Source organism: Carassius auratus, chromosome 3 (assembly GCF_003368295.1).
Source record: "Carassius auratus strain Wakin chromosome 3, ASM336829v1, whole genome shotgun sequence".
In the NCBI taxonomy this organism is placed as follows: domain Eukaryota; kingdom Metazoa; phylum Chordata; class Actinopteri; order Cypriniformes; family Cyprinidae; genus Carassius; species Carassius auratus.
This window is the reverse complement of record NC_039245.1, coordinates 5,388,783-5,460,871: the sequence shown is the minus strand read 5'-3', so window position 1 is coordinate 5,460,871 and position 72,089 is coordinate 5,388,783. Positions and strand designations below refer to the sequence as shown.

The following is a 72,089-nucleotide window of genomic DNA, read 5'->3' as shown; positions in this document are numbered from 1 at the left end:
AACGTAACACAGAGCCATACTCGAAAAAAACTTTCCAAAACTTGTGACAAACCGGAAGGAGTATTTTTCGAACAGAAATACTCCTTCAAACGTACAACTTAATTTTTTAAACTTTGCCCATGTTTAGCATGGGAATCCAACTCTTTAACAGTGTAAAAAACTCAGTATGCATGAAATAGCAGTTCACCCCCCCTTTAAATATTTAATAGATTGTACAGGCAAGTCATTCAAATATTAGCTAAACAACAAATTGTAGTTTTAAATGAGCCACAGCTAAACTTGAAATCATAAATGCAGGTAATGATATCTATACATAAACAAACAGTGATTTTAAATCATGCATAATTCATATACTGTATATCCAGATAACTGTTCATACTCAAGTTTGGTTTGATAATTGTATTAATTTTGGTTGTTTGCTGCTTTCAACAGACAATGGCAAATTAACAATTTTTTAACAAGCAGATCAGTCAGTTAATAAAATAGTCATTAATTTCAGCCCCAGGAAAAAAAAAAAAAACCTTTTTGAATACAGGATTCTGTAAATAATTTTTTTCTATTATGTTGTGTTTATTTATTTATTTTAAAAACATTTTAAACTATTATTTATTTATAACCATTCCATGTTGTATTCTTTATTGTCAAATATTTTGGGAGCCAATGCTAACATCACTTCACTTTTCCAATTGTGAGAGCATAATATTAAGTCAGATTAATCAAAGCAACACAAATTGTTTATTTGTTTCAAAACAATTAAACACATTAAATTATATGAATAACTTTTATAAAAAACGTTTATTAAATTTCACCTAAATGAGACGTCCTAGACCTGATTATAGAGGCATCATAAATGTAACTCTTACTTTTTGTTTGGGAAGCGGTCCATTCCTTTGAGGCATTGTTTGTGTGACCTCATTCTGACCACACCCCTCCTGCTCTGAACTTGCACATTCAGCTGTTCTTCCAGGAAGCAGCCTTGGAGGAGAAGTGTGGCTGGGTGGCCTGCTTCTCTCGAGCTCCCTTGGAGAGAGCTGGGAGCTGCAGCTTCATGGATGCCACACAGCCATCTATCACTCTTCTCGATCAGCTCTTCAAGTGTCTGAGCCAGCCTCCCACAAGCTGTTAAAAAAAACGTATGAAATCAGACTGAAATTGTCTCACAACAAGAGGTTGTGTACCATGGCACACCATACTAATCTTTCTTTGACGTGAAGTTTCCTCATGAACTTGCTGAACTTTTCCTCAAATTGAAATGATCTTGAAACATGATATGATCTGCTTTCAGCTTGGTGTAAATCTTTCCCTGGCAACTGAAATGCATTGCTGTGAAATAAAAAACCAAACCCAGAATGAACACATTTCAGAAGTCCACTGCTTTACCTGCAAGGCTTCTGATTTGTTCTTGGAGGCCATCAATCTCCATCTGCATACTCAACACCATGGCGATAAGCTCCGCCCTTGAACGTGATTGGAGGCTTCCAAGCACCTGGAAGAAGATTATCCACATCACATTATAAACTGAGAGGACACATGGGTTCAAACTTGTATCAGTAGTTTACTAAAACTGCCCGTGATCATTTTAAGCATGGAAAACAAGTGTTTGGAGCTGAATGAGTTAAAGTGCAATTGCTTTTGGGCTCTAAATTCTTAAAAGGCATTTAGAAGTAAGAAGCTTAATTTAATTTATGCAGTGAGTTAAATGTTAGATTATTAAAAAAGTGGAATTTAGTGCCTTATTACCTCCATAGTAAAATCTGCTTCCCTTGTTGCATCTCAAGGGGCTTGTCAACCTCAAAAGCCTGCCCAAAATACATATGAATGAAAATACAACTAACCAGTGGCTCTGGTTCGGCTTGCAACTTCAAAATGACATTGGCTAGCGATGTAAAAAATGATCGTTTTGAGGTTCCTCACATTAGCAGACACCTGAAGATGCATCTGAAATCCTGTTATATTATTAGATCAATATATCATTTAAGTGCCTCGAATCCTTTCCCTCATGATGGGATTCCTGAAGGAACTTTCTTAAAATAAAAGCTATCAGTGTTAAGATTTGTTATTGGAACAGAGGTTTTAATCTATTCAGCAATGCCTATCAGATAAAAACACAACTGATTGCAGTATTTATTCAGTAATAAAATGGAACAGACCTTTGTTTTGAACTTAACACAGTCAGCATTGCAAGATGAGATGTCCTCTTCATTTAGTTCTCTCCATTTTCTCCTCTTCGCCGTCTCTTGCTGAACGACACATAATTAAATCCAGGCACTGCAAAACAATGACACATACGCAAAAAAGCTTGAAGTTTACATACACTGAAGACGAGTGCGGCTTGAAACAATTGAAAACGAGGAAAATGTGTGGAAAGGGGACCCTAAAAGTTTTAACAGTGAAGTCTTAAACCTAAAACAATTTGACGAAAAAATACATAATAAATGGCTCAGCTGTCATAAAGACATAATAGCTAGCTATATGGTCATTTTAATCATGTAAACCTCACATCTGATGTTTATTCTGTACATGAAAGTGAGTTTAAATATAGACTAGCTAATAGCTAGCAATTTGTAATGATCCCTATCTACTATTTTGTATATTTTACTATTTTATTTAGCAGCTGTCATGATCCTGCCCTCGTGTCCTTGATTTTTCCTAGTCTTGAGGCAGGATCATGGCAGACCCGTGTTTTGTGTTCAAGCACATGGCCTTGTCTTTGGGCCATGTGCTTGTGTTGTCTCGTTCCCTTGCCCCGCCCCCCTTGTTAACCTAGTCGTGTCTTGATTGTCCCATCTGTGCCACCTGTCGTGTCTTGATTGTTCCCCCTATTTAGCTTTCCTAGTGTGCTCTGTCTTGCGTCGGTTCATTGTGTTCCTCACCTGTGATTTGTGTACCTCATATGTGTTCATCATTCGTGATTGTACCTTGTCCTTGAAACTCCTCGAAGTCTTTTGTCCTGCAGTGAGTGTTTGTTAGTAGTTAGTGTTCAGTCTTTGTTTACCTTGTTTATTGTGTTTTGTAGAATTATTTAGTGTTTTCCCCCTCGTGGGTTTTTGTTTTCCCTTTTTGTAAATAAACCTGTTTGTGTTGTAAATCCTGTCTGCACCTGAGTTCCTCCCTGCCAAGATCCTGACAGCAGCCTTGGTTTAAGGGCACATCCCATTAAGCACACTTCAGTCTCCCACGACCTTTTTAAAACATTATAGATATAAAAATACCATATTTTTTAGTGTTGACACATGTTAGATAAACTATTATCTGACATAAAATTAACCAAGCATTAAATGTATCTAGCTTTAAAAAAATGTCTTATTCTCTTTGGAAATATGGATTTTGTCTGAATGTTAAAATCATCATAATCATCATCATTAAATAAAATCAAAACTGTCACAATCTAATGAAATATTTTGAATTAGTTTTAGTGCAACACCTTTTTAATTATAAACTAATTTTTATCAAAAACAACTTTACACGACATTATTAAAATTGTGACAAAATGTAATCCTGTGGACACATTCGGAGGGTAGGTAAATATTTTATTTTCTGAATTTTTACACATATTGGAGAGTTTACCGCATTAAGTCAAGCTCAACCGTGGTAACCAAATTATTGTAAGAAAAACAAAAAAAAAAGCAAATGCATTTTATAAATTTATTGGAATTGTTATTATACAATAGTGTGTGGGGGGGGGGATCTTAATTACAAGCCCTATACATGAAGAGATAACATCTACATTTGTCAAAAAAAATATGTTGTCTAAAATAAAACAAATACAATGCTATAAAAATCTGAAGATGTCAAATGATTTCCCCTACATTATAAAGAGTCTTTCTTCTTTATTTTTACCCACTTGTTCTTTCTTTTTTTGGCTGTGTGAGCACAGATACCAGTGAGGTCAGGCAGGGTTTGACCCCATGCATTCCCAGGTGACGTACAGTGAGCATTAAGTGCATCCAGAAGCACCTGAGCTTGTGAAAGAGAGGAAACGGCTCTGGGCTGGAACAAAGTGGATCCTGTAACTCATTAAAGCAGGCTGGAGATCACAAAAGGTCAATCAAATAATGTCATGTGCACCAGTACCATCTGTATTCTGGTTATATGCACTGTGAATATGGGTCAGTTTAAATGACCCCTTGTTTGACCCGATCACAAGTGCTCAGACAAGACAGATCACGTCTCTCCTGCTAATAAAATGCTTAAATCTCAGTTAGTCTCAGTTTACCTGTATTAAATAAGGTTAAGGTTCATTTCTTTTAAAACCTGTGTAGTAGTGGATGATGACTGACAGGTGAGTAGGTGGTGCTTCACTGTAGTCTGGGCACATTAAAAAGTGCTAATATTACAAATGTGGTTTAATCACATGCATTTAAAATGAGATTTATAGGTTCACAAAGTGTTAGGATCCTGTTTAGACCTATTCGGTGCTGTCCACCAGTGAATGGATTGACGAAATGGATTTCAGTACCAGTAATGTGATGTTCTGACTACCAGCACACAAAGAGGCTCAGTGTTAGGAGACACAAATAGCACTGACTTAAGAATTACTTTGTTGCGGACATTAAGAAAGAGGCATTTACATGCTGGATGAAAAAGAACTTGCACCTTCTCTTATGACGGTAATTAAACAAGCATGAAAGCTGCGATCCTGGTGGCCAGAGTTATTTCAGTTCAGACCATCTGAGAACTTTGTTGTAACGTACGTGAACGAGTGACTCACTCAACCTGCTCGATCCACCGTGACGCTCCTGGTCTGCAGGGACCAAACATGAAGATCTGTGACTAAAGGACGTCTAACATCACAGCAGATGCTATTACAGTCCAGACTACAAATGTGACAGCAGAGCCACCATTTCTCACTCACACAGAACGAATATTGATCTCGGCCCTGCACATTGCAGCCTCTTGAGAGGCTCTGAACCAGCATAAAGTGGAGTATTGATGATATATTGATATGCATTCTTTTATTTACTTTACCCATAAGGCCTTTCACCTTTCTCCTAACATATCAATTGCACATACCGCATAAAGCCTCTTTTCTGGGTCACAGGCTCCCATTCCCTATTTAATCTGAGAGCAGTGACTGTCAGACTTGCCTCTGCATGAGAATTTGTTCTAAAGGACCTGATCAAAAAAAAAAAAAGAAAGAAATACTGCAGCCAAATTATGCGGTTCAGCAAAAAAAAAAAAAAAAAAAAAAAATTAATAATAATTTGGCAATGTTTGCTGCTATTTAAATAGTTTTGCAATATAAATTGGAAAGATTTGCACCCTAACCAATCACCACATGACATGGTTGCAAATGTCTCAAAGTTAATTAAATAAATAAATAAAAAGTTAAATTAAATATATATTAATATATAAATTAATATGTACGCTTTAATTTGCACAAATCTGCATCATTTAACTAATAAAGAACACTGTGGATTATAATTCCCCTTTTAACCAGAAAAGAACAGAGAACAGAGCATGAAATACTTTATATTTTTATATCTCTTGATATTTTATATAATAGTAATATATTATAATAATATTTATAAGAAATTAATTTATAGAATATAGAAAAACTTATCAACTATTTATACATATTAGTATTATTTAAAGACCTTTTATTTTTTATTATTTTAGTAAGACCAATTATTGTCCAGGTGCTACTTAAACAACAGTGCATGTAATATATACATACATATATATACATACATATATATATATATATATATATATATATATATATATATATATATATATATAATATTTATGGTAATACTACTAATACTAATAATCTGTAATTTATAAATATCAATATAATTTAAATAAGACAAATTATTGAAGAGGTGGAATATTCTCTATCACAAAAATAATAATTATGAATAAACTGGAATCGTTAAGTGAAATCAGGATCAGAAGTTAAATCATTAAGTTCCTTATGATTCCCAACCCTAGTGAAATCGTTCCTTAGAGCACATGCATCAAGAACAGACAACAACTTTCTTCTCTCCTGATCTCTCTTTCTCCATCTTTCCCTCTCTGTACATAATGAAAATAGAAGAGTAAATAAGTGCCTTAAAGAAAGAGGCCATGCTTTGGCACTGAGTGGGATTTAATTGACCATATGGGGGCGTCAGAGTTGAACTCCGACCTTACTCCCATCAACCCTTGGGAGCACCCTAAAATGATAAAATGGACAAAAAAGGTGAACCAGCCCCCCAGGCAAAAAAGGATGATAAAATGAGCACACACTCACATTCTATAATATCTATATTAAATGCACCTCTTAACATTTGTCAGTAGACTGCAATGTTTCTCACACTCACCTATCGCTGATGGACAGCTAGTGTTTTGAGCCCGCTCAGCAGTCTGTCACTTGATTAGACTCCCCGCCATGGCACTTCTTTCCTCCGGTGCCAATTTTCTCTCCCCCCTCCGCTCATGCATATGGAGAAGCGTAATTTAAAAGGACAACAGTGCTGCCTTAAGATCTGTCGCAAAGGGACAAAACAAACTGACACATGAGTACAAAACAATGCAGGCCATTCGGTGTCCAGGGCAGCACTGAATGTTGAGGAGCGCTGGACAGGGGTTTTGTGAGCATTTGATGGGAAAAACTAGATTTTTTAGGGTTAGATCTCTCTTTTTTATGGGGAGATAAAATTAGTTTTTTGTCTACATTTGGATGTTTAAATGTTTGCTTCTATTATGGTTTAGTGAACAGACACAACTGAGTAAAAATATGAGTTTTACAATTCTTTGTGGTGCAGAAATTATGCATTTCACCTTAAGATGCAAACATTCAAATCCAGCTTTCACAGCCAATGTCAATTTAAAAATGAATGCAAGGCAAGCAGTATAGTTTCTTTATATTTCATTTCATTATCCAAAATCAGATCATATTTTCACATCCAAAATCATATTTTCACATCTTATCTTGATGGTCAAATGACCTAAAAACATTAACTATTACTCACACATTTGGTTCCAAACCTGTATGACTTCTTTTCTTTCTTTTTTTGTGGAATATAAAATAAGATATTTTGAAGAATGCTGGCAATGAAACATTCATGACTTTCATTTTATGGATAAAAAACAACAACAACAACAACAAAAAACAAAAAAACTATGAAAGTAAACGGGAATCAAAACCATTGGGTTAGCAACATTCTTTAAAATATCATCTTTTATATTTTGAAGAATGTGGGTAACCGAACTGTTTCGGCTCCCATTGACTTGTATGTATTAAAAAAAAAACAATAGAAGTCAATGAGAAACTAAACTGTTTGGTTACCCACATTCCTTTAAAAAAAGGCAGTCCAACAGGTTTGCAATGGCATGAGGGTGAGCAAATGATGACATAATTTCATAATTAGGGTTAGGGTTAGGGTGGACTCCTTTTAAGCACACAATCATCAACAAAATAATCTCTAAAATTGTTCTTTTATATTCTTCTTTATTCCGTATTAGAATGAATCACCTATGTTGTATAGCATTCCTCTTTATTTTCTTTGTCTAAAAGGACCTGCTGCTAAATTAATGAATATAAGTAAACTTTCCCACGTGTCAAATGCTGCTTCTTATTAGCTACTAACATCCAACTCATTGTATTTGCTTCAAGAAACAAGACCTTTTAGACGTTATACTGCTCATAAATCCACAGGCAGATCCAGATCTGGCCTACGGTCATCTGTTAGCATGAATCGGAGAGTTTCAAGACGACATGAAGCTGTGCAACCTGCAAACTTTCTCCCAGAACACCGTTCTGTTCAGCGTCAGCCGTTCCTGTCTTTGAGGGATTAGAGTGATGTCATCGGTAAGGTCTCAACCCTTTTCGCTGTCATCCTGGCTCAGGTCAGCGTTAAGTCCGAGCGGCGCAGCTTTTGCATGTGCTATAATTCATACTGTGACTTTGATGATAATAGCACTAATAATGGCCTGACAGTGACGGATGGGTGCAAGCAATTTGGGGGCCCGTGAAGTGACCCTCGGCCCAATCAGAGCACTTCCAGGTTAAATGTGACCCAAGGAAACCGGCAGGAGGAGAAAAAGAAAGAGTGAGAGAGAGAGGGAGAGAGAGAGAGAGAGATGAGGCAATGAAGTGAGGAACGCTCCTCAGGAAATTAAGTAATTTCTGCTATACGCCAATTCTTCTCCATTTGGATGCTTCTGCAAGATTCCAAGAGTAGAAACTCTTGACCGCTAACCACAGAGGCAGCCGCATTCGAATCCCTAGAGCTACACCCCAAATTCTGCCGCATTGCCAAAACCTTTTGGTTTCACAACCCAAGTCTTTGGCCACAGAAACAGTTCTCTTAATCAGCCCAAACACCTCCCCGGGCAGCAGTGGGAATGCTTGGCCAGGCCATGTGTTAGACATTAAATGCAATCAGTGACGGCGTTTTTGAGTGCTGGAGAGATTGAGAGGAAGGGAGATCCAGGTTGATAAATAGCAGAGCTACTCAAATGCCCGTCTGTTCACGGGGAGTCTGGGTAATCAAACCGAGGCCTGTTTGCTTTATTTATGCCGCACGTCAAAATGAGAGATTTATCGTTATTGCGAGGCAGCTCTTGATTAGTGAGGAGAATGTGGGAAGCTAACCTGGAAAATCTCCACTGGCGTTTAACATGTTCTGGTCGGGATGAGCACAAACCGAACAATGGCTTGCCAGTGAGACGCATGTTGGTAAAGACGGAGAAGTGACAAGGATTAAGCATTCTTTGTGGTGAAAGCAATTCTCTGTGCAGCATTTACTCATGATTGCTGCATGAAAACGCTCTCCAACTCTGTTCAAAAACAACTAACATCTGATTGCCATTTATCGTTTAGCAGTATCATCTGCAGATGGGAATTGACACCAAAGACAACATTAGCTATGGAAATGATTAAGCAAGACCTCCATAGCAAATAGATCAGTTATGCAGTACCACAATGCATCCATAAAGTATTCACAGTGCTTCACCTTTTCCACATTTTTATTCCAAAATTGATTAAATTCAATATATCCTATAATGACAATGTGAAAAAAAAGTTTGTTTGAAATACTTGCAGTTTTATTAAATGATATATTGAAGATTACAAAAGCATCCACTAAAATCGCATTTTGAATGACGCCCTTATGCCTTCATCTATTGCGGCCTTTTTGCAACGAAGTGCATTTGAGATCTTTCTTGTTGATTGGGGCGCCAGGCGGCACTCATTGAAAATAATATATTCTGCATTAATTAGGGCAACTATAGATTATCTGTGTCCCAAAAATATGCAGCAGAAAGTAAAAATGATAGAGTCACAAGCATTATAAATATGCTATTAGAGCTTCTCCTATTCCTGCCTTACAGGTAGAAATGAGTGAACTACCTCTTGATATTAGAAACTGAAAGTTAACGATTTCAGCAAAGGGACATAATGAAACTCTCCACTTTTTTCCACTTACATGGCTGACTCATATTCCCAACATTTAACCAAAACTTGGAACACAGCATTTTTTTTTGAAAATAGGCTCATTTTCCAACTCCCCTAGAGTTAAATAATTGAGTTTTACTGTTTTTGAATCCATTCAGCCGACCTCTGGGTCTAGCGGTAGCACTTTAGCTTAGCTTAGCATAGATCATTGAATCTGATTAGACAGATTAGACTCGCTCAAAAATTACCAAAGAGTTTCTATGTTTTTCCTATTTAAAACTTGACTCTTCTTCTATAGTTACATTGTGTACTAAGACCGACGGAAAATGAGAAGATATGGCTAGGAACTATACTCTCATTCTGGCGTAAAATAATCTTGCCATAACATTGGTGCAGCAGGCGCAGTGATATTACACAGCACCTATTTTCAGGTCTAGAAAATCACAACTTCTCATTTTCCGTAGGTCTTTATAACTATGAAACGAAGAAGAGACCTTTCTTTTCTCTGTAAGTCGCTGCTCCGATTCAGAGATTCAGTGCTTCAGTGAATCAAATATAAAAGACAAGAGCAATTTAATATATCTCTATATCATTACATATTGATGATTTAACACTAAGCACTTGTGTAACAGCAGAAACAATGTAATTTTCTGCGTGTAATGTTCTGAGGCAGATGTTCACAACGCAATTTTAGCGATAACATAAGGCTAATATGATGGAGAGCCGGTGTCCTGCAGAGAGTTTATGAGTAAGTTCAGAGATTGAGATTCATCTAGAAGTTCACATCACTCTTACTATTTGGGCATAGACTTTAGAGACTGTGGATTTCATTGATAATTATTTGTAGACCCCAGAGACACGAATGTATCATGGCACATTTCTGGGGAAGGGTACAGAAAAATTTCTGCAGCATTCATCTATAAATGGAAGAAGTTTGGAACCACCGGGAGCAGGCTGCCCGACCCAACCTGATGGAGCTTGAGAGGTCCTGCAAAGAAGAATTGGGGAAACTGCCCAAAGATAGAAGAACCAAGCTTGTAGCATCACACTCAAAAAGACTTGAGACTGTAATTGGTGCCAAAGGTACTTCAAGTATTGAGCAATGGCTGTGAATACTTATGTACATGTGATTTTATTTTGTTTCTTACTATAAATTTGCAAAACATTTCTAAACAAACTTCTTTCACGTTATCATTATGTTGTATTGTTAGTAGAATTTCGAGGAAATAATGAAGTTAACCCAGTATGAAATAAGAATGTAACATAACAAAATAAGGAAAAAGTGAAGCAAGCGCTGTGAATTTTTTCTGGATGCACTGTATAGTGTCAATTTCTTTTGCAAACAACTGTTTCCATATACACCTGGACAAACCAAATGAACACTTCTGACATACTTATAGTTTCTTGAGACATTTAACCTTTAATCTTTCCCTGCCAGATACACACGTTAAAAATTAGTGCAAGATTTTTCCCTCTAGGTCAACACTGTTCCATGCCGTTCCTGTACTTTTCCATTTATCCTCCTTCATCTCCTTTAATCATACTGCTGGCCCGGTGACTTGAGAGGCGCCAAGTAACACACAACCTGTCAGATCCAGCAAGGGAAAAATGAATTAAGTCCAGAGGGTAAAGTTGGGACTGAGAGAAGTGTGAGCGGGCCTGGTATTGAGCCCTAGGGCACCCCGAAAGTCATAACTCAGAGCTTAGGTACCGTGGCCCGCATGAGGAGTTGCCGTCTGTCAATTGATTTAGTGTCATCTGAGGTCTTGGTCGCCTCTTACGATTATGTGCCTTATTAAGTGATTCTCTGAGCATGACAGCTTTAGGATATTAGGTGGTACTTTCTGTGGCCCTTTTCTAAGTACATGAATCGCCTACTTTTATTAGTCTGAAGGACACTGCATCTCAGTGCTGGACTGATGGAGTGAAACCACTCCTTTATAATATTGACTATTACTATTGAAGTTGGTATGAAATACTTAAGCGTAGTCCCTATTCATTTTGAGAGTTTTGTAATATCACCAGCTTTTACGTTTTGAGTCCTCAACCCTCTGGACTTCGATGTTTCTTAAAAAAAACGAAACATGCTGTAACACCAAGTGAGCATGTTTCCTTTAGAGGGACATTTCCTTTGGAGAGTGTTTGTTTTCTTTCACCTTTGTTTGATGGGAAGGTTAAGCAAACATATATATAAGAATGATTTTTGTTTGATGTGTGTATATCTGTGGCTGTGTGTTGATGTTTGTGTGTGTGCAAAGAAGCCAAAATTGTGAGTTAAATATTGTCATAGACATTCATTAGCCAAGTGCAACAAGTACAGGGGACTTTTGACCTAAGTTACAACTGCAGGATTATTTTTTATTAGAAGTCACATACACAGAGTTCTCAGAACTCACCAGGAGAAATCTCTTCATCCTCCATGTTGGATAAAATTCCTGAAGTACTAGAGATGCTGTTTACTATGACTCCAGGGCTTCATGCATTACTGGAAATTGACAAAAAGAAACCAAAAAAGATTAAATAAATATTACTCTGACAGCAATGTCAATACATCTTCTGAAAACTGTGTCAGGGGTATAAGTAAAATAGTCTTTTACAAGGTGATTTTATTATTTGATTCAAAACTGATTAACTCATTGTCACTCTATTAGCTGGAATTTTAATTGCACTGGCTACACCATAAGAAAAGTTTCCTGAGCAGAAAATCAGCTAAATATAATTATGAAGGATCATTTAACACTGAAGACTGGATTAATGATGCTGAGAATTCAGCTTTGCATCACATGCATAAACATTTTTTAAAAATATTTAAATATACAACACGTTGTTTTACATTGTAATAATATTTCAATATATTACTGTTTTTACTGTACTTTTTATCTAAGAAATGCAGCATCGGTGAGCATTAAAGACTTCCTTCAAAAACATTTTTTAAAAATCGCACTAACCCCCAAACTTTTGAAGAATATTGTATATACAGATGAACACTTTTTATGTGTATTACATGAATTAAATTGATTTCTCTGTCAGCATATAATGCTGTCAAACTTTCAGAACTTTAAAACAAGGCTTCGCCAAGCCATCACTCAAAGTTTGCCTTCATGGTGTTTACTTTGTCTCGACAAACATTACATTTATTTTACAATTAAGCTATTTAAAACTCAAATTGCAATTCAGCATTCTGTTTGCTCCCTCAACTCAAATTAAAAAAAATTAATTAGAATTTAAACTGCATTCTCACTTAAATTCTGAATGACAGTCCTGATTTGAATTACATCACATGACTGCATTGGGTGACATAGAAGCCTCATTTTGCCTCCACACTACTTTTGAAGGATCATCTTGAACCTTACATTTATCAAAAATATAAAACACCAAACATTAAATTATTTTACAGTCAATGTTTTAAAGCTATAATTGATCAACAAAGACAACATTCATAACAAACTGTGCTGAGAAAATGTCAGCGACATGTTTCCAGGGTCAGAAGGACTCTGAACCCTTAGTCGAATGTATTTACTACTGAATCTTTGTGCCAAAGAACTTTGACAACATGGCATTATGTGCAATTTATGTCAGGCTTGGTGTTGTGTGTGTTTATGTGCGAGAGTGTGCGTGGAAAAGAGTGTGACGGAGATTGCATTCATATGTATGACCTTCCTCTTTAGAGGCACCGTCAAAGATCACAGTCAGTGTTGAAAGAGATATTTCTCCCATGCATTGCAGCGGTGATGGCGGCTGTCTAAATGCTTACTCACCAGGCACCGGCTGCACAGGCCGCCAGCAGAGCCAGCCAGTGGCCCTGAATGCCCTTTTGCTGACTAGAATCTAGCAGCCAATAAATGGAGCTGTCACTCCTGTCAGTCTTGCTTTCTCTGACACAATCACCCTATCACGCCCACTCATTCCATCCTGCCCGCCTCAGTTACGTCCCTAAAAGGACAGCTTTCTGTGACAGCCCTGCCTTTTGCATGACGGAAACAAAGATAGCCAATCATCTCATTCTCTGTCCTGGGGTTTGAGAAAGAGAGAGAGAGAGAGAGAGAGAGAGAGAGAGAGAGAGAAATACTTTTACTTTATGCATTTTTTTATATGTAGCTTAAAAGATCAGCCTCTTCAATTCATGGAACGCATATATATATATATGTTATCATAAAATCTATCTATATCATAAAAGATATGAGCAGGTGATACCACCTCTAAACTCTCAGTAATCCAGTCTATCACATGACATTTCACCATACTTAAAAATGAACATAACAATTAAGAAAGTAACTGAAGAAGTATCACCTCTCTGTACGTTCATATATCTCAGATTCCTGAAGTTTCATGGATATCCGGTAAGACAAGGCAAGGCAAGGCAAGGCCATGAACACACAGTGTATGAGGTTGTTTAATCAGAAATATTGAAATAGGCCTCAGAAACTCTTTTGGAGGCTATCTGGTCCAACTGCTTCTTGATGCTGTATTGCCCTCTGCTGGACGTAAGGTTGATGCACAGACTCACTGTAAAAAAACAGAACAGGCAATAATAATGTAGCACAGTTAATATGCATGATTTAGCAATTTTCCCACTAAATATAGATTCGAAGAAGATTTGTCTCTACCGCATTTTCCATCATTTCAGAAATTATAATGCAGTGTCACGTGATCATTCAGAAATCAATTTAATATATATATATATATATATATATATATATATATATATATATATATATATATATATATATATATATATATATATATATAGTAAAATAGGCCTATTCAACAAAAGGTTACAAAAACAACAGAAACTGCAAAAACATGGTAGCCTATTTTGAGAATTCAATAAGGACCCAAAAAACAGAAGCTGTAAAGTAAAAATATGGTTCATGTGATAAAGATCTAAATTAATTATTCAGCTAATAGGTTACACACACACACATATACAAAAAATAAGTCATACCTGTCAAATTAACACTGACGGGTTTTCTTCTTCTCTCTTTATTTATTTATTTTTTGTAAAACGTTTAAAATATATATTTCTCTCGGTGGATATCTTGGCTACTATGGTTGTTATCTACCAGCAAATTGGACTTTGACGTTTGACTAATAGAAGTGGAGCCAGCTGTGGCTTTCTGCCTGAAAACTTGATCATTTATTTCTCCAAACGACTTCGCCTACTTTCCGTTGATTACTCTCCCGTTGACTGTATGCTCTGTGAAAGCTCTCCAGTCCTCGGCTCTCCTCATACATTCAGAGCCTGTCGCCGTGTTTACCCTTCGCGAGGATAAATCGCATGTTCTCCTCTCGCGCGCTCCCGTCTCGCGCCGAGCTCGGGCGTTGGGAATGGCGTGGAGGTTTATTTGTTTAGGAGAGCGGCGTTTACTTTCCGCCTGCTCTGTTTGTGCAGATGGCGGGTCTCGCCGCGCCAAGTGGACCCGGTGTTTATTTGAAATGGGGCGTGCGGCACGCGAGGGTACCGAGGAGCCCCGCGCACCATGTGTTCCTCTGGGCGCCCTGATTGTGGGACGCGGAGTTGGCAGGCGACCTGACGAGACCTGACCCGTCTCTCTATGAGCTCAGGCCTTCCACACGGCCTTGGGTCTGCCTGGAAGCGCCTGGCTTCATGGATGGATTCATTTCATGAGATCTCGAGATCCAGCCCAACACACTTTAATATGATTTTAAGGCCGTCTGACAGCGCGGTGTAATTTAGTACGATACTTAAGGAAAGGGCCCTGATAGTTAAATAACACAGGCCTCCAAAATACACCACGCTATTCAGTTCTTCCAAGAAATGGACGATTAAAATAGTTAATTTCACTCTGTTTGAGTAATAGTTAAAATTCTGGAGGAACATGCCAGAATGTCATGAACATTTGATTTATTAATCATTAGCTATAGCTTGAAAATGGGTTATTTTACCCTTGTTTTTAGGTTTAATCTTTCTGATTTAGATTTTTCCATATTTTATTCTTTTGTTCCACTGTGGTAAAATAATTGTTAAACTGTTCAGTGGGTTAAAAGTTAAATTGTGCGTACATTTGGTATGCAAGAAATACTCTGCAAATGAGTTGAGTTGATAATCATAAATATAGACCATTTGGTTTAAACAAAAGTGTTGTAAAAACGGTTAAAGATTTTGTGTGTGTGTGTTAAGGGCCCGTGGTGATTGACAGCACACATTAAATTAGCCACACCCCATAAGTTTAGCCCTGCCCTGCATTTGAGAACGTCATTTTTTAGAGGAACCAACCAGTAAAGGACCAATCCATCAATGTCAGCTCCTTAGCCAATCAGGGAGCGTATGCTAAACAGCTGCCAACCAATCACGCTCAGTGTGTTCCCTCCATCTCCTATATATGCAGCAACCCCTTGCTGTGCTGCATGATTTGACTGAAAATGTGAGCAAGACCAGATTTAATGATTGTGCTGCTGTTCTGGTGACTATGGATTTTAACTTCCACAACTGAAAACAAAGGAAATATTACAGATGATTGAACTTTGATGTGAGGCTTGTCTATCTGGCAGAAATGCAGTCACAAGCACACATACATAAACATACAAATACACAAGACACATTTGTCTCATGCACACCCAATCACCACCGTTCTCCATGTCTAAAACTAGCATACAGTCTCTTTCACATGAACTCTCGCTCTTTCTTTTATCCATAACCTATTCCGAACAGACTAGTAAGTCTTCCCCAATGTCAAACATGACACTATGCCAATAAATGAAATATGAGGAACAGTTCAAAGGTCTCACCATATGCCAACTGGCTCCTTGATGTAAAAAAAAAAAAAAAAATTCCACATTGCCTCTATTTCCCAGATGCCACTTATGCCCAATAACGGATGAACAATTATGACTCCCTCATAATTCTTTGATTTATAGAGTCAGCTGGATGTTTTGATCAATATTATATCTCATATCTGTCTTAAAGCTCACCTTTAAATGATGTACACCAAGAAGTGAGTTTGACTAACTTTAACAGATACTTTTATTTTGAATATTCTTCAACCATATACACCTGGAGAACAGAATGCTTTTTTTTAACAGAAACAATATGTTTACATTAAATAATTTTATATTTTAAATATGTTTAACACTACTATCATATAATATCATGTAATATAATACAGTACCATTGGAATATTCAGGATCAACAAGATTTTTTAATGATTTTAAAAGTCTCTTATGGTCACCAAAAGGGGCGCTGCACAAGATCCTATGCAAAGGCAGTCCTAATGGGCCCCCCTTCCCTTGAAAATATTTATTCCAGACTTTTCAAGGGCCCTCTCTTCCTTTGGGGCCCTGGTAATCAGTACTGGTTTTACCCCCAGTCCGACGTCCCTGGTCACCAAAGCTGCATTTATTAAAAAAATAAAATAAATAAAAAATTATAATAATATAATAATGTTAGGTTAAAAAATGTTAGCCTGAATGCACTATAAGTCGCTTTGGATAAAGGCGTCTGCTAAATGCATAAATGTAAATGTAATAATAATAATACTACTAATAATGTAATATAGCAATATAATGAGGAATCAGGCAAAAATGCCTATTTTATGACATCATCCTTAGCCTATGGAATTCATATTAATGAATATCTCTTTTTATTAATGAGCCTAATATATTTTGTAATGTTTATTCAAAGATTCTCCAACCATTTACACATAAACATGTTGTTTACTGGGACAACACATTTATAATTTATATTTAAAATATATAATATAATATAATATAATATAATATAATATAATATAATATAATATAATATAATATAATATAATATAATATAATATATTGGGGGATCCAGCCAAAATGCCAGTTTTGATGATATGCGTCCCTGAAAAATATAATGTGAGAAGGTGAAATACCCCATAATGAATATGTCTTGTTATTTTTAAAACCTAGTTAATAATGTTACATTATGGCCTATAGTTTACATATTATCACCTATATATGAGTTAAAATGTATTTTAGTTTAGTTTAGAACCCAATGATTTTTTATATTTTTATTTTAACAAACTGATTTTAATTATATTGTGATTTGAATGTAATTATATGACATCATATGACACAGAGCGAATGTATGGCTAGAAAAATATTTCCTTTTAAATGTTAAATAAATCAGGCATAATTACACCTTAACAGTTTTTTTCTCAGTATAAAACTGGCAGGTGTTTAGTAAAGTGGCAATGAGAGGTATAAAAATATCAGGTGAAAAGTGACAAGACTCATCCATGTAGAAGCATAACATAACAATTGACAATATGTACAGATCTGTTTGATTAAGATGCTTACATGAAAGCATTTGTTTGACTGAGAATAGAAAACCTACAGCTTTATGTCATTTATGCATAAGTTTGTCTTTCATCATGTCAGTAAACTACTCAGTACAGAGGAAACAAGGTCAGTTTTTGCATGGCAAAAAATGAGAAATATGTGGACAAATCTTCTCAAGGTTAAGTCCTTTAGGAAATTAGCGTGCAGCTGTGACCTTGTGGAGGACTGTATTTTGGAACGAGCCCACAGTGTTGCGTGTCTCTATCCCATGAAGAGGGCTGTGACAAATGAAGGGGCATTCTTTCATCCAGCGCTTCTTCACTTTGAAGCAAAGTGTGAGCAGCTGCAAGCGATCTGAAATCTATTAACACCAACTACTCTCTCAGAAACACATTTCCTGAGGATGTGAAGATGCAGTGACGTGTGTGTGTGTGTGTGTGTTTATGACCCCTCTCTATAATTGCATGAAGGAAACATGATGCCATTAGTGATGGATTTCTACAATGGTTAAAAATACATCCATGATATGTCTGAAGGAAAAGGATGCTGCAAAGAGATGCTGGTTTGCTGGTCCTGTGCTGGTTTTAGATGGTCTCACATCCTGGTCAAGTTTGTTTGATTTCCCAGCCTTGCCTGGCTTAACTTCTAAACCCAGACAACAGACCAGCCTGACCGGGTTGAGTGGCAAAACAAGATGAGCAATGATCCCAGGCCTCAAGTTGAAAGCGATAGAGAATTCTGTCATCATTTGCACCCTCACCTCTATGAGTTTCTATCTTCTGTTGAACACATATTTTGAAGAATGTCATTGATTTCATTTTTCCCATACTATATAACTCAGTGAATATCAGCAACTGTTTATATATCTTCTTTTGTGCGCAATATATATATATATATATATAATTACATTGAGCACAAATGCTTTTTCAAGTTGACAGTGTAGATTTCCATTTGTCCACTAGATGGCGATCTGACAAACCCATCACAGTCCTTCTGGCTCCTGGCAGGGCTTTAAGTCAACATCTGTAAAATATCTGTGCTTCTGAGAAAACACAATCAGTGACAGTATAAGTTATACTGTACACTTTTTCAAACAATTTCAAACATTTGTTCCCATCCATTTAACTTTTAACAACAATTAGTGTCAATTCTACTCGATTTCACAGGTTTCTGTACTTTTAGCTTGAATTTATTTACCAAACTCATGAAAAAAACAAGTGACTTTTACCACTGCAGTCACTGCATCACTGATTTAAGGTATTTAAGGCAACAATTAAACTTAACTTTTTGATTTTTTTAATACTGCAATATGTGTGCACAAACCCTTACAATGCCCCTTTGGCCTATACTATTATTTCTTAACCTCATGACTACATGACATTTGTACTTGAAGAAAATGACATTAAACCACTGATCTATATATGACATATTCTATAGAACTGTTCCTTAAACCTAAAGTACATGCTTTCTTTTATATGGATTATAAACTGAAATATTGAAAAAAGATTTTGTGTGTGTGTTTGTGTGTGTGTGTGTGTGTGTGTGTGTGTGTGTGTGTGTGTGTGTGTGTGTGTGTGTGTGTGTGTGTGTGTGTGGCTGATATGAAAGAATTCCAAACTGTTTAAAACAATACCTGCATGTGAATTTTGACAGCTTTTGTGGGAACTTCATGATGTGGGGGAAGTAAATCATAATTTATGATTACAAAGGCACAATATTGCTGGGCTTCTAATATATTTATTTTGTCGGGGCTGGGATCCCCTTTCTTAATTAGCTTATCATTTTATTTTATTATTATTTTTATTATATTTTATTTAATTGCATTTAATTAATTAATTAATTTAATAAATATCATTTATTTACCAAATAAATTTCTCTCTCTTTTTAACATATAAATAAAGAGATAAATAAATGCACAAATAAACAGGCCAAAAGGTGTTGATATTGTGGAGGTAGGCCTACATGAGGAACCCAAACAGAAGTCCAAACTAAACACACAAGTAGGAGATCAAAGAAAAAAATATATTATGGCAGGGAGGAAATAAAGATAAAAATAAATAAATAAAGTATGTGAGCAGTGTTAGCTAGAGCTATATGTAGGCCTATACAGTCGATGGTCCGCGCTCACGCAGATCACGCGTCCTGGTCACGTGCATCACGCGCCTCCGCTGCTGTCTCTTCGTCGCTTTTTCTTTCTATCGAATAAATATTGTGAATAATCAAGTGAATAATAATTTTAAATTTAAAAACGCCAATTGCGAATTATTTAGCTATATTTATAGCAGCCTATTTAATTAGATTTTTAAAACCCACAGTCGTTTTATAATTTTTTACGAGTGTTAAAATGTTATGCTAATAAAAAGATGATTTGGGCGAGTGTTAAATTAGTTCCTAATTGTGCACATGAATCCCTCTGATTTTTAGTGATCACAATATGAAAATTAAGAAATATCCGTAACAGAAACTGCTTCATTCGATCCATAAGCTACATTTATTTTTATATACACCATTCTGGTTATTTTTTATGTTTATGGTGAAAATGTAGTAATTGCGTCAGTGATTATTATTATTAGGCTATTATTAGACATATATATGTGTGTGATCACCTAGGTCTACTGATAAGAATAAATATCTCCTAATAATTTGACATTAGAACGGAATTTAGTTCACTGTGGATTTTGTGTAAATAGTCATATTCTCAGTGTTTAACATTTGTGTGCCATTATTTAAATATTTTTTTAAATATAATATTTTTTTAAATATAATTTAACCTCTATAGCAGGCCTAAATAAAAACTGTAAATGGTTACCTATGTAGGCCTATTTTCACTATTACCAAAGCTTTAAGTCTGATTTCGTTGTCTGACACTGAGCAAAACAAATAAGAAAGCATAGCCTAAAGAAAACAAGGATACATTATAATCAGATTTGACAGCCATCAGCTGTCTAGATCCTGCATACGCCGAAAAGAAATAGTAAAATGTGATTGGGTATTGGAGTTCTCCCCGCTTTCAAAAGTCAACACCCATCTTTAATGTCTGCAACCAGTCAGGCTTTGACGATTCCTCAGCTGCGCCTGTGGTTCAGTCGTGTGGGCGGAGCCTCGGATTTGCGATTTCCATTGGCCAACGGCATCCAATGGCAGACCAAGCCACACCCCCTTTTTATTACCGATAAGCATATGCGTATTTATGCAGAATATTCAATAGGAAAGAAAACGGATTGGTCTTCATTCACTGTTCTCTCACCAATAGTGAATCAGCATCGTGGTCGTATTGTCATTCGGTCTCGAAAAGATTGAAACGGGTCAACAAATGACACAACAACATGTTTATTAGTTTTTAGTGACATTACATTTAGGTTAAATTATATATAAAAAAAATGTATATTTAAAAAAATATTTAAATAATGGTACACAAATTTTAAACACTAAGAATATGACTATTTACACAAAATCTACATTTATTCATTTAGCAGACGCTTTTTTGTGCATATTATTTCCTTTAACCATGTTTTTTATTATTATTATTAAACAAATGAGCAGAATAGACACAATTTATTTTACTAGAAAGAAGTATATTATTTTCATGGAAAGTTACTTTATTGTTATTTTGTATCACCAAAACAAAATACACACACACACACGCACGCACGCACTCACATACACACACACACACACACACACACACACACATATATATTGCGTTTTTCTCATTTGAACAACAACAACAACAAAACAAGATTTAAATAGCAAAATATAGAGACTTAGTGTAACAGATCTTTGTCAATTATTATTTTGACCAAAGGTTTTAAAGCATACCCAAAATTACAAAACTGACGAAAGACTAATAAAAGTTTAGACAGTGAAGTTTAGACCTGTGACAATTTAAATGACATGACTGAACCTCCTCTAGACAGAACAGCATTATACCAACATTTGCAGAGGTTAAAAGGAGTTGCGATTGCTTCAAAGCTCCTTTGTACTGAAATAGACAGGTATGCATGTATTTACTGATGTTAGCAGTAACTGATGTAAGCAGTAAGCAAATCATTTAAAAAACAAAACAAATTATTCTTTGGCAAAAAATATACATATTTCAGTACTGAACATGAAATGCAACTGCATTTCTTAAATAATTAATTAAATTATAACTCATTAAAAAACATAAAAATTAAATTCCCTTGCAATAATTTACAGATTTCTACAGGTCATGGAAAATGTTATTTTAGAATTGACCACTTGATCTGCTCCTTTGCTGACTGCAACACCTGAAAAAATAAAAAGGCAGATTATTATAGATCAACCCAAAAAACTGTAACACACTTTTTGCAACAATTTGCATTGTTAATTAGGTAATACAATATGATTTTTAGATGTATTTCATGTTTCTTGCATATATTGTGAGTAACAATAATAAATGAGTCCCACACTGATGCAATGCAATATAGGTTTAATACACCATTAATTTGTTTGTTATTGCTGTTTTTGTAGCTTAAGGAAGACTATTATGAAATGGAAATTGCAATTTTTATTTTGCACGATACCAGACTCAGTATTGCAATAACGAGGTGTACCCAGCTCTAAGCACGTTTTGCTAAAGTTCCCATTAAGTTATAATAATTGTTTGAATGTTCTCTGAACTTTCAAAACTGAAATAAAAATAAAATAAAAATTGGGGAACATTACGTTTTTTTTTAAACAGATAACTTTGAACGAACGTTCCACTAGTGTTATTTGAATCAAAGCAACTTTTAGTGGATAATGATAAAACTCACCAACCACACTAACGATGTTATATCTTGGCCACAAGGGGGCATCTGAAGACCACAATATTACACTGCTAGACAATATTAGCCTTTTTTATAATTAAATTTCACTTTATAGTAGTTTCAGTCCATTATAGATGATATTACGCCTCTGTTGTTATTGTGATGTAAAGTTTTAAAGATTTACACAAAAGCCTGCATAACATTTTAAGAGCTTCAATGCACATATATGCTTACTTCAGCATGCATATATGTGTGGGTGTCCAATAGCACTTATGTGTGAGTGTTCATGCACTTACATTTGAGGTGAGAGCCAGTTTTTCAGTGATGTGCTATCAAGGTTAGAGTTAGTGGCAAAGGTTAGAGCGAGACTAAAATCAGTCAAGACGTTAATGACGGTTAGAAAAAGCAAAACATTCCAGACCGTTTAACAAGTTTTGCATGTTAAAAAGGTTTCATGACAAAGATGTTAAAAGGTGGGAAAGTTCATCATTGCATTAAGTGTGTGTGTGTGGGGGGGGGGGTTGTTATGTTCGTTCTTTGTGCGTTCAATACCTGTGCCACACTCTGTTCTGATAATGGGTTGTCATCTGCCTGTAAAATAACCAAAATGAAGACCAGTTATAATTAAAATAATAACTGACTGACATAAACCACAAGCAACCAGGCCAGACATCATGCAAGATGTTTCAGACTGTGACTGTATGCCAAAGTGATGGTTAAAGGGCAACAACACACCACAACTCAACTGCTACTACTGATAAACATGACTAATGGACAAAAACAATGTCCCAAGAGAACATCTGGAGCAATAATAGATTAAATGATCTGCAAATTTCTGCCCAATTTAAGATGAATGGCATTGGTTGATAATAACGCCCACTTGCCCAGTTAACTGAAGTGTAAGTTCACTTTCAACCGATATTTCAACAGCCTTGATAATGGATATTGAACATTGTCTGTTGTCAATTAAGTAAATGTTTTGTAAATATTTTTTAAAATAAGTAATATTAGATTAGATTTATTATGTAAATATTGGCTTTATTTTAGCGTCCATATTATTCAAACACTACACTAGAGCAGAACCATCACTAAAACTGAGTAAAAAAAAAAAACATCTAAATATATTTTAAACATATATTTTACTACTCATGAAAAATAGTACAGAAAAGTAAATGGTAAAGTAAAATTAATTTTTTAAAATGAATTAAAAAACCATATTGTATTTAAAAAAAAAATAGTGTAATGGAGCATAATAAATAATAATTACAATAATTTTCCAGGTAAATTAAATGCCTAAAATATATTTTAAGATTTATTTGAAAAATATATTTGTCTGAGATTAAATCTTAAGATTAGAGTTTAATTTAAGTATATTATATAATAGATTTTTTGTTGTTTTTAAAATTGTAATTTAAAGTTGATCATTTATTTTATGGGTGGACATTTGTGGGACGATATATTCCCACAGAAGACATCCCGGCACTAGAGCTGATCACTGGACAGAAGCAGGACCATCACTAAAATTGAATAAATAAAACTAAACGATCACAAAAATTAAATCTATATGTAAGTGAAGTGAAGTGAAGTGAAGTGAAGTGACATTCAGCCAAGTATGGTGACCCATACTCAGAATTTGTGCTCTGCATTTAACCCATCCAAAATGCACACACACAGAGCAGTGAACACACACACACACACACTGTGAGCACACACCCGGAGCAGTGGGCAGCCATTTATGCATTGTATTCACATATAATATGTTGTACTTATACTACTAATAAAAAAATATATGCTGTTTTGTATTCAATATATTTAAATCTTATTTGAAATCATTTATTTTATAGGTGGGTCTTAGCGTCTTTCTCCCTTTTACTGGAGTAAAAAATGAAGCTCATAACAGCATAAATCAGAACTGTGGACTGAAATCATGCCGGTCATTGATTGAGTGAGTTTATGTGAGCGTAACTCAAAGAAGTGACTCAGTGTCTCCCGCTCCGCAGCGAAAGGTTTATGCTCAGATGTCAGAGCCATGTTTTCTTAATATTGATCGTCCGCCTGGGTTACAGCTGTCCCTCTTGGGAGCCTCACACACGCTTGTGCATGCCATGCAGGTACCTGCCCACTCTCTCTCTCTCTCTCTCTCTCTCTCTCTCTCTCTCTCTCCGTCTCTATCCAGCTCTGAATCAGAGGGAGTGAAGGAGGGGGGCTGAAGGAGAACTACAGGAGCTGACGCTTCTCCCCCTGGTCCTCCGTGTTACCAGTAATGTAATCAAAAAGGACGAAGCCGTACGCTTGTTCTGACACACACTGACAGAGCAAGAGAGGGCACATTTAGTCTGTCTGTGTGTATTTATGTGAAAGGGACACATTACTGTTTATCCCTCCTTTCCACATACACATTAAAAAAAGGGCAACTTCTTGTCAAGCTGAAATGATATGCTGAGGTAATTATAAATACAGAAAGGTAAAACACAAGCCAGACACTCTGCTGACTTGCAGTACTGTGGTCATATCTGACAACTGTCTGTGGTTTAATAACACGCTGTCAGAGAAGAACCCCTAAACACAGCAAACACACACCGTCAGTTCATAACGCAATGATATCTGCTCTTCTGTCCAGTCTCTTACCCTGTAGTTGACCTTCTCAATGACCTGCTGGGGGTCACTCTCTAGGATCACCCTGTAAACAAGTATCAACATAGAAAGTCATGCATTTTATAACACAAAACTGTGAGCATTGAGACTTTGATTGGGGTCAGTTAGACTTTTGGAAATAATATTAGGGAATTATTTTTTAAACAGCAAAGATGCATTGAATTTATCAAAATTAGTAAAGAAATGTATAATAATACAGAAAAAAATTAGGTAACACTTTACAATAAGGAGTCATTTGTAGTTAATGTATTAACTAACATGAACTAACAATGGACATTACATTTGTTACTGTATTTGTTAATCTTTGTTAATGTTAGTTAATGATTAATTAGTTCACAGTGCACTAACTAATGTTAACAAGCACTTTTTATTTTAATAATGCATTGGTAAAAGTTCAAATTAACATTAGCTAAGATCACTAAATGCTGTAGAATTATTGTTCGTGCTTTAGTTTATGTCAACTTATAGTTGACAAATTTTCACTAATAAACCTTATTGTAAAGTGTTTCCAAATTTCTAATAAATGCTGCTCTTTTAAACTTTCCATGGATTAAAAATCCTCTTCCTCATGAAATGTAGGCCTAGCACAATTTCCACAAAAATATTAAACAGGAAATGTCTCCTGAGTCGCAAATCAGCGTATTAAAATGATTTCTGAAGGAACGTGTGACTGAAAACTGGAGAAAATGTAAAAATCCAACTCGACTCATTTCTAGAAGAGAGCTGTGTATTACTTGCCCTCCATCGATGATTTCATCCACCACCAGGAACACTCCATCCATGTTATCCAACAGAGTCCGTTTCTCCACATTCTTCCTGTTGGAGAAGAAGCAGACATCTGAGCACACAAGTGTTCTTCTGTGACAAACCAGTTTCTATGGTTACCACTGGAGGCTTGATGCCAAGAATTCTGGGAATTCTGACATGAATTAGTCTATAGGCAGCCAGGACCGTGGATGTGTACAGGCAGATGCCACATTTGACTGCTCCAGACACACTGACGCATCCACCATCTCATATGTAACAGTAAAAATCAATGAGTTTTCCAAAATGCCACAAGCCCTCAACATTGCACAACATTCTCTGGTTGTAAAACCGACACAACTTAAATTCCTGAAGAAATGCAATGAACTCTCACAGGTGAAAATGCATTGGTTTGTGTTTTTAAATTGTATCAACTATGTATTACAGGTTTTTAAACTATGGTACTTTCTATGTGGTGTTAGCTAACCGCTTCGTCTTGTGGTGTTGAGATAGTTTACAAAAACATCATCTTCATTTTCTTAAAGTCTACACTAATCTAGAAGTGTAGAACTACATCTGCAGACAGTCAACTTGCCTTCGAGTGTGAACGGTTTTGACCGTTCCAGTATGGCAGACGGCTTACATATAGTGGCCTATAGAAACAGCTGCTACTATGGCAGGCCTAACTATACATATCTATAGCTAGGATGACACATGAAGTCAACAGAACTGCTTTTAAATATCAGAAATTATAAACTGTCCTAAGATTAAATGGCCTCAGATTTCATTCACTATCATACAAAAGTGTGTTGTCGGTAAGATTTGTTTTTGTTTTAAAAAAAAGTTCACTAAGGCTGCACTTATTTGAGCAAATGTATTACAATTCAAAATAACCTGTGTACCATCTTTTGTTATATTATATTTGTGTTTACTGTCACTTTGGTCAATTTAATGTGTCCTTCTATGCTGAATAAAAGCATTAATTGCCCTCAAATCATCACAGTTAAAAGAACCAAAGACTTAAACTACTTCATTGTACTGAATTTAATACATGAGTTTCACAATTTGAGTTGAATTACTGAAATAAATGAAATTTTCCTCGACATTCTAATTTATTGAGATGCACCTGTGTGTGTGTGTGTGTGTGTGTGTGTGTGTACTCTGATGTCTCAATCAGAAGCTGAACTCACCTCAACATCTGACTGAGAGACTCAAACAAGCAGTTCAACACTGCCATCAGCATGAGCTGAGATCAGACAAATACAGGAAAAGAGAGAGAGACAAATAAAAGGAAAGGGATGAAACACAGCTGACTTTGTTAAATCTGCATCCTTTTAGACAAACAAAATCAAGTGGGTATAACTGCAGACCGGAGATTTCCAAAATGAGGCGTGATCTCCAAAATTGGGCAGAACATCCAAAATGGGTGGGGTGTCCTTTCGCAAAGACTTTCTCCATTGGCTGTGGCTTCAACCAATTGTTACTGTTTCAACTGTTACTTTAATTTATAAAACTTTATAAATTAAACATTGTTTCTAGTTCATCTAAAATAAAATAAATAAGTTCTCCATGAGAGCAGAGACATACCCAAGGTTTGAGGCAGACCCAAGTCTGAACCTCTGCTTCATGAAGTAAACGGGAATCACTCAGGAGCCATCCCAGCGGAGGGGAAATATTTTACTCTATCGTTTTATTCCAAGCAACATGGCCGTCCCGGGCCAGGAAATTCGCAGGCTAGGACGGGGTAGTGATGCTGGTTGTAACTAAAATACTGCCATTGTCCAGTGAGTCTCATATCGCATAATCTTCTTAACTGTTTATCTCCTGAACTGCAACTTTCTTTACCACGCTATTCAGCGTCAATCCCGCCATTCAGTCAATTTGAATGGTTAAGGTAAGGTGTGGGGTAGGTTTAGGGGTTAGCATTTTTTGTTGCATAGTTTAGGAAACACTTTAACTGACACAACCAATAAAAACTTCAGAATCAGCTGTGGGGCGGAGTTGCACTGAAGTGGATTGGGAAAAAATTGTGCATGTGTGTCATGCACCTGTCTGTGAATGGGAGGAAGCCACGCCCTATTTGGAGCTCCCACCCCGTTTTGGAGTTCCCGCCGCTATTTGGAGATCTCCACGCTGCAGCTATACTCTTCTCAACAAAATGGCACAGATGTCAAAAAGTGTTTAAAACTGACCAGCTCTCCATAATGGCCAGAAAGAATTGCTGCCACATGCAAATTAAGTGACAAGGTTGGAGTATGGACAGCACTTCAGCCAATCACAGGCCAGCTCATTTGCTTACAGGACTTACCTCATTCTCCTGAGCGCTGCCAACTACATAGAAGAACAAGTCTATGCTGCTCTTGTAGACTATCGTCATTCCCTCTAAGAAAGAGATTTCATCTGCGCACACAGAAAGAAGCAAAAGACACAAAAGTACAAAGAATTAACATTTATTCGTTCATAAAATTATGTATTTTCAGTTAAACATTAGAGATAGAACAAACTTTTACCAATCTATATAATTGTAATTTTTTTACACTGTTATGTACAACAGCATTTAAACAATATTTTGCCTTAGCTAGTTTAGGCTTGTCAGGGATGAATAAGTATGACACTTAAACCACCAGTATCTTAACAAGTGATTCACTGAATCATTCATTGAAACGATTCGTTCAAAATGCTTGATTCGTTTAGAAACTGAATTAACATCTTGTTTGTTGAACTGTTGTATAACAAAAAAAACACATTTGTGATTAGGCACATGTGCTAACTTTCGGGAAAATGCATACTTGCTTGTGTGATATTACTTAACTATATGAAGAAATTATTATTATTATTATTATTTTAGTAATTTGTTTCAAAATGAAAGATCTACTCGATCATGCCAGCTCGCACATCATTAAAACAATTATGATATATTCATAGATGATAAATATTACACAGCCTTTCTTTGTCAAGCCAACATCAATGTTATTTTCATCAGTCAACTTATCTCACTTATTTTATTACTTTATTTTATTTATTACTTTCATCTTATTACTTGCTCTTACATGATAGATAGAGTGAGATTTCAATGCAATATTCAGCACAACAAAACAATATCAGATCCAATTCAAATTTTCTGTTTATATGTACTTGTAAAACTGATCCCAGATCTGTGTTTTATTTTAAAGTACCAGGTGTCTGATTACTGAAAGTTTCATGTAAAGCAAAGCAACTGCAGGCCAGAAGCTATTTCTGGCCCATTTCAATTGATTAATCTCAATACGTTTGTCTGAATATCTGACTGAAGAATAAAAGAAAATTCAAAGAAATGTAAACAGAGTGGACAGTTTCACCTTTAAGAGACAAATACAGGTGTGTATTTTGACCATATTAAAACAGTGAACACCTAAACAGGTGAAAGGATCAGGGTGTTTTTTGTCCTGGTGTCATACTCCTTCACCCCACGGGGCAAGTGACAGAAACATCTATGAACTCTAGAACAGGTTCTCCACCCAGTTTTCCAGTAATCTGACCTGCAAGCCCCAGAGGAAGCAAATCTAATGACCAAGGACCACTGTAAACTAGTAACTTGATCTGGGACTGATCTGGGACGCTTATTATTATACTTTGAGAGTGGTTGTGGTCCTAATTTGCATAATGAAGTCTCTAAACTTTCTTGAATTTACTATGAATCATTGATCTGAAGTGCTTGAGTTGGAACATAAAGCAGTCAATCAGGTCTAATCACTACAAGCAATAAATAAAGCAGTATACTGATCAGTAAAGTGCAACATAAGAGCGGTTTAATAATGAACTTACTGTCAGCTTTATGTGTTTTGTTGAAGATGTTCGTTTCAAAATTCTTCTGCTCTTTCATGGATGGGTAGAGTTCTGGATCATAGTACTGAAATTGCATATGAATCATTTGTTATTATAGTACATGAATATGTATGCATAATGTTTAACTCATATTTCCACATTTTCATGTCTGCACATGTTTGTTGTTTCTTCATAAAATGACCCGGTAAAAGAGGAGGTCCTCTATGGAGCAAGATCAGCCTAAAAAATAATACATCTACGAAAACAAAATTCATAAATGCACAGCTGTAAAATGTATTTTATTTTTTAATTCCTGATTGTCTGGTGAAGGTGTTTTGATTAGTGTTGGAACTAAACCCTGCCAGTCAGAATTAAGATTTCTAGGAGTGGGATTTTGCACCTCTGCTGATTATAAAGGAAAAAGCCATAGACTTTCAATCAATAAAACTGAAAATAACCAAAATATGCAAAAATAAATAAATGTAAAAAATGAAAAAATATATAAATAAAAAAAATATATATATATTCTTTTAAATTCTAGATACGTAAAGTAATTTGACACTGTCTCTGTTCTCTTATATTATTGAATGGCTAATGTGCCAACAGTTTAACAATTGCATTTTGAGAATATTTTAGAAGTGTAAAGGGGATCTATGCACCTTTGAAAGCAGTCGGTTTCCATCGTTGTCTAAGATGAAGACAGCCTTCACAGTGTAGAGCGAGGGTTCCTGGGTGAAAATAAATCTACATTATTTTCAAACATTCAACATTATTTTTTTTATGCCTCAGATGTCATAAATAAAAACCCTTGCAATAATACTGTTACATGCCTACAGACAGAAAAATACTATAAAAGGAGAAGGTGTAGTCAGAAGTGGCTGCCTGTTGGCTCTCACTCGATTGGGTCCGTCCGGGCCAAAGTTCTGTCATGCACTGACTACCACTGATTCAAAGTCTGAGTGTATCACAGAACTTGAGCCAGGAGAACCACAGGAGATTCAGATCATCTGGTTGAAATACAAGAGAATCCTGTCTCGATGTAGACCTTCAGGGCCAAACAATGAAACGTTCCCCACTGTAAATTATAATATCTAATTCACAGTAACACCTTGCACTGCAGATCTATCTATTAAAAGGGTTACCAATAACCCTTTAACTAATATAAAATGTTATATATAAAAATAAAATATGCAGCATATTGCCATCCATTCCATCCAAGGTTAATTGCATGAGAGTTCCTTTTGTGTTGCATGTAAAGATTATGTGGCAAAGTGATTAACCTTAATATCAGTTCATTTCTGAGTATATCTGTTGCTCAGAAAATTTGTAAAAAGTCAGGCAATGTCTGCGAAATGAGCATTTGATTTACATTTAAGAACTGAGATTATTAACAAGGATACAACCATGTACATTTTTACAATTCTCATTGATCTGAAAAGCGAGGTGTGCTCTGATTGGCCAGCTATCCTGTGTGTCGTGATTGGCTGAATACCTCAAGCGTGTGACGGAAATGTTAGCCAATTAACATACTGTGATGCATGTCCCGGTCAAAACAACATCGCAAAAAGACAAAAACAATAAAGCACATTGCAAGCAAGCCATTTGTTGCATCCCAGTGGGGACATAATTACGGATTATAATGACTTGTACTGTGTTTTTACGCGTTGTGTTGCATAAACATAGAAACCGCTTCTACATTTGTGATCGGAGAAATGACAAACAACGAGCGCTACTCTACACTGCTCAAAACTCGCGTTTGAATCATGCAAATCCTTTACATATTAAAACTTACTTACAGGCTGTGAGTCAGAAAAGCTGGCATTGTAGTCTACTCTCCCAGGATCAAGAAACAGCCCTCCGTAAAATGTGCTGCACAAATTCTGAATATCTGACTAACAGTCTGTAAGTACGTTTTTATATTTAAAGAATTTTCCACTGATGATTTAAATGTGAGTTTTGAGCAGTGCAGATAGAGCTTGTTGTTTGTCGTTTCTCCGATCACAAATGCAGACATGGTTTTATGTCAACGCCGCATTATGCAACGCATAAAAATACAGTATAAGTCATTATAATCAGTAATCATGTCACCACTGGATGCAACAAATACCTCGTTTTTCCAACAGGTTTTATGGTTCTGTTTCATCGTGCTGGCATCACACATACGGCATCACAGTGTTAAGAGGCGTAACATTTCCGTCACATGCTTAAGGCACAAAATGTGATGTGTTTTTTTTAATTTACCTTAAATCGCCTAAACACATTGCATTACACCAAATACACCAAATAATGTTCTTTTTAGGAATGTCATATGACTTTTATAAAGAATATCTCTTTGGGTTTGAGACTATAGTCTTTGCAACTTTAGGGATCTTATCTATTCAGGAACAGCTTGTAACAATCAAAAGAGAAAGGAAAACTTGAAAATCGCATCATATGACCCCTTTAAATGTATTCTAAAGATTTTTAATATCTAAATATAAATCCAAAATCAGAGCATGTGTAAAGAGCTATGTTATTGAGAGTAAATGGTAGATGAGACAATGAATTATCCTCTGCTGCAATTTAGTGGTTATAGTGGGAGTATCATGACATTCATTTCAATAGTATTTTTATTTCTACCAGGTGGCAGAAATCTTTCACTTAAGCATGGCAAATTTTCCATAAATTATCTGAAAAAATGCAGATGAAATTACCCAACTAAAAATCAAGCAAAATTTCATTTGTTTGAAGAAAATTAGGCCTACTATAAAAAAAGTGTTCTACTGTCTAGGGTCAGCCATCAGGTTAGTTTATTAATTTATAAAGCACATTTCAAAACAACAGAAGTTGCAAAGTGCTGTACAGAGATATTAAAAAAAATGTGAACAAAATTAAAACAGAATTAACACACTGGATCTTATTTATGAGACATATTTAAAAATATAAACATATCCTCAATTAAAATAAAGAATACAGACAAGTTTTTAGGGAGGATTTTAAAAAATAGAAACAGAAGGGGAAGATCTAATATTGAGAGGGAGACTGTTTTAGAGTCTGGGACCAGCCTCTTTATATTCCCCCTCCTGTCTTCCCTGTAATATATGGGCCCAGTATCCACACTTTTGGTCTTTTCACACTTTAAACTGTTAACCTAAACCCATTTACCAAGTAGACTGCTCTATTTCCCTAATGTCTAGAAACATACAATGACAATTTCAATGGTTTCCCTCAAACATAGAGACTGGCTAACCCCATTTTGAAATTATAAATGTGAAATGTTGCTTAAAATGGACCTTTAACCAGGGTTAGAAAAAAACAGCATTAACCTAGACTCTTAAAAAAATAATAGTTTTCTTAGTGAGAAGAGCAGTTTAATAATCTAAAGAACCTTTTGTTGAATAGAAAGTTTATTATTATTATGTTTTTTTGTTTGTTTGTTTTGTCGTTGTTTAGCTGTAAAGAGTTAATGACCATCAAACATTTTATGTCCCATTAGGCAGTCAAACAGGCCAGACACTGAACTATTCTTATGGAACCAATCTATTCTTTAAATATAATTAAAGGGGATGTTATTCAGCGAACTTTCCTTTTTTCTTTCTGTTTTCTTTTCACTTTTTACCTTCTTTCCTATGGTATTGAAAATGGGGGAGGGGGTTCTTCCCTTTGGCACTCTGATGAGTTTGTATCCTTTATGACCAAGCTAGTTAATGGGCTTTTGGTCATTAACTTACAGAAAGTCTTCTGTGGGAGTTTGTGTTAGGGGCCAGAATACAAGGGGGGCGCCAACATTCATCTTGCAATACCTCTCAGCAAAAGTGCAGTTGCGCCCCTGAGCTACAGTATTAATTTTGCCATTAGAACTGATGTTTCCCATATAGGTCAACTCATAAGAGTTTTAAAATGACCATTGCTAGCAATATCCCTGATCTCCTCCAAGTATCCACCTGTGGGATCAATCACGCGCACCACACATGCAGCGCGCGCTCCGCTCCGCCAGAGACGCGTCGAGGACGTGGCATCCACGTCCCACTTTGAAAACCCACATATTCCATGACTAGAAGGGGAAAAAAACTTTCGGAACAAACTAAACACAAGCGGGAAATGAACATAAACGAACCCGTAGCGTATAAGCACTAAAATGTACGATCTGTTCATAATCGGAAAAATAATGTTATGGTTTGCTTCCATAATTTTTTGTTAGGTCGCAAAGCGAAACCAGATCGGTGTCTGGCAACATTAATTTAGTTTGTGCGAGAAAAAAGCATGCGCGAGCGTTTATAATACAAGTCGATTAGTATTTACAGTAGTTCACAACTGTAACTTGGAGCTTCTTAAAATATTGCCCCAACTTAGCACGCAAAGACTAATATAAGATAAAAATAGATGCTGTCAAAAACATAATTCTGTATTCAGACAAAAACTGCGTACAAACTACCAAACCCAGGCTATCTATTATTATCAACGGTAACAGTGAGAAATGAAATAATAATAAATAAATAAAAACAGCGAGTAAATGGCACACGTATCCTACCACAGCCGCGGAGTCCATGGTTGTAGCTCAGTGTTGACGTGGACAGCTTTGAGCTGTCATTACAGTAGCTCTCCTAAAACCCTCTGACTCACAGGGGGCGTGTCCGCAACTACAGCCCTCAGGCCGCCATGTTGGCTCAAACCCACCATGGCTTTCTACTTCAGCATCGCTGCGGTACAGGAGCCACAATGGCGGCTTCCAATGTACGCTCGCTTACGATCTCTGCCTGCTGCTCACTTGAACGTTTGTTGGGAATTCTTGAGAATGAAATTCAATTTTGGGAGTCATACCATTGGCTCTAATGAGTAACTCGTTTTCCAAATAAGTTCCATACGCGTGACTACCACCAACAGTGTATGCAATGAATAGATTATGAAGCAAATGAATTATGTAACGTCAACTCTTACTCGCACGACAGGGGGCAGCAAAGCTGAAAAGGTTCATGGATCAGGGGTGAAGCTTGCTTACAGCTTAAGCTACTGTAAATACACGAATTAAAATGTCACATAATAATAATAATAATTTGTTTGTTTTAGTTTGAGTTTGTTTTACAAACATTTTTCAAAATATATATACTTTGTGTTCAAATTAACTCATACAGGTTTGAAACAAATGGATGGTCAGTTAATGATGAATTTTCATTTATCGGTGAACTATCACTTTAAATGGTAGGCTACCGCACATTGCATAATTTACAATCATCCAATAGATGCACGTGTTAAATAAATGAATAAAAAATAGTTCGGTACTTATTTGTATCATTTTATTCCAGTCAATTATTTAGTGGCTCTTGTTTCACGGTCCAAAGATTAACACGAAAGCTCTAGAAAGGCTACTGGAAAAAGTCACAGCTGGGGCGCGAGCACGCGCGCTCTTGCCGAAAGAAACCGAAAGTGTAATCACGTCATGTGGGGAGGAGACCCTTACTTTCCACCGCTCACTTCTGCCATATAAATACACTCGCACACTATTATAGAGCATGTCAGGTTGTGTGATTCAGATCATCCAAGAGGAGCATCCCGCTCTCAGGTCTGTCCAGGGACTACGAGAACTCTCGTCAAAGTAATCTTTTATTGACTAACTTATCCATAGCATACATCTAAACAGCAGATATTGTGAACTGAGATTTACGAACTGTTATTAATCTAATATAACTTAAAAATGTTCAAGGCAATTGTAGTTCATCGGTGTAACGATCTTTCTATTCTAAAAGCTTGTGCCGCGCGTTAAATAATGTAACTGTGTGTTGCATCGCTTTTATTCCTGATCGTTACCAGAATAAGATATGAAAGGAAAGAAGCATGGCTTGAAATATTTTGTTACCTAAAATGTGTAACATTTTATTTTTCTGAAGAAAGCCGAACTCTAGCCGTCCTGAAACACTTGTGTTTATTTCACGAGAAACGTTTTGATGATCAAAGGATGACTCAGTCGCTGTTGCCCGGTTATGAAGGAAGAAGTAGCCTAAGTGGGTCAGAGTGAGTGTCACGCGTTGATGATGATTGCGGTTTATGATCTTCAGTGTTGCGTCCAGGACAACAGAACATTCTAGAAGTTCCGCGTGTTCACCTAGAAGTTATTTACTTAGCTTATGTTTGAAATGTTGACAGATGCCTATGTTTGAACTAAAAAAAAAAAAAAAAACTGCATTCACAATACAGAACAGCCTCGAGTGCACCATTGCTTTAATAAATAAATAAATAAAAGGGGACATTTTTAGATTCCATCTTATTCTGTAAATGAATTAAGAGAATATAGAACGTGAAATAACACTTTATTCTATGCAGCTTTGTGCTATTTCAAAGTGAACAGGTGTTCACGTCACAACTGGAACGCTGTAATGACCAATCAGAAGCCAGGAAAAAGAATTCGCTAAGGTTTGATGTCTTACTTGCTGAGCTTTCACTTATTGTTAAATCTCTTAAACTCATTGATATCAATAAGAATTATAAGTTTCTTAAGATTTATGTTGATATTTTTCTTAGGCTACTGATTGCTCATGTTAGGGGCCAAGCACCGAAGGTGTTACCGTTGGCGTTCTTCTTCTTCTTCCGCTCTTGAGTCTATGGCAGCCCATAGAACCGCTTGCGGGAAAGTTGTTAAATTTGGCACACTGATAGAGGACAGTGTTAACATTAACCATAGCAAATTTGGAGTCTCTAACTCCAACTGTCTAGCGCCACCACTTGTCCAAAATAAAAAAAAATTGTATGCTAATATGTTTTGAACCATCAGGCACAGAAGGAAAATAATTTTTTCCTCTGAATCCTTTCAAAATGCAAAAATCGCAAGGTTTAGTTTTTTCGCTATTTTCAATTGTTCGGAAAACCTACTTTTTCGAACTTGTCCTATATACGGTTAGTCCAATTTTCACAAAAAATTTCTCAAATCATCTTGAGACCATGCTGGCAAAAAGCTATGGAATTCAAGTTGATTCTTCAAACCGTTCTCAAAATCGAATTCGTCAAAAATCACGCAAAAATGCACTGAGACCAAACTTGGTGTGTGTTATTAAAAGCATTACCTGAGGCTACCTGCAGTGTTTCGGCGCAGTGCCCCCTAGGGTGCATGGACCATTTAGAATTTTGTACTAAAACATATTTTTTTCATTTTTTTACGAACACATTGTCATCAGTATGATGACCTGAGGGAGCCCGTTTAATTTTAAGCCAACTCCACCTAGTAGTAAAATAAAATATACACATGCTTATAACTGATCGACTTATTTTCACATGAGTTACTTTTTTAGACTCCTGAATCCTTACCGAGTCCAGCAATAACAAACATGCTAGATTTTTCCTTATGGTTTGTGCAACGTTGCATTTTAGTGCTTAAAAACATTTGCCAATATCTTAAAAACTCTGATCAACTGTCTATAACTCCAAAACAAAATTTGATGTTTTTTATACCAACTTTTACACACATATGTATGGTCTAAGGACACATAAAAAATGGCCATTAACTAAAATATATTATTATGATATAAAATGGTATATGTTAAGAAAACATTGGTGTACCATTACGAAACTTTGTATGTACCACCGAGACCATGACCTGAAAGTACTCAGACAGTGCCACCTTGTGGTCAAAAGCTATAATTAAATTTAAAATACATGCTAATAGCTTTCTGTGAATTTTGCCTATTGTAATGAGACCGGTTTTAATAGACTCCTTGGGTCATGCTGAGAACATTGATACTACTGTTGCCATAGTCAGCCAAACTTCCTGTCTGCCATTTAGATTTTCTTTGAAAACTTACTTTTCGAACACCTCATAGACTATTGGTCCGATTCTCACCAAAAAAGTTATGAATTTTGTGTTAATAGACGTAACCGTTTTGGCATAAAACAGCAACGAATTTGAGGCTTGATGCCAAAATGACACTTGAGCCTGTATCCCTGTAATTCTTTGGCATATTGACACCAAACTTTGTGTGTGCCACTGTCAACTCACACAGAATCGATTTGATAACAGCGCCACCTATTGGTCAAACGTGATAAGCCAATAAATCATGCTAATCGAGGTTGTATTTATAAATGATTTTTCAGACGTTTTAACTAAAATCATCCTAAAATGGCTTCAGTGACTCATTGTTACAGTTGGTCTGATGCTCCATGCCATGCTTAGCTCATCAATTTGCCTCTGGAGTGCTTGGACCCGTAATTGCTGCTTGCAGCTATATTTAGGGCCCGAGCACTGCAGTGCGAGGACCCTATTGGAATTGCTCCATTTATTGTTTTTTGTTTTTTCTTCCCTTTTCTCCATTTACCTTTTATGTTATCATAATACAGTGCTGTTTTTTTGTTTCTTACTAAAAAAAAAAAAAAAGGTTAATATAAGCATTATACATTAAGGAAATGTGTGAATCTTAAATTCTTATATAATTTTTCTCTTCTGTTTCAGGTTTTTTTTTCAATGAACTAAATAAAAATAAAAAGTTTTGTTCATATAGAAAGTATTGAAATTCTAGAGCTGGATACACAAGCACACTCAAATAGCATCTGAGACTGATTTGGCTCATTCTTTGCTCTTGGCGCTGGTTTGGACCATGCCGGACCTGAAGAAGTTCCTCACAGAGGGCCTGATCCAAGTAGCTATTCTTCTCAGTCTGGCTGGGATGCGTGTGGACGTGGATCCCTACCTGCCCCCTTTAAGTGAAATCATTCTGGGCCCAAATTCAGCTCTAACTCAGGCTCAATTCCACAATCTTCGAAATATCTTGGATGGATATAACCTGCACCCAAAAAGCGCAGATCTAGATGGGTTCTTCACAGCTCGCAGGCTTCTGAGCTGGGTTCGCTCCCTGGACCGCCTGCAGGTGCCAGCGGCGGAGCTGGAAGCCTGGTTGGTCCACGGGGAGCCTGACAATGGAGTCTCCATTCCAGCTCAAGTGGCTCTCCTCGAGGAAGGTGGAGGACTTGAAGATGTGGAGGAACCCTCAGAGCTGAGCATGAGGTTGGGAAATGGAGGAGAAGCGGGTTATGATGCAACTGAGGACCAAACCCTCGGAGCTTTAGGGCACATGTCAAGAAACCTCAACCTTCCAAATGATGATGAACTCTTTAAAGAGGTAAGCATGGAAGACAGGGGAAAGTTCAAAAGGGTTTCCTATTTATGTCAATGACTTGTTTTGTGATATGTTACATAATACTTCGAAATATTTGAGGAAGAGAGGTTGGTGCTAGCAACATACTCCATACAAGGATATTTGTGTTTATTTTTAAAAAGCCATAACAAGAATAAAAATATAGTATGTTTGGAGAATATATATATATATATATACTAAATATATTTTTTTTCATAAATACTTCCATTCCAGGGTTTGGGGTCAGTAGGATTTATTTTAAAGAAATTAATATTTATAAAGATAAAAATTAAATCTTTAAAAATATGTATCACGACTGGAGTACATTTTAGCTTTACTGTCCCAGGAATTAATTACATTTTAAAAGAAAACTTTTTTTATTGTAATATTTCATAATTACTGTTTTTATAGAATTTTGGATAAAATAAATACAGCCTTGGTGAGCATGTGGTTAGAATTCTCAAAAAAAAAATAAAAAAAAAAATAATAAAATTCTAAAGACACCAATTTTTTAACAGTAGAGTACAAATATTTATCAAAATAAATAGTACATTTACTTGTGCACCACAACCAATTTCTTAACTCTAATTAGCTCTGCAATGTGATAATGATAGGTAACCTAATGATAGGTAAAAATTGATAGCCTGAATGCACTGTAAGTTACTCTGGATAAAAGTGTCTGCCAAATGCATAAATTTAATTTAATTTAATTTAATTTAATTTAATTTATGTTTTTCATAGTGTGCAGAAATGTGATTGAACAGAAGAACAAGAAGAAAAACAATAAGTAGCTGAACCATTTAAATAATAATAATAATAATAATAATTTTACTAATCGCAATTCTGTAAACACACCCAAACACCACTGGCTGTATACCAAAAATGTCTAGCCCAGATAAGGAAATGGGTTTGTTATTTAGTTGGAAAAACACATGTATCCCTGTCTTTGCCCTGAGGCACAGCTGAGTATTAGGCAACTTCGAACATCTGATACTTCAGCTTGGCTGGGTTTCCTCTCCATGTGTTACTTAAGCGTTGCATGTTGTTTTTTGTCCTACTGACCGTGAGAGGTTCATGAGACCCAGAGTATTCTGGGTAATGGGACTAACATGATCACTGGCCTGTATACTAGCATGTATTATAAGTTTCTATATTGTAGACACAACTGCAACAAATGATTTACAGACTCCAGAATAACCAGCAACGTTCGAAAATAAAAGTCCAAAATCTTATAAATCTAATATTAAGGGTAATTTTTGTTAAACCCATATGATTTATTGAAAAACTGTAAGAATACTTTGATGAAAATGTACTCATTTCAAAAGCCATCCAAGATGGAGATGAGTTTGTTTCTTCATCAGAGCAGTTTTTGAGAAATTCAAAATGAATGGGTGCCGTCAGAATGAGAGTCCAAACAGCTGATAAAAATAGCTGATAAATTCATCACAATAATCCACACCATTCCAGTCCATCAATTAATGTCTTGTCACATCAAATTGTACGTAAACTGTACGTTTGTTAGAAAGTATGGTGGAATGATGGATTCATCATTAGGCATTTTTCACTTAAAATCATTGCTTCCAACTAAAATACCAATCCATATTCTATAATAATGGTTCCTATAGTGAAAAAGTCCATCCTCTGTTGTCCTCTCACATTAAAATACACCAACATATTTGTTTAGCACTGTTTTGTACTTGTAAATGGTGTTTGATTTGTGCATATTTATCTCTTGATTCAGACAAGATTAATTTGTCAATGGGGAAAGTATAATATTGTGGATTAGGGACTCATTAGGGAGCACATTTTTACTTCACATGACTTTAATTGGTGGACTGGAGTTGTGTGGATTACTTGTGGATTGTTGTAATGTTTCCATCAGCTGTTTGGACTCTCATTCTGACGGCACCCATTCACTGCAGAGGATCCTTTGGTGAGCAAATTATGAAATGCTGAATTTCTTTAAATCTGTTCTGATTTAAAAACAAACAAGTTATCTACATTTTGGATGGCCTGAGGGTGAGTAAAATAATTTTTGTTGGGGTGAATTGTTTGTTCCTTTGTAGTGTTAAGCTGGTTTGTCACATGACCCACAGCAGACTGCCAGCATATGCCCACAGTGTCCAGCAGACTATTTATTTAGTGTGACTGTGAGCATCTGCCTGCATGTGCACCCACATCATTGACATTTGTGAGAAGCATCAAGACTCTTTCTTTTGCTTTCTATGCACATGCAATGCGACTCAGTGGCACAGCTAGGGAAATTTCAACTGGATGCTTTTTACTTTCTGTTCGTCCAGTGGGCTTTGTAACAGAATAGGAGACTACAGACAGTATAGCAGTTACTGAACCTGAATTCCCCTTAAGTAAGGACCCTGTACTTAGAAACAGTTGCCATGCATTTGTCAAGTCACCACATGTGCGGACCAGATCAGATTTGACAGGTTTCCATGCACCTGATACACAGGGCTATTTCTGAACCAGACTGTTTGTTAGGGTGTTATGTAGAAAAGGCTGCAAATTTGGCCCTATGGTACATTTGACCTGTACTGATAGGCAACATTGTCTGTCTGTTGACATTTTTTTCATTTGTTAAGTCGAATCTTAATAATGCCCTGATTCAAAAAAGATAAAGCCATTATGAGTGAGTCATTGAATCATTCATTCAAACAATCTCAAACAAACTGATTTATTCAGGAATGGAACAAGTCTTTATGAAGGAATTATTGTAACTTTCATTTAACTTCCTCTTTCAAATGAATACATATTTGTATTTACTTTCAAAAATATATTAAAACTTTCAAAAATACTTTGACGCCGTCTGAATCACTGTAGTTCATATGAGGGTATCTGTACTTGACCAGGCAGACTAGTTGTGACCCCAGCTTGAAGTTTGACCGCTGTTAAACATGCCTGAGCATGTGCTGGCTTGGCGTCCACAGCACCAGCCGGCTTGTTTTGTAATCCGAGAAGACAGGCACATTTGCTTTCGCAATGCCTGTTTACCGGCTACTGATCAAGTGTCTGGACCCATCCCCTTAAAACCAACTCAATGGACAGTATGAACGGCCTCTTCCACTGATCTATATACTTTAAGCTTAAACGTAAACAGGCAATGTGTCCTTGTCAAACCCTTTCTAGGACTGAGCATATGTAGGTGTGGACGTTGATGTGTACTGAATAGGTTACATGATTAAGTGATGCCCTAACCTTAATAAGGCAGGGGGAACTTGGGTTGTTATTCCCCTAATACCAAAAAACATATTAGTCAACCGCTATGCTTGTCACAAGAACCACAGGAGTCTCTGGGGGCTAAGGGGATTTCCAAAAACAACAGCACAGACACCCAAGAGACCAATCTCTTCCATTAATACCCCTCCAGAATAGGGAAAGGGTAGGTCTATTTATAGCCAAAAGCTGTCTGTTGTCCTTAAATGTATGAGTCCCATATATAAAAGTTGGAAAATTGGAAAATTTTTCATCACTAGGCCAAAATATCACACACCTTGATGTCACTACTGTAGGAAGTGCAGATTTTTAATGGGACACTACATTTTATTCAAAACATGATGGATATTAACTTATTATCTTCTATGTCTTTTGGCTTTAATAAGATTTCCCAAGAAACAGGTGATAATAGGGCCTTTCGCACTGCCAGACCTTATCATAGTATCAGAACTAATTGTGGAACTACCCACTTTTGGGTGTTTTCGCAATGCCAGAACTAGGTGCAATTTTAGTACTGGAATGCCTTTTTCGAGAACCAAATTAGCTCCTACTCCGGAGCAGGGTCTAACCAGCTCAACTGGTACTATCACATCCTCTTGTTAATGTTGTTCTTTGTTATTAAAGGGATAGTTCACCCAAATAGCAAAATTATGTCGTTAATAACTTACCCTCATGTTGTTCTAAACCTGTAAGACCTCCGTTTATCTTCGGAACACAGTTTAAGATATTTTAGATTTAGTCCGAGAGCTCTCAGCCCCTCCATTGAAACTGTGTGTACGGTATACTGTCCATGTCCAGAAAGGAAAAGTTATTAATGACATAATTTTGCTATTTGGGTGAACCATCACTTTAACGATGTTGTTGAACGCCACACATTGACATCACTGTCGACCGGCTTACATCACGTCCAAGTACACGCTGTTGGTGCGAATGCAACCCTTTAAATGGTACTAGGAAATAGTTCACGCAAAATCATCCCAGTACTTCAGTTCTGTACATTAAGTTCTGGAACTAAAGGAATGCGAATGGGCCATCCACCAGGATCCCTGTTCTTTCAGAGCACCTGAGCACGACAAACTCGTAATTACAACAACATACGTGGGAAGTTTCCATAGACTATCCTGACTTACCTTGACCACCACTTCCTGTGATTCTACAAATGATCCTTACGTTTGCATTTGCAGGAGGGAGATGGTATGTCTTTCTTCTGGGAGCAGGAACCTCAAAATGTCCACCAGGAGCAGCTGGAAAATGCAAGAACCCAACCTCTCAACATGTTTAATGAGGACGAAGAAGAGGAGGATGAGTTTATGGTGGAGAGCTGGAGACAAACAAATCCATTTCACAACCAGATGTTTGAAGAGGATCTGCAGGTATGACAGTTAACATACTTACAACAAGGCACCAAATAAATAGAATATTTAGATGTATTTATACAATTAGCTGCAATATCTATATCTGCAGTAAGTACTGAAATCCTGTGAAGTGGCCACAGAACACACTTAAAATTGAATGAACATATGGTGTAAAAGTTGAGTGTGCAACTGAATTCCGTGCTATTTGTCTTGTAACTGCTGTCCTTGATGAAGACATTCCTCGTTTCAAAGCAGTGCAGCTCTGCCTTCATAGTATGACCTTGACAGATAATAGATTCATATGAGTTTTACCAAACTATTTCCTCATGCTCACTTGCTCCTTTTTCAGTTGTCAAGTGCAAGGGAGCATGCTTCTCTTTCCATTGAAGAGTGCTTGCATCTCATCGACGCAAACTTCCACTCAGGAGGAGATCCAGAGGTAAAAACGATCTTTTTACTATAATTTGTGCAGCAAGAATAGTTTTAGAGGTGGAGAGAGGCTTTCCAAACTACATTAAAAAAATCATAATTTTTCTCAGTTGTCAGGTCCTGATGTACAGGATGCAGGAGAACATGCACTTTCAGAGTTTCAGGGGCCACTCATGTCACCCTTGTTGCCTGAACAGGAGCCCACAACATTAGAGCAACAATGGCAAGATGTTTTGGCCATCATGGAATCGCAGGTATGAAATGAGAAACACCTTCCTGTCAAGTCCCGAATTGCAAGTTAATCAGTGCTTTGAAAAGTGAATGAACATATCGGATGCGCTGTATCAGTTGTTTGTGGAGAAACGTCGAGATCATAAGGGGGAAAAAAAAGAATTTTAACTCTGTAATATCATCATTTGGAAGAAAAACATACTTTTTCATTGACTACTCAAAATGTGTTTCTAGGTCAAAGACAGGTAATATGTTTTATGGTTTTTGACCTGGCAGCTAGAGAACTTTATTTGACTCCTCTTATCTCTACAGGACATGGATACAGCTGAAACAGTAGACCAATCACCCTTCATGGATACAGCTGAAACAATAGGCCAATCTCCCTTCAATATCAGTGATCCAGACACAAATACTGGATCAATTGGAAACATTATTCAACAGGATGTTAGCCTTCACCAAGCTGCTCTACCAAGATCCACTGAAACACAAAACCACACTACAACCAGTAACAACCACTCCATGCCAAACATCAATTTGGACAATTCATCTAACGTAGAAGCCTTTGAAGACTCCGATATCATAGACCTCTTTCTGACTGCTGGCACTAGCCTGCCAAGCCCTATAGATCCTCTGCTGGAGGAGGCCATGCTTGATGAGATTGGTCTAATGGATTTGGCGCTGGTAGAACTCAGCCAGACACAGTCTGAAGAGATAAACCCAGTGGATTCTGACTCTGGTTTATCCTTGGACTACAGTCAAAGCCCTGCCTCTCCTAGTGGATCTGAATCTTCCAGCTCCTCCTCATCTTCTTCACGGTCCAGCTCAACCCCTGGTTTGATGGATGAGGAAGGCGCTGTGGGCTACACCCATATCAAAGAAGAGGATGAAAATGTGGGCGGGTACATGCCAGAACAAAGCAAGATGTGTCAATCAAGCTTTTTGGAAGCCAGACAGTTCCATCGCCTTCCTTGGCTCGAACACATCGGGCACGATCATACCTACAACCAACCGCAAAGCCAGAAGAAACCTCCGAAAGATCTTTCCGACGAGTCGCCGAAAAACAAGGTGCTGGATCATATTTCCAGCCGGGACGAGAAACATGCACGTTTGATGAATCTCCCGTTCTCCAATGAACACATCGTAAACTTACCCGTCGATGAGTTCAATCGGTTGCTAGCCAAATATCATCTCAATGAGGCTCAGCTCACGCTTATCAGAGACATTCGCCGCAGGGGTAAAAACAAAATGGCTGCTCAGAGCTGTCGTCGGAGGAAGCTTGATGTCCTGCTGGGACTGGAGTGCAGTGTGGATAGCCTGCGACGCCTCCGGGCCAAACTGCTCAGGGAAAACTCTGAGATCTTGCGCTCCATCAGGGAGATGAAGCAGCATCTTAATAGCTTGTATCAAGAGGTTTACGAGAGACTGAGGGAGGAACAGGGACTGCTGTACACTGACAACAACTTTACTTTGCAGCAAGACAGCACCGGCCATGTAACATCACAACGCAGATCAGATTCACACTCCAGACGCAAACTTAGCAAGAGACAAAAACACAAGAAGTGAGATGGAGGACTCATGCTATAACAATGCTCAGGAAAAATGCTCTCTGCTGTGAAATCCACCTGATGGTTTTCCACGTTTCGATGGGAATTTGCACCAAGTAGGGTATATTTACCCAAGTGATCATCCTTGATCATGTATTACAGTATACTATGTAGGCACACAATACACCCTGACCACACATCAGGTTCCAAGGTTTTGTTATTATAAGGCCATATCATGAGTTTCCTTTGTCTTTTAAGATAAAGGTGTTCATGTACTCTAAAAATCTACTGTAATAGACAGCTAAACCACAGTTTGTGTGTAAGGCTGTGTCTAGCCAGAGAAAGCTCTCAACGCCGTTGTATGTTTTACTTGTAAACAAGGCGCAGCAGAAAGCAACAGATTGTTTATTTCACAGAGAGGGTGAAAAATTCTCATTAAAGAAGCCTTTTCACTCAGATATACATCACAATGGGGGGAAGAAAGACAATTACAACTTGTTTCACGTCCACTTTAAGAACAAAACAGGGCTAAAAGAACATAAGGAGTATCTGAAATTGTTCCCAAAATCAGAAAACCAAAATAATCCAAAATTAGAGCAGCAAATGGTAAATTATGCTTGGAATCCAAGCACTGAAACAAAGGTTTAATGCATTTTAACTACCGCTTACTGGTATAATAAGTGTTGGTTTGGCATCTCATTATGGGGAACACCTTCATACCACGTGAGCTTAATTTTGAGCAAGATTAACATTACAGTAACTAAACAGCAGGGTTGTAAGGATGAGGATTTTTGACCCACCGTTTTGATTGCTTATTTTATTGTCTTATTACAGATTACGTTACTGTAACTCATTGATGAAATGTTTGTTAAAATACCAGTTCTGTATTTGATGTTTTAAAATACTCCGTAAATAATTTAAACTTTTTTTTTTTTTTTATATACATATTCAATCATATACCTTGTGCTGAATATTTTGCAGTGAATTTATGTTCTTGGTTACCAGCTGGGATTGTTCTTGATTCAATTAAAATATTTATTGTACAGAATTTTCAGCTGCTTTTTTTTTTTTTTTTTTTTTAAACAGGACCTTAAAATTACACCTTGTTTTTTTGTAAAATAATTTGATCATAAAACTGAATGAATAAGAAAGGGTTATTTTAATGAACAAATAAACATTGAAAAAGTGAAGATGAAAGAAAGTAACATGCTTTGAATAGTACACTAGAGAAAACAGACATCAGAAAGGAAAATCATGCAGTCACATTACTGATTGTGTACAGCTAACTATACTTCAGTCTCCTCCAGTACGCAGAAGTGTATGCCACTTGCAATATCATATTTTGAGAAAAACAGTATCCAGTGATCCTAGCACTATTTTAACCAATTTAAAAAAGTTTTGAAGATATTTTAACATTTTAAAACTAACATTGACATGTTTATGCTGGTGCAAACGAGGTACTAAAAGCCCTCATCTGTAGCATGGTCAATTTTCACCTTCACTACACATTTACATACAGTAGGTTCATGATAAAAATGATCTCATAAAGCTGTGTAGTATATTTAAGTCCTTGAGCACCGCCGAAGAAGAGGGTAATGCAGCAAAGTGTCAGACTTTTCCTCTATGTTTTCTGAAGTATTTATGTGATACCTTGATCAGCCTATAAAACTTGAGAGATCGGACTGAGAAGCTGGGATCTAAAGAGAATATATCTTCTTCACACAGTAATGCAACTGATATCTAACAAGTAAAAATAAAAAATGGTTTATATGAGATTATGGGAAATGCAGTTTACTAAACAATAGAATTATATATTTAAAAAAAAAAAAACTCCTTGTGAATATATCTTTACGCAATATATATCCTCAAATGGTGACCACATAAAAGATGAGAAGAATACTGTATACATGGTGAATAGAAATCGAGAAACACTGCTAAAACAGCAAAACTGCAATACACAGCATTTTGCTCACTGATAAGGTGACAACAGCTTTGACGAATGTATTTACACAAATGACGTCTCAACAAATGAGATGGAAAAGAAAAAGGAGGCTTAAGAAGTTCGGTCATACCGCTTAACAAAGACAAAACACCGTAACTACACACACTCAAAACTGAGATATGAACAAACCATGCTCCGTATCAAATGAAACAATGCACTCAAAATGACAATTTGTTTTACAGTTTTAAGTGTTGTGTACTTACTGTTTTAACTTAGGGCAGCACATTACACAGTGACACGTTCTGATTTAGACTGAAATAGCTTTTAAATCTCTCATCAGAAAAATATAGAAGGTACAAGGATGTGCACACAGGATCCATTGCGTTCAGTATATACCTCATCAAACGTTGGCCAGCTTTTTATGATCTGGGAATGACTGAGCAACTACTGCAGCATATATATATATACCCCCATTTCCCATAATCCAACAGAAAGAGAAGTAAAGAAATACAGCGATCCCGTGTTACGGTGGTCAGCATTCTTACTAACATTCACTTTTGCCCACTAAAGAGGACTCCACGTCTGCATGTCTTGCTCTGAATATATTTTGAGTCCAAGTTTTATGGCATTGAGAGTAAGAGAGTTTTTGGGTGTCTGATTTCCCGTCTTTGAACTGCCCATTAGCCCTAGTACCCCCAACCCACCCAGACTAGTCTAACACTGCCCCTGACTTGCCACCTCTCTCGTTCCCCCTCACAGGCCTAGTTCTTGTCATCTTTCTTCTCTTCTTCCTCAGAAGGGTAAGAGTGCCATGTTAGTCGCTCTTCATAGAATGAGATGACCACCTGTGGGCACTTCACATTGGCCTCTTTGGCTGGAACAAGATCTGCCTCGTCAGAGTTTTTCCTGTAGAGAATAAGCAGAGGGGCAGAATGATTAAAAGGAACGTTTAACACAAAAACAAAAATTCATTCAAAAAAGAAACGGACTCCAGTCCATCAATAAACATCTTGTGAGGTGAAAAGCTTGTGTTTGTAAGAAATAAATCCATCAAAGCATATTGACTTCAAACTGCCGCTTCTGGCTAAAATACTGACTAGAAGAATAATTATTATGGAGTCCAAAATCTCCAAAAACCTCCAGCGGAAAAAGTCCATATTCTTTGCTGGCAAGTGATGTAATGCTAAAATTCCTTAAATCTGTTCCAACGAAGAACAATTCTTCTACAGTTTGGAAGGCCCGATGGTGACAAAACTTCCAGTAAATTTTTGTTTTTGGGCGATACATTTTTTTTTGTTAATTTTTTTAATACAAGCACTTACGATAATTTACCCCAACATACAAAAATGGGTTAAAACAGAGGCATGCAAGTTTCAAAAGCTAGATTGATGATGAAAACTACACTGCTTGCCAGAGTTGTCAGTATGAATGTGCACAAGAGCTCAAATACAAAAATAACAAAGGTTTTAAAGGTGAAGTGTGCTACAGTAAAATCTCTCTCTCTCTCTCTATCTATATATCTATCTATCTATACACATGTCTAGGCCATCCTTAAAAATATTGTTTGCCGTAACCTGACCGACCCTGTCAATTTAGCACAGACTCTTTTTTTTGCTTCAAGTCCTTTTAGTAAATTTGCGTTAAGACCGACCAATTATTTTTCTACTCTTCAAACAACTAATACAAACGCAATAAAACACTATTAATTATATTTAAGTATTGTAAATATATAAATTGCCTAGGCCTACATACAAATGAAGGTTATCTTCTTTAATTAAAGAAGAAAACCCTTGACGTTATCGGTGTTCACTTTATGTTCGAAAATCTATTGCACGAATCAACCAACACAAGTTTCGAAAACGAAAATAAGAAAATGATTTTAACGACGTTCTCTTGGAGCACGTCCAGGTTTTTTTTTTTTTTTTTTTAACAGGCGTCACAGAGCAATTGCAGCTGCGGACAAACATGCATTACCGCAAATAATTCTTCTGCACACTGTTTCTCTTTTTACAGCAGAAATGTGAATTCTGCCGGTATTCAGACAGTCTCATGCATACAGATACAGATTCGGGTAAGAATCGCCTAGGGCTGTCAAAAAAGCTGAAAAACTCCATTCGAATTTTTTACTTAAATATGATCAAAATTCGAATTGTATTTGAATTTTAAATGCATAATTTCAATTTTTTTTAATTTCATGCAATATTCCTGCATGTTTATTCAAAGCATTAGAATACATGACTGTGAAAAAAAAACAATATTTAAAATAATGTTTATGAAACAATTATTATTAATTAAGTTGCTTAAAGAACTATAAACAAAACAGCATCATGCATGTGTAACGGAAACAAAAGGGAATCATTTAATAATTTAAAGGGAATTTGAACAGAATCACTGTTTCACGGCTGAACAATGATACCCCCTGCGATTCACTGAACGAGCCGTTTAACATCAAATCTGCGCTGGATATTAATATCCAAACTATAGTGAAACACATTCAATTAGCACAGTAACAAGATCGGCATTTTACCTTTTAAGCACAAAACACAAGATACTTCTCTTTTCAATATGAATAAGGCTTTATTAGATAAATCTAAGACATATAAACTAATCTAATCTATTTTACAATTGATTCAATGAACACTCGTCACTCAAATCGAACAGGATTTTTTTCACAAAAGTGACAACCCAAGAAAGCAAAGTAAACTTTCTCTCATTTGTAGGTTGCATGCAAGTAAAACACTACCTCATTTTTTTTTCTTACCTGAAATTCATGCAATAAATATGTTTTTGACAAAGATTTAAATTTGTTTGTGGTCTATATAGACTGCCTCAAAATGAGGTTTGCAATAATGTGCCCGAAGGCATAATTAGCATATCGTGACTTCACGATATGCTAATTTGTTTAAATTCATACCGACGTCATCACCATCACAAAAATGTACTTTTTTTTTTTACATTGAAACTTGGAAAAAAATAAAATAGACCAACCTACTTACTGTTACTGCAAACCAAAATATTTTTAAGGATGGCCCAATCTCAGTTCAGTTAGTAATCATAGATTTATTATGCTAAAAATGCCAACAAAACCCTGCTTGCTTTGTGGGAGCATCCAGGCTAATCTAAAACATTCTAAAATGGCATGAGTTCAGGATCTGATGTGTTTGACCAATGTTAGGGAATGTTATTATCACTATTTTCGTGAGACTAGTGGCGCAGAAATTACACGCTTCACTTTTAAAAAAGGATTAGTTCACTTACAGAATAAACATTTCCTGATTCTTTACTCACCCCCATCTCATCCAAAATTCATGTCTTTCTTTCTTCAGTCAAAAAGAAATTAAGGTTTTTGAGGAAAACATTCCAGTATTTTTCTTCATATAATGGACTTCAATGGGACCCAACGAGTTGAAGGTACAAAATGAAGTTTCAGTGCAGCTTCAAAGTGCTCTACACGATCCCAGCCGAGGAATAAGGGTCTTATCTTGTGAAACAATCAGTGATTTTCTTAAAAAAAAAAAAAAAAAGTCTATACATTTTAACCACAAATCTCGACTTTACACATTACGTAGTCATGTTGGAAAGGTCACGCAGGTGGTAGAACCGACCCAGTGTTTACAAAGCAAATGTGCAATGAAAGTCAAACGCCCTTTACAAAACAGTAAAACAACAATTTCAGACGATTTTAAAGTTGGAGGAAAAAAATGAGATCAGTATCTCGCCCTACCCTAACTTTTTGAACAGGAGTACACAGATAAAGAGCTATCCACATGTGACATTTACAACTTGAGTACACAATGTGTGAAGTCATGAACGTGCATCACAGAGCTGGGATCGTTTGGAGCACTTTGAAGCTGTAATTTGGACTTTCAGCCCGTTGGGTCCCATTGACCCTGGAGAAAAATTGTGGAATGTTTTCCTCAAAAACCATAATTTATTTTCAACTGAAGAAAGAGAAGACATGAACATCTTGCATGACATGTGGGTGATGTAAAATATCATTAAATTATTTTATTCTGGAAGTGAACTAATCCTTTAAATCTTAATCTTGCATACCATTTCATTAGAAACATGAGCTCGCCGCTGGAATCTGTGGCTCCAATGATGCGTTCTGGCTCTAATCCCCGTGCAAAGCCCCTCAGCTTTTCTTGCTGCAAAACAAAAAAAAAATAGATCAGCATTTTATTTTTCGAATGCAGTAAAAAAAAAAAAAGAAATTATTGTTATTAGTCTGAAAAACACCAACATCTTTCTTCTGATAAGCATGTCTTAATATATGTGAGGTTTTAATCAACTTTTTACATTTTAGTTTTCACAGGGATAGTATCTCCACCTCTTTGCTTGTTAGGTCAAGGAAGCAACAACGTGGCACTAAGATTGTCCTGCTGAGGCTAATAAACATCAAATTAATAATGGTTTAACAAATTTAGCTAACAATTCAAGATCCTGTTCCTGTTTTTAAGCATGAACTCAATTTTGTTAACTTCTTCCAAGACTTTATTTTACATTTGGAATGGTGCTCAAGTAAAGTTAAGGATGTTTGGATAATTTTAGAAACAAAAAATGAGAAAGATATACATTTTTTGCAATGCATGCAACAGTTAATGCCATGACTTTTTGAAGTCAAGACCTTTTAAGGCCTTAATTTGTGAGAGGGTGAAAAAGGTATTATTCATAGAAGGTATTTGAAAGGGAGAAATTATAACCGATGAAACATCTGAATATTACAAAACATTTTGTTGGCATTGTGGTTTTATAAAAATCCACACCTGGGACATAAAATCCTCAAAACAAAATAAACACCTAAAAGTACCTGACAAATGCATAAATATAGGAAGTATGTGCACAGTCTTATGTTAAACAAGAAACCTAAAAAAAAAAAAAATATATATATATATATATATATAAGCAAATAAATCACATGCCATGCTTTATAAAATAAAACTTACGCATGTGCCAGTTTTCCTACCAAAGTTAATCTAATGGGATGATTAAACCTAACCTCATCTTTCCTCTTTTTGGGCCGGCTGTCTTCCCCACCATCTGTGTCAGATTCTCCTTTCCTCTTTCCAACAGTCTCTTTCTTTTCATTTAACTTGTGTTTTTGCATGTACTCTGCAATGAGATCAGGACAGTCCAGGTTGTCCTCTGGTTCCCATGTGTTGTCTTCACTAAGAAAAAAGGGAATATATTCGCAATCATTTGAATACCATCTTTTTTTCTTTTTTTTTTTTTTTTATTGGAGAAGGGCTGGACCACCCAACCAAAACCAAACATAGGGTACATATTTATTAGCAGAGCATTTATTGTCCCAGAGCTCTTAGTTATATAATGACGAAATGGTCAACAGGATTTGTTAGGAATCAAGCATCTTGCCTTAAATGAATGCATTTAGCTGATATTAGTGACTTACTCCGAGAAGCCCTTCCACTTGAGAAGGAACTCCACTCTGCCCTTCACCACACGTCTGTCCAGAACCTTCTCCACCACATATTCTTCCTCTTCCTCTTCTACCACCTCCTCCATCTTCTTCTTGGTCTGCTTCTTCCCAGCTGTGGCCGCCAGCTTGCTGTCTGTGGAGAAAGAAGGCAGTAAAGACGAAAAGGGTCAGCCTTTTCTATGAACAAAATAAAATACAAATTCACACCTTTCAGTATTCAAACAGTTAGAAAACGAAACACTAGACAGTATGGGCTGAGCAGAACAAACACAAACAGTGATAACTCACTAGCAGGGGGGCGTGCGCAAAGAAGAGTGATTATTCAGGGTTTATTTTAAAGAAGGTATGCCAAGGTCAATAAATCTTCACACATCTTTGTGTTATCCAGAGCAATGCGTCGAAATTCAAGACATTTTGACTTCTGTGAGAAACCCACAGTGTTTAGTGATTAATTCTTGCTTTTGAGAACAAGGTCAGAAACTAAAAAAAAAAAACTCAAATTCCATTGTCCTTAAAGAGAATAAAAACTCTGTCATCAATTACTCACTCTTCATGTTTCTTCACTTAAGATAAATCAAAAACTGTTTCAACTGTTTGCCAACTCCACAGAAGAAACAAAGTTACATAGGTTTGGAAAGACATGAGAGTGAGCAGATGAGGCAAGAGTTTTTATTTTTGGGAGAACTATCAACAAGTGCCAGCATCTGAACTATAAAAATCAAGGACCAGATGTACCTTAAGCTGTTCAAACAAGCACTTCTCAAGAATCAGCATGATCACAATATTAGTATCATATTGCAAGCGGATCAGATATCAGTCTGAACAAGAAGCAGAACCACTCGATGCTTAACGTTTCAACAGATCGATCATTCAGGAGACATTGGCATCAACCAGTGATTAATGTGCTCGGACTGGCTTGTCAATGCAGAACGCACACTGCCTCCGTTTACGAAGATTTTTTTGTCGAAATTTATAAAGTATACACTACCAAGAGAAGTCTCTTATGCTCACAAAGGCTGCATTTATTTGATCAAAATACATTAAAAAGAGTAATATCGTGAAATATAACCATTTAAAATAAATGTTGTCTGTTTTAATATATTTTGAGATGTCATTTACTTCTGGGATCAAAGAGGAATAGTCAGAAAATTTCTTATTACAATGTTGAAAACAAGAGCTGCTTAATCGTTGTGGAAACTGGGACACTTTTCAGGATTTTTTATAGTAATAATTAGTTTTTTGTTTTTAAACATATCCTTAACATTTCAAGTATTTGTATATTTTCAAGTATATTTATGTCCGATCAATTCAATGCATCCTTTCTGAATAAAAGGAATCAGTACAGGAAAAAACATTTGTCTCTCATTAGTGAACATTAGTTAATCCATTAACTATGAACTACCAAAAAAAAAAATACTTTGACAGCATTTATTAACCTTTGTTAATGTTAGTTAGTTCACAGTGCATTAACTAATGTTGACAGACACTTGGCAGTTAGAATACAACTGCTCATTAAGCTGATTTAAGAAATGTCACAAACAAATGAGACCTTAGTGTTAACAGTTAGCCGGATTTCATCCATTTGAAACACTCATTCTGTCCTTTTTGTGCAGCAGACCAGAACCAAACCTTTGACCTTAGCAGCTCTATTAGTCAATGACAGATAATGGATCACATGATCAGATGAAACAACGGTCATGAAAACAGACAACACCACGTGAGATGCACCTGAAGCAATTTCAAGACTCGTCTCGAAGACAGAGATGCTAAGGTGATCTGAACGCCTTGAAAAAACAACAACAACAAAACCCCTGCCCCATAAACATCTGAAAGAGAGCAGCAGTGAAGGAGAAAGTTGTGAGACACCTGCGGTGACGCTGGGAGCATCACTAGCGGTGTCTGTAGGTTGGCTCATGCTCGTCGACGGGGCGGAGGCTCTGTGAAACCTTCCGCTTCCTGGTCAGCGTCAACCGTGCTGAACAGAGTGAAAGGGGGGATTAGAGGGGGTCAGGTGACATCAGGGAGAGAACAACACAAGGAGGGAATACAATTACACAGATCGGTGGCTCTAACAAACACAGCATTTCAGCATTCTCCCTTTCAACTGATCGACAGCGCAAACAAGATAAGCGTCATGGTGTATTGTCCATTCATCTGACAACATTGTGTCCAGGTCACACTACAAATATTGTGATATTATTTTCATTAATATTTAAACATTTCCCAACTGATTCTCATTAATTTTTTTTTTTTTTTTTGTAATTTTTATTATCTTCAATGCGGACAGATATCATTGAATGATTTTATTAAATTAGTATGTGGGTCACGGTCACTGACAAAAAGGGGTTTCAAGCATCAAAACAATAAAAGTTTAACACCACTGTATTTCCCCCCCCTCGTCATTAGATTGTGTCTTTTTTATTAAGGGGAAAAACTGTACATTACTATACATTTTACCATGATTTATTAAATTGTTATTCAGTGTAACAATAATTTATACACCAAAAGTCTTGACACTATTTAGAAAAATAATTATTTGATCAACTGAAAATACTCTAAGATCACAGTTCAGCCCAAAAATACTAATTAATTGTAATTTTAAATATTTAACTATTTTTACCACTATAGGTTTTCACCAATGTTACATTTTTAAATAATAATAATCTGCTCATTCTATTTATGTCTTAATAAATTCAGGCCAGAATAAATATGTTGCTTCATTTTTACACCTATATTATATATATATATATATATACATACATATATATACACATACATGTTATATATATATGTTACATATATGTTATGTTGAATGACGATGGAACATTATTTCACTCATATTTTTACATTTTTATTTCAACAAAGAAAACATTATTAACATTAAAGAAAACAGTTTACTCACTTTTAATATGGTTTCGATTTATATAAACTCACTTCTCCAATTTAATTTGAGGGGGACACCCAAATGGGACATCTCGTCTTTGACCAACATCTGTACTGTTTTACAGTTTTGAATGAGATTTACTTTTATTTGCATGAGGGGAAATGTACTTAAAATGACCATGAAGTGAAAATCATAATAAATATAAAAAATAGAGACAGCAACAGGTTGTTGTGCAAAAACGAAATGCCCTTATGAAGACTCACAATGGCTTTATTATAGTAAAATTGAAGTAACCATAGTTTATTGGTTTTATTTGTAGTAAACCCATGGTTTATTTTCGTAAGGGTTGATTTCTTGTAAAAAAAAAAAAAAAAAAAAAAAAAAAAAAAGTGGTTACATTTTTTTTAATAAAGTTTACCCCTCAATTTTTTTGTTTAGTAGATGCTGTTTTGCGGGGATGTTAGCAAACACTCGCTAACAACCTAAAAAGGGGCATTAAAAAACAGAGCAGACTAATAAATTAAACTCCAAGCGTTTGGACATAAAGAAAAAACAAAACAAAAAAAAACAACAACAACCCACTTTAGCGTAATTATAATACTTAAACTGTGTGTTCAGACCATCACATCTCATTGGACGTAATTTCTTCCGGAGCTTTTCCTCTCCTGTAGCAGCAAGCACGAGCCACTGAGGCGAGGTGTTACGTTTTAATTCGACAGTAACGTTACAACCGTATACACCGTGTAAATCTCTCTAAAACGGTCCTCCCGAGCCCCTCACGTGCACGAGGAAGGCGTTTCTGTCTCGCGCTAAAATGGTGGGCTGGACCGACACATTTGTGGGTTTAAAAGGTACCATGACATCAACAACATTTATGCTCTGCGATAAATACATGCATTAAAACGTTCCTGTGCACGTTGATTTTAACTGTACAAACCTAAAACGGCCGTTAAAAGCGAGACACCGCCTAGCCTGCTGGCTAATGCTGCAGAAGCGTGCTCGCCACTTCTCCATGTTGACCTGGATCCGATCAGAAACCTACCAACAGTTTCTCAAATACAACTGGGAGATTATTAAAGAGCAGTATGTTGCTTAGAGATTTAACACACTTGTCTTGTCTGATAAGTGTATATATTTGAAGAATTGCATTCCTTACAGACACAGTCAATTCTGTAGCTAACGATAGTTTTCACAGTCTGCACGCAGCGCCACTTACCTGTGATTTACCGAATTAAGGGCGAAATAACACCGAATAAGGTGACTCAGTGCAGCTAGACCGGCTTTAAGTGTCGACAAACGTTTGAAATCTGTCGACTGGAGAAAGAGTTTGCTATTGTTTTATCGAGGTTATCTGGATGGTCAGACAAAAGGTAACGTTACACGATCGCTCCAGCAACCCGCCAATTCCGACCCAACGTGCCTTTGTACGTACGCAAATGGTGCATCCTGGGAGTTGTAGTTTTTGCGTCCACTGTGAAAACGAAAAAACGGTTGAGGCACAAAGTGGTTCATCGGAACACTTGGAAATGCATAATATATTCTCAAAAACTTATATATATACACATATATATATATATATATATATATATATATATATATATATATATATATATATATATATATATATATATATGCTGCAGAGCTGGGTAGTATCTGATTACATGTAATCTGTATTATAGGCCTAAATAGAATAAATTACATTTTAAAAGTGTGAAGTGACATTCAGCCAAGTATAGTGAAATAATACTCAGAATTCATGCTCTGCATTTAACCCATCCGAAGTGCACACACACACACACACTATGAACACACAGCAGTGGACAGCCATTTATGCTGCGGCGCCCGAGGAGCAGTTGGGGGTTCGATACCTTGCTCAAGGGCACCTGGTATTGAGGGTGGAGAGAGCACTGTACATGCACTCCCCACACCTACAATTCCTGCCGGCCCAAGACTCGAACTCACAACCCTTCGATTGCAAGTGCGACTCTCTAACCATTAGGCCACGACTTCCCACAAAATGTAATCTGATTACAGTTCCTTTTTTATTGATTACATGATTACTTATTATTCACCATTATACATAAATTATTCATAATGTATTGATTTTCCCTATTTCCTCTTTTTCATCTTGATGAAATGATCCTTTCCAAAATATTCTTCCACTTATATGAAGTAAAAATCATAATGAATAAAAAAAAAAAAAAAGACAGCAACAGGTTGTTGTGAAAAAAGAAATTCCCTTACGAAAACTCACCATGGCTTTGTTATAGTAAAGTTGAAGCATCCATAGTTTATTGGTTTTATAGTAAACCCATGGTTTATTTTCATAAGGGTTAATTTCTTGTGTGTAAAAAATAAAAAATAAAAGAGAGGGATTTTAAAAACCTTGTTTTTAAACATTTTTATAATGTTTAGCCCTCAATTTTAGTTTTGTTTAAAAGATGCTTTAATATACAGTGTGTGTATATCTATCTATATATATATATATATATATATATATATATATATATATATATATATATATATATATATATATATATATATATATATATATATATATAGATATAGATATATATAGATATAGATATATATAGATATATATATATTATACATTTAGAAAGTCTTCCAGTTTTGTGGACATTCACTATAGTCAGGTGGCTGTTGCTAATTACACAGAAAACTGAAAGGCCACACAGCATGTGATCACTGTATTTGCAAAAATCATTTTCAGGGGTAAGATGTGCTTCAACAATTGCATCAACTAACCTACTGATGAACACATTAATTATATTTCATTATCTCATTCATGACAGATAAATATATGAGCCATTCTGTTTGCACATTGTTTGTATTAAATCAAGGACAAATACTTAACACAGTGAAACTGCTGTTTTCCTTCTGAATCATCTCCTATGATAAACAGCTGTTGTGGTTCTCAGTTCGATGGCACACCCTCAGAAAAAAAGGTACAAGTGCTGTCATCTTGGCGGTACCCTTTCAAACAGTACTGATATGGTTCCTTGTGAAAGCATTCACACCTCTTCATTTTTTTAATGTTTTGTTATAACATTTTGTTGCCTAATGTTAAACTACTTTAAATAGCCCCCCCCCCCAACATCAATCATGACAAAGCAACAAAAAAAAACTGATTTATGAACAAATTTATATATATATATATATATATATATATATATATATATATATATATATATATATATATATATATATATATATAAACTAAATAAAAAACCCTGAAATAATTATGTTGTATAAGTAAGTAGTTGAATGTGACATGTGAAATATAGCTCTGGAGTATTCCAATATCGCTTGTAGATGTTACTATACTTGAGGCAAATCAAACTGAGTATGGTTGAATTCAAACTCAATCATCTACTCTGTGTAGACACATGAAAACCCACTTGGACTCTCAGTTGCAGTGTAATGTATGGAAGAAAGCATGCACTGCTCATCATCTGCGGAGTAGCATCCCAACAGTAAAGTGTGCTGGTAGCAGCCTCATGCCGTGGGCCTGTTTTTAGTGGAAGAGAATCAGGGACTCGTCAAAGCTCAACTTGCTAAAATATGTAGAACGCCTTAATGAAAACCCAGTCCAGAGCATCCAGAAGCTCAGACTGGACAATAGGTGACCCTATAGCGCACAACTTAGACAATGCAAGAGTTGCTTATGGACAACTCTGTGAATGCCATTGAGTGTCCCATGCCAGTCTTGGGCTTCAAACATTTCTGAAGGAATCTGAAAATGTCAGTCAGCCCCCCTGCATCTAAACCTGACAGAGCTTGAGAGGTGAAGAGAAGATTGGCTGATGATTGCCAAATGCAAATGTACAAAGCTTGTCACATCATACCTTAACAGACTTGAAACTGTACTTCAAGAATACTTATGCAATGTACTTATTTCAGTTCAGTTCAGTTATGTTCTGTTTTTTTTTTTTTGCTTCATCATTATGGCGTATGGGTTGTAGATTGATGTGAAAGAAAGGTAATTTAAAACAGTTTAATAAGGCAACAATATAAAATATGAAAAAAATAAAGCGTTATGAATACTTTCGCAAGGCACTGTATATCTCATTGAGGTAAGTAAGGGGTAAATATGGTATAGGTGTATTTCGAAAGGGTACTCCACTTGTAACAGCGTTTGGATCTTTTTTCCTGACACAGAACAAGCCTAATGTGGTTTAGACCCAAAAGTGTGATGTGAAAAGACACATGCTGAAGGATGGGAGTGGAAATAAATTCTGAATCAGAACAAGCAAATTGTGAAAACAGCCTGACAGTCTGCCATTATCTCAATGTTTGAGGTAAATAAAGCCCTGGACTGTTGCACGGTGCACTTTGCCCCACTGAACGACAGCATGTGGACCTTGTAAGCACAGAGAATATAAAACAGTCTCTGTTCTATCTTATTTCTGTTGTAGTTCCACTTTAGTTAGAGGCTTATCTCTCAAGCCCATTTGCATCGCTAAAACCTTGTAATCCACAAATAATAGATGCATGGAGAGAGAGAGAGAGAGAGAGAGAGAGTGTGTGTGTGTTTGCACGCATGTCGGGTTAATGTAGAGGAAAAAGACCTGCTCAGAAATGAGTGGAGGACAAAGGAGAAGCATTAACAAAATTCATCATCTGTCCGAGTCTCGTGATTGAGTTAATTACCTCATTACTCAAACAAACCAGCCACACCATGCCCAAACAGAGGGTGATATTTATATTGTCTCTCAGCGTCTGCAAGGGTGGGGGTTTAAAAATTATAACTCTGCTTCTGTCCTTCCTCTCCAAAAACTTTCAGAAACTGGTGCAAAGAACGGTAAATTAGCAAAAACGTCCGTCAGACTGGGGTTTTGTGGTACATGGTTGTCAATCCAGATCCTGTTAATAAGAAATCAGAATATTAATGATAAAGAATGTAACTTATTCTTAATGTGTGATGATTAATAACTCACTCAGAATACATAACGATTTTATTCTGTTTATAATCTTATTGAAAACTGCTAAAGATCCCTTTTTATTCCCTGGCAACTGATCTCAGTGACAGCGTCTAGTGACCCTTTTTGGGATATTTGTTAATTGAGAATGAACTTTTCTGAGCCATTTTGCAATTATGTTAAGTTCACACTTCACACAAGTGTAGTTCATCACACACAAATGTGCCTCTCCTATGAGATTTATACATTAAGAGAGACTAAGTAAGTATCCAAACACTGTACAGGCCCTCTGCATACACCATACTGTTGAAAAGTCAAAGGTCAGTGAGATTTAAAAATAAGAAAGAAAGAAAAATTATGTGATTGACAAAATACATTAATTTGATAAAAACATATTAAATATCTCCTCTATTATGTAATATATCAATGTTTGCAAATATATAAAATGTTATCATAATTTATGATAACTCTTTTTTTTAAATACATTTTAAAGATATATTTTTATAATTTATTCCTTGTGATGCAAATCTGTATTTTCAGCATCATTCCTCTTCAGTGTCACATGATCCTTCAGAGATCATTCTGATATGCTTAACTGGTATAGAAACATTTCTTCTTATTATCAATGTTGAAAACATGTGCTGCTTAAAACATTGTGTGGTTTTTTTCTGTATTCTTAAATGTATAAGAATAAGAAGTTCAAGTTAAACTGGACTGAAAAATGACTTAGAGATTCATGGCAAATATTCTTCATGTATCTCATGCTTGGAGGAAATCAGGGACAAGCAAGAGGATCCAAATGCAGATGAGTTTATTGAAGGAACTAACAGGAACCAGGATGACAGAAACCATGAACAGGAGCGAACCAAACACAAAACAGTCATAAAAAGAACAAGACTAAGACCAGGGCAAACACAGTGGTTTAAAAACATGGGTTCACACTGAGGCTCAATGAGTTGTCTGATATAGGAACTAACAGGGAAAGGGGCGTGGTCACTTAGTTTTCATGGAGACAAACAGGGGTAACCAAGAAATAAACAAGGCAAGGCAAACAGGGACAGGAACTGAACAAAGGAAGTGAACATGGAAACATTAGGAACAAAGCCACATTACAAAACGAGAGTCCTAAACACAAGATGGGAACACAAGACTGGGATCATCACATTGCACATATTTTTTACATCATTATATCTTGTCTTATTAGTCAGTATTAAAATCAGTGGATTTCATTAGTGTCCTCTTATTTTAAGAACACAAAAATAATATGAAAATGGAATTCATACAACATTGTAAAGCATAATCTTACTAATTTCCAAAATGCACACTTACTTGTCATAAACCACAGAGATAAAACACAGAGAAATATTACACATTCACAACCTCTTTGTAAGGCAGGTCCACTGAGTAAAGAGAAGAGTTTTCCCTGAAATGTAAATGCATTTGTTGTTTAATGTCCAGCTCTCTGCAGATGACACTCATAACCATGGACACAACCTAGTTTTATTGAATCCATCACACTTATTGATCTGCACTCATAGAGTGAGAGGTGAGGAGGGAAGCAAGAGAGATCTGCAGGTGATGATAAAAACACAGCCTGGCTCGCATGATTTACACTTCACAAAAATACAAGTTTAGTTTATTTATATAGCACCATTAAAACAGTGATAGCTGACCAATGTGCCTTAAAACACCAACTAAGAGAAACCAAAGAGTAAGAACTAAGGTAAAAAGATACAATCACAGAAAAAAAAAAACAACAAGAATAAAACCTGCAGAACTCAAGTGCAATTAAAACATCAGAGGACATTAAAAGCAATGGGAAATGTTTTAAGCACAGATGTTAAGATCTGTAGAGCTTAGGGCCTGCAACAGCAAAGGCACGGTCTGCTGTTTGGTTTAATTTAACTCTGGGAAGATTAAGATGTCTATTTTTTTTAATGCAATAGTTTATTTAAGTTTAAGACAAAATATAACAATAAAAATGTGAGACATCAGGCTTTTGTGGGACATATGAAATAATGAGGGTATGGTGTAAAACACCTTATTCAGAGACCCAGACTGAGCTAAAGTATGTCATGTGGTGTGGATGTTATTTATGAGGCCAAGAAGTGAGATGAAATTCTGATAGCTTGTAATGTAAAAATAAATGATCACTGTAAAAATGCATATCAGTTGTCACTCTGTATCTACCGATCATATAAATGACCTTTAAATGCTTAGTTTATGCAATTATGTAATGCAGTGCAATACAATAGAGCTGTACAGATAAATGGTCCTCAAAATCCGATTGTATCATATTGGACATTTGATTAAGTCTGAATAATCAATAAACATGTATTATTATTTTTTTTGTATGTATGTATGGATTTATTTATTTATTTGTAGCCCCTTTCTGTAACACTTAATGTAAGACTAAATGTCTGCTGTAAAAAACAAGGATGTTGAGGGCGTGTTGCCCCCTCGTGTTGGGATTTTTGTCCCAAGCTGGTGAAAAGCGGTGTTATTCTGCCCCCTTGCGGTAGAAACGGAATACAGGCCATTTCCTCAACAACACTTGAGCGTGAAAGCACGTCTCTGCTGCCGAGAATCAGAAGGTAAAGCACAACAAACACAAGATATGGTTTGACAACTCACATGGAGTTCAAATAATGCTATATGAAGAACATTAAACAATGAATTTGACGATATCTTCGCGTCAAGTTTCACTAGAAATCGTAGCGACTTTATAAGCTAACGAAATGTGATGAAATGGTTTCGAATAGTGCACAGGGAGAACAAGGAGATATTTTAGTGGTAAATGCTTCAGATTTCCAGAAACTCCTGGAATGAATTATTTCATGATGGAGATGAAGCCCAGGCCGGCTAACGTTGAGTTATCTAGTCTGTCTGCTGGGGAAATAAAAATCGATGCACCATCATCGAGGCAGAGGAATGTAATCCTGTCCAGAGCATCTGCCTGTCAGATGTGTCCATAGAAGCGTTCACACCGTGAGATAGAAAACCCCGTCTGTCCACTGCGGCCTGTTTTATTGACCGCTGAGAGTGAGCGAGAGCTCGGCTGCAGCGCCTCCTCTCGCCGCCAGATGGCGCTTGGGAGTAATGTGAGATTAAATCTGCGGCCTGTCGGTGAACTGTAGCGATTTCTGTTCCTCGCGATTGTTTAAAATGTATCAAAAGATGGTTTTGTTGAAGGGGTGTAAACAGAGCAACTGTTTTCAAGTGTAGGAGAAGCTTTTTTAGCACCTGCCGTTATTTTACACAAAATTTCCCGAAATCATTTATAATTATTAATAATTCTGGTTTGTGTACCTACAGTATTTCTAAAAAATTGTCAGCTTCATGATCGATGTAAATTAACCAGTGAAAGCAAAAAGATGATTCAAACTTGAGCAAGACCTAAAATATACACTCGTGCTTACATATGTTCATGTTTTTATATTATGTGTCGATTTAATGTGAAATTAAAATGAAACAAAATGTAGCTATTTATAGGTCAGTGGTGTCTGATGCACCCAAAGATAATACATTATATATATATATATATATATATATATATATATATATATATATATATATATGACTTGAACACACTATAATCGATGAACATTAAATAATCGATCTCTATAATTTAATAACATCTATAATTCGGATAAACTTTCAGTTTATAAATTAAATGAAATATTTATTAGAATTTTATGCATGTTTGGCCCTTAAAGTCAAAAATATTTCTTAAGAAGCGTCATTAAGGGAATACTTGATTTTTTAAATTATTTTTTTATTTTTAATGTTGTCAAATATTTTATGCAAATACACAAATTTGGGATTTTTATATGCCTAGATGGAGTAAGCCTAAATTATTATTATTATTAGTTTTTTTTTTTTTTTTTTTTTTTTTTGTAAAGTTGCAAGGTTTTTCCCCAGGCACAAAGGAAAGCATTTTAATTCCAAATGGCAACACCACTTAATTTAAATTTTTTAGAGTTATTAAATTAAATATTCACTGAAATTAGTAAGCGATTTCCAAAATATACAGAGCAACATGGACACACATGGCATTCTAAAGAAGTACCTAAAGTAGATTGTCCTTTAGTGTCCCAGACATTCTTATTTCTCATCAACATTACAGCCTTAAATCTTGATTATTAATGATAAAACTTATAGATATTTGCAGAATACTAGTATAAAGTGAAGATTTCCCTAAATACTTCTTGCCTAGAATTTATGACATAAATATACAATTGAATTCGAATAGAACAAGCATGGCTTTGTCCTTGTGTATTTTACTTGTGAATGAGGAATTTAAAAGGAATCAGATTTAATTGTTTTTTAATATATATATAAAATCACACCACATTCATTAATGCTTTTTTAAACTGGTAGATCGGCTGTTATTGTATCTATAGATGAAAGGAAATCTATGTGTGCTGTAGTCTGTGTTCGCAGCAGAGGGCGTCCTGACTGGGATTCCTATGTCTCCGATGAAGATAGCAGAAGTGTTCCCAGACACGGTTACAGATCCGTGACCTGAGAGACCCGTGTGTGGAAGGGCTTGGGATAAGTGCGGCACAGAGGGAAGCGGCGTTCCTCTGCTCCACCGAGCCTTTCATCTCAATCTAAACCATCCTCTTCATAACTCTCTTCTCTTCTCCACCTCGTCCTCTTGACAATATCTTCTTCTCTTTTGCTTTATTTCTGCCCCCTCACCTCTCGCTCGTCCTCCCGTTCTCCCGCTGAGAGCCGAGGTGTATTATATCCGTAGCCCATGTGTGCCGAAGCCTTTAACATTCTTTCTCCTGCAGAATGAACTGCATGTAGACATCAAACACCACTCCTTTATCTAGAGATCAGCGTTATACTGTCTGTCTCCGAAACCTGCTTCTGTGTCTGTAAACGGCACGTTGTACTTATTTCAGATGCGTCGGCTGAATCAGTCGGCTTTGTCCCAATACTGTTTTGATGCAGTGTTGATGTGGCAGGACACTGAATCACGCAGACAGTTCCTTTAGATCGGATTATGATTGATCACTTGAGCTCAGAGGAAGATCAAAATCTGTGTCTTTTATATTTTACAGCATGCTCTTGTCGATTGAGTTGGATTATACAGTTATCAGTGACTGGTTTGGTGTTGAGAGAGAAAACACACAAAGATAAAATCAAAAATATAATAATAATAAAATAAAATAATCAGTTGGATTGATTTAAAACATCCGAGATAGCTTTAGTCAGTACTTTCTTTCTCAATTTGGGTGAAAAACATCTTTAAAAAATGTATTTAGTTTGAGCAAATCTTTGCAAGATTTAAGACTTTAAGAGAAAAATTGTAGTGTAAATACGATGTAGTGAGTAGTTATATCTTGTTTTTAGGATTTTTAGATAATTGTACTGAATAATAATAATAATAATAATAATAATAAAATGGTCTAAATTATACAAATGCTTTTTAAAGATTTGTTTCCAGAGAATATAGCTTCAATGCTTTATTTTTTGTATTATTTATTTAAACTTAAAAGATTTTTTTTTTTTATTCCTCTCACTAGAAATCTTATAAAATGTAAAGAGTCTATATGAATATCCTAAATATGTTTTTAGGATATTTATATTTATGCTTTCTGGAAAACAATAGAAAAATACTGATCCTTTGCTGTTTTCAAGCAGTTGTTTTCAGAGAATATATCTTTAATTAAGAGGATTTTTTTAATACCACGTTGGCCGATTGCTTTTTTTAGTCTTAAAACAAATCTAAAGAATAGCAGTATTTTTCTTGATTGTATTGCAATATTGACGTTGTCAGTTTAGATTCAGAAAATGTGTTTGCTTTACTTGAAGAAATGTTGGAAACCAATTGCACATATTTCCTTAAATGCAACATTAAAACCATGTTGAGAATAACAGTGTTTGGCCATTATATCTGCAGTACAAAATATAACAAAGTAAAATAACACGAATGAATGCGGTAATCTTACTAGGAAATATTAAGTAACATTAGTAAACGTTCTACAGCAAAACAAACTGATCTTGATATGTATTACTTAATTTACTCTTGAAGTGGCTTTTTTATATTTAGCTGATTACTTCACTTTAATTAGGTCTTTATGTTTGTTTGGCAGAAAATAAAGCAATCTGTTTCCAGGCTTTTTTGAATAATTCTGAACCTGCTGGAGTTTCCATCGAATACAAGAACAGTGCTTCTGAGTATATTTGCAGTGTTTGGGATGCGTTCACGGTCAGGTCAAGCCAAGCCTTCCCTGAAACACACGTCGAAGTCAGAGGTCGCTCAAAACGAGGGCGCAGAAGAGAAAAAGGAGGGACAGAGGATGATCAAACGGAGAAAGGAAGAGCTTAGATAGTGACCTCTGGCCCCACGTCTTCCTTTTCTCTTTCATTCTCTTATTCGCTCCCTATGTTTCTTTTCTCATTCTTCTCACTGACTCTTTGTGTCCAGCGTTGATCTGACCACAGGCTGTGACCTCGGCGACCTTTGCAGGGGTCAGCTGGCGGCCATGGCGACAGAGGGGTCAGTCTGCGGCCTCGGTTCATCTCTGGGTCAACATCAGGTCAGATTTGGGTCAACATCAGTGGTGTGTTCAAGACCCTGAAGCCCTGAAGATGGCTCGTGAGATTATACTAGTTGTCTCATATTTCTCAACTATAGGTTGATTGGATTTGAGATGATTTGTGTGCTTTTGTGTTTGTTAGTTTTTTGTTGTTGATTCAAAATTCAAAAGAATGATTGTTTCTCTTATAAGTATTTAGTTTCTAGCAGGTAGGTTGTCAGTTACAGGGCTTCTCCCCAAAGCAGCAGTATTTCCACTATTATAATACACGTCTGCCCTCGCCGTGACCTGAAACCTGGGGTCATTTAGCAGTCATCGGAGTGTGTTCAGAAAAGCTCCAGATGATTCAGCGAGGTTTTAAACACTGGGAGTTTGGTCCGTCTTCATCGGTCACTCTGTGGTCCGCATCACGCGGCAAAAGCCAAAGGTTTGGCAACATTCATAAGGTGTAATGGCTTGACCCAAATTATTACTGTTGACCCCTATGTGATGCACAGAAGCGCTCGTGTGAATGTTTCACACAGCACAACAATTGTACCTTTAAATATACACTTCTTGAATGTGCATGCAGCTCCCCTTACAATTAAATGACAAAGATGGTTACTGGCATCAAATGATAGTCGTGTGATGTAGAGTTCTGATAGTCGAAAATTGTAATCTTTGTTAACCTTCGTGCTTTAGTCTTCAAGAAGCGGCTCGTCCTTTAGGCTTTCGTTTGGGAATGCATACCATTCTCTCGTTTGAAATTATGAGTTTTTTTTTTTTCATTGTTAGACTTTATTGAATAAATACAGACTGAAATATCCTATATTTAATTTTAAATGCACCTGCTTTTATTTTAAATAATACATTTGTTAAATAATAATTTATTAATGTTTTGGGATGCACCATTATATTTATTATTATAAATTGGTATCATTTTGGTTCTTTGATGGTAAGTCTAATTTATCAGTGTTGGTCTATATATATTTAATGTGTGTGTGTGTGTGTGTGTGTGTATATATATATAAATTTGGGTCCCACTTTATATTAGGTGTCCTTAACTACTATGTACTTACATAAAAACTAAGTACAATGTACTAATTGTGTTCAAATTGTATTGTAAAACACTTTTGCTGCTGTTGGTTAGGGAGAGGGTTGGAGGTATGGGTAAGTTTAAGGGTGGGCAAAGGTGTAAAGTATGGGTCAACAGTGTAATTATAAATGTAATTACAGAAATTAAGTACAGATGTAATTACATGTCATTTTTTTTAAATATAAGTACAATGTAAAAACATGTATGTAAACAATAAGTACATTGTACTAAATTATTAATTAAAATGTAAGTACACAGTAGTTAAGGCCACTTAATATAAAGTGGGTCCCAGATTTGATTAATTTTGAATGCACCTATTTTTCATTAACGTGTAAAGATTTACTGTATATAACATTTTAAAAAGTACAAATAACTTAAAAAAAAAGTTCATATGAAAAAGTAATCATTTAAAAAAAAATGTACTGTACACTGATAACTGTAATTATTTACACAAATCTTTAAATGATCATCTTTGATCATATTTTTGATACTTAAATGTACCTGTAGTATTTAAAACAGTTGATTTTTAGTGTTTAATTTAGAAGTTTAGCAAAATAAATTGAATAGAATTTGAATTAGACTCGTTGATTTTATTAATTGTTATTTTATAAATTATTGGCCTATGGGTATTGGGCAGGATTTTAATATTGTGCATCCCTAGATTAGTTGGTTTGTTGTAATGCCAGCCATACACTTCCAGTGTAAGTTATGCTTGATTTTGGGTTTGATTCTTTGGATACTTTTAGAAATACCATTACGCTGTTTTCACCCCATAGCTCCCACAGCATACTTCAGAATTTTCACACACTTCGATTAATATTCATGTGACCTCAGATTCACCGGGACGCGACGCGGGTCGTCTGGCGGTCAGTGCCATGGGGTGCTTCTTCCCCTAAAAGCTCTACAGTGTCTCTAAAAAAACCCACACACATGCAAGTGGTGATCAGTTAGTCTGATCATTCAGATTAGCAGGCTGTGTGTATTTGTCCTCCGTCTGACCTGCATGTAACCGGGTTCACCCCGTGGTCAGATTCAGGGGTCATCTGACGGTCGAAGTCCTGTGTCCCTTCCAAGCCACCGTAGGGTGTTTGAGGCATCCTTGTCGTCTGATTGGCTCAGTGGCAGGGCCCAAGGGCTCATCAATCCTTCCTCTAATCATTACAGATGGAAGACAGTGGTGTAAACAGGCATCATTAGGCCACAGCCGCTCGTGTCCACTTTAAACCGCCGTTATGACTTCACAGAGGCATCTGTAACTTGCTCTCCTGGGGAGCGATGAGGAAGGATGAAGTACTTTTGAGATGCTCTTCTATCAGTTAAGTGTGCAGGGTTGACAGGACCGCACTAATTTTGTCATCCACTGCTCCACTGTGATGGTCGGCCTACTGACATGAGTGACACTCGATTGGGGGCAAAAATCTTATTGTGAAAAATCTAATGAAATTCCCAAAATATCGCTGGTTTACTTTGTTTATTTGTAAGGCTGCACAATGTGTTCTATATTATATGTCTATAAAATAAAATAAAAATAATAAATTTATTAATATAAATCTATTAATAATGAGGATGATGATAATTTTAGTATTGAGATATTATATATTTATATTTTCAATTTTATTTTTTTATTTTTATTTTTTTATTGTGTTTGTCTTTTTTTTATATTAGTTATTTGGCAACTTTATATTTATTTATAACTCTTTTTTTTTCAATGTTATTTTTGATGGTAAATGTTTAAATAATAGCTCTGCATACTAATACCAAATAAAAATGCAAACTCAAAATAAGAAGGATTACTATGTATAATAGTAATTTTTTTACACTACAAATGTAAAATTACAATACTAATATTTATGTCTGTCTTCATCTACATTTTTTTTCTCTTGATAAATGCTTCTCATTTCACGAATGTGAAGATGTTGTGTGTTACGTTCTTAAATGCACATTAAAGTGACCCGAACTCTGAGCAGATGCAGAGATGAGTTTGTTTGAAGCAGCATTTTCTGCTTTGAGATGCTGCAAACACTGCTGGATAATGAGCTGCTCACGAACACAGCGCCGCGCTTCACTTTATATTTATTTAAATTAAATCGCAGCCTTTGCTGTTTGATAATTGCCCTTTTTGCGATTCGATTTATTTGGGTTAATGGTGCAGCGGGTTCACATCAGTGTTGGTCCCCTTTAGAAACTGTGAACAGACAAAGGTGCAGACCGATTAAGCAGTGGAACGATCTCTCGGCGTGTCGATTGTGACGTATCCGTACGCAGCAGGAGAGGTCAAAAACAGAGAGCGCTGCTGCAAGGTGCTGCCGTCGCTGATGAGGTTTCATAGCATGTGTGTTTTCGTCAGGAGGAACGAAGAGGGTTCAACGGCAGGGCAATGGCAGACCCCCCATTCTCAATCACGCTCGGTCCCCGAGGGCATGTGACGATGCACGTGCGTGAGGTCTGCTAAGTACAATGCATGAAAAAAGGGCAAAAAAGTGCAATCCTTATATATAAGGAAGGGATTAAGCAGGAAAATGATGCACTATCCTCCCGTCTCATTATCCTCTTTGCATTTCACTAAGAGCATGTTGGTGACATCATAGACGCACCATGTGGCATTGCCACAGAGATATTTTTAACCAGCATGCTTCTGGCTTTTCCTAAAAGCCCTATTCCTCATACCTCTCTTATTTCCCCCCTCGTTCTCTCTCTCTCTTTCCACCTGCTCTTCACCCCATCAGCAGCGGGGTTGTTGCGAGGTCGGGAGGAAAAATGAAGCGCCTCCGTACCAACTGATGGAATGCTCTCTCTTGTTCCTCCTCTAATGCTTTCCTTTAATTCCTCTCTTTCATGCTTGTTTCCCGCCCATCTCTCCTGGCTTATCTCATCTCTGCATGCACCTGTGCATCTACCTTCCATCATCCCTTTTGTTTCTAAACACAGGCCTGGAGGTGTTTAAAGAGAAAGTGTGGGGCGAGATGCTGATTTGAAATCAATCATGATGCTCCGAGCATCATATTTGACACTAAACGGGTCCGTCCTTACTGCGTTTACGATCTGACGTGAGGTAAAACCACTCATCTCTGAAGAACCTAATGTCCCTTCTACACTGTATACGGAGTTTAAACATTTATCAGCTATTAAAACATGTCGCTTTGTAAAATTGCAGGATGGAAGCTCATAATCTAGACACATTTTTCACATATAAACACGTCCTTGTTGCCTTTTTGTAGAGGCCTAAACAGTAAGATGAATGGTGCATTAGGCACCGCTGTGATCTCTAGAGGGATCAAGCCTCAGGACCCTTCTTGAAAGACTGACGGGACACAGGTTAAATATTTTCATCCGTAAACCCGCTGAACCTCATATTCCTTCTATTCATTAACCGAAACTCTGTGATCTGGCTTTTATTCACCTCCGAGACGTGTTTGTGAACGGGGCGTGCCGTGACTTCAAACATGCAGAGCTTAAAAGCAAGAGGAAGTTGTCCTGAGGCCGTAATGCCCGGTGCATAATTTCTGGGCCACTGGATTGACTATTTTGGGACAGTGTAAAGGGAACATTTTGTTCTGACCGCAGCGGCCCTCAATGCTAACCCTGTTCTGATTCACGCTTTGCATTCATTTCAGTGTGAGCAAAAAAAACCCCAAAACAATCCAAAACAAAGCTGCTTCAAAGAATCAAATTACAGATTAAATCAAATGAATGTCAGTAATAGCCAGCATTCAACTGGCAGTGCTTTATTTTAACAGCTCGATGACT

The 72,089-nt window shown here is 36.3% G+C and overlaps 3 protein-coding genes across 8 annotated transcripts; 1 reads left to right on the top strand and 2 right to left on the bottom strand.

Moving 5' to 3' along the window:
- Nucleotides 1–21,232: 21,232 nt before the first annotated feature.
- LOC113044611 (coatomer subunit zeta-1-like) lies at nt 21,233–34,237 on the bottom strand. Of its 3 annotated transcripts, XM_026204739.1 has the most exons (10): nt 34,139–34,237; nt 30,288–30,356; nt 29,629–29,713; nt 28,133–28,224; nt 27,015–27,070; nt 25,819–25,896; nt 25,054–25,105; nt 22,978–23,016; nt 22,722–22,754; nt 21,233–21,924 (listed from the first exon to the last, which is right to left on the bottom strand). In XM_026204739.1, the coding sequence occupies exons 1-10, from the start codon at nt 34,154–34,156 to the stop codon at nt 21,877–21,879; spliced, it is 570 nt and encodes a 189-aa protein (XP_026060524.1). In that variant the 5' UTR covers nt 34,157–34,237; the 3' UTR covers nt 21,233–21,876. The 3 variants fall into 3 exon arrangements, with proteins under 3 accessions (XP_026060524.1, XP_026060541.1, XP_026060534.1); XM_026204756.1 differs by lacking the exon at nt 22,722–22,754 and having other exon boundaries at nt 34,139–34,236; XM_026204749.1 differs by lacking the exons at nt 21,233–21,924; nt 22,722–22,754; nt 22,978–23,016 and adding an exon at nt 24,184–24,732.
- Nucleotides 34,238–35,071: 834 nt separating this feature from the next.
- Nucleotides 35,072–46,553, top strand: LOC113044586 (endoplasmic reticulum membrane sensor NFE2L1-like). Of its 2 annotated transcripts, none has more exons than XM_026204688.1 (6): nt 35,072–35,167; nt 38,042–38,708; nt 43,136–43,324; nt 43,656–43,745; nt 43,846–43,989; nt 44,279–46,553. In XM_026204688.1, exons 2-6 carry the CDS (start codon nt 38,187–38,189, stop codon nt 45,527–45,529), a joined length of 2,196 nt encoding a protein of 731 aa, XP_026060473.1. In that variant the 5' UTR covers nt 35,072–35,167; nt 38,042–38,186; the 3' UTR covers nt 45,530–46,553. The 2 variants fall into 2 exon arrangements, with proteins under 2 accessions (XP_026060473.1, XP_026060483.1); XM_026204698.1 differs by having other exon boundaries at nt 35,108–35,200.
- A 97-nt stretch (nt 46,554–46,650) lies between these two features.
- On the bottom strand, nt 46,651–57,204 carry LOC113044594 (chromobox protein homolog 1-like). 3 transcript variants are annotated; one of them, XM_026204719.1, is made up of 7 exons: nt 56,990–57,204; nt 56,711–56,824; nt 54,756–54,864; nt 52,863–53,022; nt 52,452–52,620; nt 51,506–51,600; nt 46,651–48,358 (listed from the first exon to the last, which is right to left on the bottom strand). In XM_026204719.1, the coding sequence occupies exons 3-7, from the start codon at nt 54,802–54,804 to the stop codon at nt 48,214–48,216; spliced, it is 618 nt and encodes a 205-aa protein (XP_026060504.1). In that variant the 5' UTR covers nt 54,805–54,864; nt 56,711–56,824; nt 56,990–57,204; the 3' UTR covers nt 46,651–48,213. The 3 variants fall into 3 exon arrangements, with proteins under 3 accessions (XP_026060504.1, XP_026060497.1, XP_026060509.1); XM_026204712.1 differs by lacking the exon at nt 56,711–56,824; XM_026204724.1 differs by lacking the exons at nt 54,756–54,864; nt 56,711–56,824.
- Between the last annotated feature and the right edge of the window lie 14,885 nt (nt 57,205–72,089).

Bases quoted from the DNA above. Each gene is read 5' to 3' on its own strand.
- LOC113044611 (XM_026204739.1), bottom strand. The intron at 25,897-27,014 runs GTGAGTTCAGCT...CTTCTCCAACAG, and splicing joins TCTCTCAGTCAGATGTTGAG to GAAGAATGTGGAGAAACGGA. The intron at 25,106-25,818 runs GCAAGTAATACA...ACTTGTTTACAG, and splicing joins GATGAAATCATCGATGGAGG to GGTGATCCTAGAGAGTGACC.
- LOC113044586 (XM_026204688.1), top strand. From the start codon at position 38,187: ATGCCGGACCTGAAGAAGTTCCTCACAGAGGGCCTGATCCAAGTAGCT. The intron at 43,325-43,655 runs GTATGACAGTTA...CTCCTTTTTCAG, and splicing joins TGTTTGAAGAGGATCTGCAG to TTGTCAAGTGCAAGGGAGCA. The intron at 43,990-44,278 runs GTATGAAATGAG...TTATCTCTACAG, and splicing joins TGGCCATCATGGAATCGCAG to GACATGGATACAGCTGAAAC.
- LOC113044594 (XM_026204719.1), bottom strand. From the start codon at position 54,804: ATGAGCCAACCTACAGACACCGCTAGTGATGCTCCCAGCGTCACCGCA. The intron at 52,621-52,862 runs GTAAGTCACTAA...CTTTTTTCTTAG, and splicing joins AAGTGGAAGGGCTTCTCGGA to TGAAGACAACACATGGGAAC. The intron at 51,601-52,451 runs GTTAGGTTTAAT...TTTGTTTTGCAG, and splicing joins CCAAAAAGAGGAAAGATGAG to CAAGAAAAGCTGAGGGGCTT.